At 47.3% G+C, this 70,699-nt stretch overlaps 1 protein-coding gene across 1 annotated transcript; it reads left to right on the top strand.

The window, feature by feature from the left end:
- Window positions 1–16,132: 16,132 nt before the first annotated feature.
- Window positions 16,133–56,646, top strand: LOC125946722 (uncharacterized). Its single transcript, XM_049670596.1, has 9 exons — window positions 16,133–16,216; window positions 17,480–17,586; window positions 20,253–20,421; window positions 25,235–25,332; window positions 29,632–29,848; window positions 34,949–35,125; window positions 44,578–44,675; window positions 51,090–51,318; window positions 56,513–56,646. Exons 3-9 carry the CDS (start codon window positions 20,323–20,325, stop codon window positions 56,537–56,539), a joined length of 945 nt encoding a protein of 314 aa, XP_049526553.1. The 5' UTR covers window positions 16,133–16,216; window positions 17,480–17,586; window positions 20,253–20,322; the 3' UTR covers window positions 56,540–56,646.
- The last annotated feature ends 14,053 nt before the right edge of the window (window positions 56,647–70,699 follow it).

Here is a 70,699-nt window from a genome sequence, read left to right as displayed (position 1 = left end):
AACTGATCAACAAGAAGAAAGTAAGGGACATTCGAAATTATAACGTCGGAAAAGACTGAGGAAGCTGTCAGATATGGATGCAGCATCAAATAAGTGAGAAGAAAACTTGGCATAGGAGCAGGTAAGATGTATGCAGTGAAAGATAAGCAAGGTAATATCATCGGCAATTTCGATGACTCAGTAAAAGCAACGGAGAATTCTATACTGACCTGTACAGTGCCCAGAGCAGCCAAGCTACTTTCATCCGAAGTAGTGATGAACAAGATACTGAGGCTCCTACTATAACTAGCGATGAAGTTAGAAGGGGCGTGCAAGACATGACCAGGGGGAAAGCTGCTGGAAAAGATGGAATAACAGGTGATTTATTCAAAGATGGAGGAGATATCATGCATGAAAAGCTTTATACGCAATGCCTCATGGCTTCAAGTATATATATATATATATATATATATATATATACAGGGTGTTTCAGCGAACACTTTCAAAAATCTTTAAAGGTTGCCTATGGCAGATAGCACAATTCTAGTTCATGATCTGGTCTACTCGAAGAGGTGGACATTACTTGCACAAGAAATTGAAATCTATTATCATATAATTAACAAAAATTCACTAATTAAATTTTAGACTAATTACCTGATGGCCCATATTGCAATTTACAAATTGTAGCCGTGGAGTTCACAAGGCAGATCGACTTGGAACCAATTCTCGGAATGACAGAAGTTTCGAGATATTAATTCCCGAACTTTGCGGAGAAATGCATCAGCGTTCCAGTTAGCTTCTTAACAAAACGTCGCTTTATGCAATGAAGCACAAAATTAACTAGAACGCCAATGCATTTCTCCGCAAAGTTTGGGAATTAATATCTAGAAACTGGCGCCATCTTGAGAAATAATTCCAAGTGGATCCACTTTGCGAACTCCACGGCTACAATTTGTTAATTGCAATAAGGGCCATCAGGTAATTAGTTAAAAACTTAATTCATGAAGTTTTGTTGATTAGTCAATTATACATTTCAATTTCTTGTGCAAGTAATGTCCGCCTCTTTGGGTAGACCAGCTCATTCACTAGAATTGGGCTATCTGCCCAATTCTAGTGTATTCTGAAAGTGTTCGCTGAAACACCCTGTATATTCGCATCTCTCAGCTCTCCCATCCACTCTCTAACTTGACAGCGTGGCCGGATTCCCAAACTATAGGCCCATACACTTTTTTACACTCCTAATGCTCACGCATTACTAACCTTCTGAAACGAATGTGAAGTGTATCTTCAGCCGCGGAGACTCCGTGGACACCGCCGCTGCGGTTGCGGACAAGCGTCAATTTTGTATTGCCAGCATAAACAGAAAGTACTTCAGTCCATCGGCTTCGTGGCAGGAATGTTCAGAAGACCTTGTTTCTGGTGAGTGCACGGCGACGACGATATGAGCGAAAGGTGCCCATTCGAGTCGATCAGCTATATTGCAAATGGACCATTTCTTTGTGCGCGTAGTACATACTGTCACGAGCCTCGAGAAGCAGTGCTGAAGGTTTAATAAACGTACAGCAGCTGGCTCTTGGAAGACGCGACCGTCGGGGCTGGCTCGAGCAGAGAAGGAGCGCGCGGTCTTCCTTCTTCTCTTGGGCTCGACCCACTCTTGCCCTCGACCCACTACCTACAGGTGGCAATATCCCCCCTTCCGAACAAAAGCATCGCCTCGATGCTAAAAAAAATAGGCGTAGAAGACAAAGAAGAAGAAGGCAGGCAAAGCGAAAGTACACAAAAAAAATGTAGCCGTCACGCCGGCACAGTCAATGAACGAAGAAGCAAGCTCCCAAAGATAAATGAAAAGTAGAAACAAAGAAGGGAATGAGAGAAAAAAAAACGAAAACACAAGAAAAAGTTACGGACGCGCAATGTACGGCTTCATGCGCACAACATGAACTATGTTTGAGGTCGGTTGTCTTTGTGTCCTACTCCGGGTCTGCGATGTTGTGTCCGGAACAACTTCGTAGTTTACGTCACTGACGCGGCGGATCACATTATATGGACCGAAATACCGGCTCAGCAGCTTTTCACAGAGGCCACGACGGCGAACGGGGGTCCACACCCAAACTTGGTCCCCGGGGTTGTAGACACGTCCCTGTGGCGGATGTTGTAGCGTCGTGCGTCTGCCTGCTGCTGCTGGCCGATATGCAGCCGCGCGAGCTGCCGAGCTTCCTCAGCACGCTCTGCAAATTCCTCGGCGTCAGTTGTCAATAGGTCAGCGTCTTGACACGGCAGCATAGCGTCCAGCATCGTCTGGACTTCGCGACCGTAGAGAAGGCGAAAGGGCGTGAAGCGCGTCGTCTCTTGTACGGCGGTGTTATACGCGAAGGTCACGTAAGGCAAGATCCGATCCCGTGTTTTGTGTTGAACGTCGATGTACATTGCGAGCATGTCTGTGACCGTCTTATTCAGTTGCTCGGTAAGTCCGTTGGTCTGCGGATGGTACGCGGTCGTCTTGCGATGCCTGGTGTTGCTCAATTAAAAAAATTCGTCCATAAGCTGCGCTGTGAATGCTGTCCCTCTGTCTGTTATTACAGTGGAGGGAGCACCGTGACGCAAGACGATGTGGCGCATGAAGAACTGTGCTACCTCTGAGGCCGTGGCTCGTGGGATCGCCTGCGTCTCAGCATAGCGTGTTAAATAATCAGTCGCGACGATCACCCATTTGTTGCCGTCGGCCGAGAGAGGAAACGGTCCGAGAATGTCCATGCCGACTTGGTCGAAAGGCGTGTGAGGTGCTTCAAATGGCCGCGAAAATGTCAGCAGTAGACATGCTGCTCGCTTGCCGCTCATATAGGTTCGAGCGATGCAGAAGCATCTTTCCATGGTCACGGCCTCGGACAAGAACTCCGCGACCGTCTTCGGAGGGCTCCGTACGAGGCCAGCAAAGAGTTGCTCCTTGACCCCGCGCATCAGATGACGTAACTTCTTCTCCTCCGTCATCCTTGGATCCGCTCGTCGGAAGAGGCGCGTCATGTCTTCGACGTACGTGGTCACAGTTTCGTTTGGCAACTGGACGCGGGCCTGAATCGCTCGTTCCACTCGTTCGTGGCGATCAGCGCTGGTGCAGGTCTCCAAGAGCTGCCGACAAAACTCGCACCACGACGTCAGTTGCTCCTCGCGGTTCTGAAAACCACGTACGCGCGCCATCCTCCAGGTAGAAGTAGACGTGCCTGATTTTTTCCGTTTCGTTCCATTCGTTCACGGAGGCCACGCGCTCGAAGTCGACCATCCAGTCTTCGACGTCTTTGAACACTTTGCCATGAAACGTCTTCGGGATTCGTGGGCTCTCAAGTGTGTAGCAGTTCGACATCGTGCTTCCCGTACCGTTTGGGGCGGTTTGAAGGGAAGCGCTGGTCATACCGGTTGATGTGGTGGGAACTATAGCGTTGACGACTTCTGGATACAGTCCCCTGATCCTGCGGCTGGCCCAATGCACGGGAGTGTCGACAGGCACTGGATTCGTAGCGCGGATCCTTGGAGGGGTCTGCACCTCCACCAGTTTGTCACGAGCCTCGAGAAGTAGTCCTCAAGGTTTAATAAACGTAGAGCAGCTGGCTCTTGGAAGACGCGACCGTCGGAGCTGGCTAGAGCAGAGAAGGAGCGCGCGGTCTACCTTCTTCTCTTGGGCTCGACCCACTCTTGCCCTCGACCCACTCACTACCTACAGGTGGCAATACAACGAACCCCGAACCACTGTTTTTTGGAAGTCTCAGAAATGCTTTGGAACGAGTATGGTACCTCCCAAGGGTATACCACCGGTGGTAGAGGGTGTACCTCCACCAATACCGTCCAAAGGGCGGTAGTTGAGGTGCCTCGCCTACAGCATTACGGCAAGACTTCAGTCGCGGCACCTCGCGGCGGCCGCGGTATTTACGCTACACAGAAGACGTATATCTGCGGGCTAATAAATAGAAGATACCCACTCAGCTAATGGGGTGTTACCCACTGCATTAGCCCGATAGCGCAGAACGAACATAGTCTATACGGAAAGGACTGGCCACTTGAAGATTTAGCAGAGTGAGAAAAGCAGCCAAGTCCCGCATGACACATTTACCAGCACTCCTTTGTTTATGTGAGTGTTCTCTTGGAAAACCACCAGAAATGGGGTTGTATGGAAAAAGAAATCAACTCCCTCGTAAAGAAGTGGCTAAGCCCTTTTTGTTTAGAGTCAACATTTCCCGAGAAACTCTCGCGAAAGGAGTTAAATGTAAAAAGAAGGAAACTCTTCTGTATTAGAGTTTGGATGACTCCTATGTAAAAGAGAAGGTACACCGAGACAACCCTCAGGAGTACAGTCAAATGAGACATGCAGTCAAGCCCGATGGCAACGAGAAAGTGTTCTCAAAGGCGTGAAATCTAAGAGTGATCAAGTAGAAGACTATGATAGGTGGATTATGGACAACGCATTAAATTTATAAGTCGTGGTAGCAGTGTCTCTATGAAACGGGTCTGCATGCTTATATTTAATCCCATTATGATGTTATGCCCCGTGGCAAACCAAGCGAAAAAAACAAAAAAGGAGTTGCCAGCCCTCGTTTATATTATTAAATGTATTCCGAGAAATCCTTAAACGTAGAATTAAACGCGAAAAAATGTCAACGATTCCTTAGCGCAGTTACCAGCGGCCCTTTGAAAGAGCGAACGTACTCCGAAAAACCACCAAAAATTGAGTTATTCAGAAAAAGCAATTGATTCCGTGGCAAAGTAGTGACTAAGCACTTTTTGCTAGTCAATATGTTCCGAGAAACTCACGCAGAAGAAGTTAAATTAAAAAAGCAGGCAACTGTCCTGTAATGTAGTTGAGAGGACTCCTTTGTCAAATTGAATGTATAGTCAAATGTGAAATGAAGCCAAGCCCGATGTAAAGGTGTTGACAGCCCTCGTTTGTTTTATAAACGTGTGCCGAGAAATCCTCAAAGATGGAGTTAAATGGTAAAAACCGTCAACGCTTCCTTAACCCAGTAACCAGGTGCCGTTTTCTAGAGTGAATGTACTCCCATAAACCCTCAGAAATGAGGTTAAATAGAGAAAATCAGTTTTTTTCTGACATAAAGGAATTCAGAACACTTCTTTGTTAGAGTGAACGTGTTCTTGAAGACAATTAGAAATGGTGCTAAATAGAAGAAAAAGTCAGCTCCCACATAAAAGAGTTGCCAGCGATGTTTATTTCGATGGATTGGACTTGAGAAAATTTCAAGAATGTGGTTAAATAAGCAATGCGGTGAACTTTCAGTTGCCAGCAGTTCTTGCTTTCAGAAAATTTACTCCAAGAATCTCTCAGAGCTAGGATTAAGTTGAATAAGGAGTCGATTCCCGGGTAATGCAGTGGCCATCGCTCAATGTCAAGGGCAAGCGTATTCCGAGAACCATAAGGATTTATTCTAATCTAACAAAAGCGGTACCTCCCCCCACCCCCTTTAGCACTGCTGCAAACACTCTACTGGCTTTGGAATTCAGCACATCAAACGCGCAACGTAAAGCAGCCGTGAGTTGCAGCTCGCTGGCGCCGCTTTAGATCTCCGCTGACAAGCACTTTCAGCTTTGAAAGGTGGCTGAATAGCAAAGCAAAGTGTGCGCGTACGTGTCCTGAAAGGTTTATTGCCTTAGACGTACGTTAAGTTTGCCTTCCGTCATCATTTATCGTATGGTTTTTTCTGTGTAATTTAACTGGCTTGCCCTGTGATGGGGAATGAGTTGTTGCCTTTCGTAAGGCGTCGTATATTAGGAGAAAAAGCAGCGAGGGCACATTCCGTTGGCCAGAAACTTACGAGGCCAGTGTGGTAATGGTGCTCGCATATTTCTATCGAAGAATACGTACATTTATTGCAATTCACAATTACAATTTAGACGTATGTTCACGATGAAGTGAGTGGATGCACAAGTTGTAGCCACCGGTCGTGGCCACATCGATCTTGAAGGACCTTTCGGCTTAAACGTGCGATAAACACAAAGAAAGAAAGAAAGAAAGAAAGAAAGAAAGAAAGAAGGAAAGAAAGAAAGAAAGAAAGAAAGAAAGAAAGAAAGAAAGAAAGAAAGAAAAAAAGAAAGAGAGAAAGACGAAGTAAGACCACTTTTAGAGAAAAAAAAAACTGCTTGTGGTTTTCGTTAACATAAAAGGCTTAATTGGGCTTCCTTTTGAACTAGCTGTGACGAAATCGCAAGGCTATTTTCTGAGGATCTCGAAACCTCACTATTGCAGGCGCAAGACGATACTCTGACCAAAAGAAAAAAGAAAGAAAAACGGAGCACATAATGAATTAGCAAAAGCGTGCAGCCTCAAACCATGCTCAAATTGTAGACACTACAGCGTAATTAAATATCAATAGCGCGAAAACGTCATCGTGCATTTATTTTGTTTACGCAAATAACTACAGCCTCTAATAGGAGTCGTTTTGGCAGGAGCTATACTATACAACTGCCAATGGGCAACAAGAAACCACACACGTATGCATACAACGGCAAAGCACAGTTGGAGAAACGCACACTCAACAAGTCAGAAAAGTAATAAACAAATTACGATAACACAGCCCATATCAATAACGGCGCTTGAGTGACATAAGTCGCCGTGACTTCCATTCAATGTCATTACTGCCAGTAATGTCCCTCAATGCCTGTCGTTATGCAACCCACAGATCGTAACTTTGATTGCATGCAACGTGAATGTCTGTGCACAGCGTCGTCAGCAAACTAAGCCGAAATGCAAACAAAAACGACGGATGCATACTGTGAGTCGCCGCCGAAGCGTTGTCACGAGGAAGAGATTGATGCATGATGATTATCAAAGGAATAATGGCAGTAAAAGGGGTGTGGTACAGAGAAGCGCGACGTACCTGTATAAACGATTAATCAATTTATACCCACGCGCGGCAGTAGCCTACATTACATCCATTTCGCGGGATTGCGCCTATACCTAGAGGCAAAGGAATTGGCTATAGCCCAAATTTAAGAGCTATTAGAAATGTAAGAGAATAAGTGAAACCCTTCAGTATCACTGCGCCATTCCTGTAAGAGGTATGTGCGCTTTGGAGGCATCTTCGGGCCGGCAATATATAAACAGTATTTTTAGTGTGATTTATTGTATGGATACCGAGTACAATGGCATGTGCACTGGCAATGCTTTGTGGAAATGCCGTGATTTTTAAGCAGAAGCAGCGGGGAAGACATGCCCATTTGCACCAAAAATGGGGTAGCCCAAAAAATAAGAAAACAAACCAATTGTTCGATATCATGCGCTATTTTATTAGGAGGTCGGTATGCTTTAAAGATATCAGCCGATAATTACGATGCTGCTTATTACGTGATGTATTCGTTGATTACACAGGTCGCAGGTGCGCTATATAGGGATATATAAGTCGTATATTTGGCGAGAAACCTTTCTACACCAAATTCCGCGTGTTAGTCGAAGAAAACCTTGCTTTGAATACCACGACGTCGACCGTATTTCAAGTTCCCACCCCACCGATTTGGTCGCCGTTCTGTCTTTTCCTTCTTTTATATCTAGGTTATTTCTCCTACAATACCAACAATTCTCGCCGTTTGATTCCTTTTCAGGATCTCGTGACTCGAAAGTTTCAATTACTCATCCCTATTCAAATTGAAGGAATGAGAACGCTTACATTAGTTTTGATGGAGACAAAAAATTATTCAGATCCATATGCACATGTTGGAACCTACCGGAAGCGAGACCTCTTGCGAAACTGCAAGTATTATCTATAATACTACATACGATGCGTACAACTACCTTCATTGTCATCCTATACAGCATGTAATTTCGTGCAGTGTTTAAGTTTGTGTACAGAAGTGGTCCCAACTGCAAAAACATACAATGCTTATGTTTCGCGAACCCGTTCACACGCTATGCCGGAACGCTGACAGCCGTTCAAGCGAACGCACACTGCGAACGTCGACGGAGTGAAGTTACAAGGACGATGGCGATCTTCGTCGAAGGACGAACAATGAGGACTAGTGTAGGCGTAAATAAGCAGTGACGCGAAACACAGGGGTAAAGTTGACTGCTATTGGCCCGTTTCATTGCAGCGTCTGTGGCCAAATGGGAAGTGACGCATGCTCAATTCGTTTCCGCGTGAACTAACAACCTAACTAATCCGACGCGGTTGATAGTAAACAAGATGTAAGGAGTGCGCATCAAAGTGAAACGCACGGAACACCAAGCCTGCTCTCGGCCGCCATTGCTCATCTGCATCCACACTGAACCTTAAGTGTGAGCAAAATCGGTAACACTACCACGCGAGAATTTTGTCTGCATGCAACAGAAGTACAGTCAAACGCCCTTAATAACGAAGTGCTCGGGACCTCCAAAATTCTCTGTCGAATGAACTGTGGGGTTTTACGTGCCAAAACCACGATTATCAAATCGTGGTACGCCGTAGTGTGGTATCATGGTACTCGGTTCAATTTTGACCAACAGGGAATCTTTAACGTGTACCCCCAATGCATGGGACACGGGCGTTCCTGCATTTTGCCCCCATCGCAATGCGGCCGCCACGACCTCGTGCATAGCAGGGCTACATCATAGCCGCTAGGCCATTGCGGCGGGTCAAAATTCTTTGTCATGCAGGTCACTTCGTTGTACAGGTCGTGCATAGTACCGCTCCTACTAAAGCAGGCTAAGCACATTCAACGAAAGAAAACCTTTATTTAACATGAATTCAAGAGAGGCTCAGTGAAATAAGTCGCTCTCTCTTTGTGCGTGCGTGCGTGCGTGCGTGCGTGCGTGCGTACGCGCTCCGCGACGTACTCGTAACGCAGGATTTAAAATCATTCATATTCATCACTGTTACGATTAAGTCATGAAGCTGTCATCCACTGCGACGTATATTCGTCAGCCATCGCACACGCCGATGCGGGGAAACAATCACCTGGTTCGATTCCGCGCTACGGACACAACTTCGGAATTTCTTTCTCATTTTTCTCAGACTGGTTACACACTACTACTACTACTACGACGGGGACGGAACGGGTGCCGCCATAAGGAGCTTCGCCCCTAAAAAAATACAAAGCAATATAAGAGTCACACTGCAGCGCATAGGTGCGCGAAACCATATCGCGCGCGCGCCAATTGCCTTTACGCCAAGTAGCCAAGAATGAAATTGGAAAATTTATAGCATTTCACTAACCACTTCACGAAAGCTCCGTTCCACATACATTCCAAAATTGGCGTTGGATCCACACAGTGTTTAAAGGGAAGCTTTATATGGCTAGGCGAAATCGCCTGTGTAAAGAAAAGTATCATCATCAGCATTTGGCTCGAGCGTCGTCGTCTTCATCCGCAGCTGGCTGCGTTACCGCTCATCATTCCAGCGTAGAATTTCTCTTCTGTTGAGGCCGCGTTTACGGGGGTATGAGCCATTGCTTAAGGGGGTATGAGCCATTCATTGTCTTGCGTGATGGAGGGATTTAATTTTGAAGCAATTTAATTTCGAAGAATCGCAAGCGGCAATGGCGGACTCGGCAATGGCGAATCTCGAGCAAACTCGACACATCGAACGCAAGCGACAACGGCGGACTGCGGGCATACCGTCAGTGACGTCGTTCTCTCCGTCGCAGCCAAACGTGCGTGCAACCTCATAATCGAGAAATAATTTAATCAATCCTCGGAATTAGCCCAGTGATAAACGCCGGGGCCGCACGTTTCAGCCTCGCTGGTTAGTCATCTTCATGAAGTGGAAGGGCCGACGAATTTTTTTTTTTTGCCGATCTCATCCTTGTCGTATCTGAATAAATCTGCGTGAAGTGGTTTAGTATTGCACTTATTATTGCGATAGCAATTATATGGACACTCCAAAGCGGATTTCTGCCGTCGCCGTCGTCGTCGCCGTGAAGGTTCAGTATGACCTCAACGGCGAGGAAATCGTAGTAGTAGTAGTAGTAGTAGTAGTAGAGGTTGAGGAAAAGAGAAAAGATGCATGTTTCTGCAGCCCTTGCCGCGCTCCGGACTGTAAAGCCGCAACCAGACGTACGCGTTGGAACGCGTCCGGAGGCGCCGTGCGCCTGAGAGAGATTGTGGTTGTGAGGAGGAAGAGGCGCTATTTTCTGCCTCTTCCTCTTCACAACCACAATCTCTCTCAGGCGCACGGCGCCTGCGGACGCGTTCCAACGCGTACGTCTGGTTGGGGCTTAAGTGCGAGTGAAAGGGCGCAAGGGACGCGCGCTTTCACAGGGAGCGAACGCACGTCGGAGAGCAAACGCGCGTTCTGCGCCGGGCTCCCTGAAGGGCTGCGTCTCTTTCCTCCGTTACAATCACCATATATAGAGAGCAAACGCGACTTCTTCCGTGGCGCGAAATGCCGTGGGGGGACGGGAGGGAGGGAGGGGAGGCGACGTTTAGCTGCGGCACCAAATGCGTATTTATATAAAAACGCCACGCGCGTTCGGTGCGAACGCGAGCAAAACGCCGACGGCGTCGACAACAGTTCTCCGCGTTGCTGGTGCTGCTGCATGTCCAAGTTTATACAGCTGATAAAACTACTATCCTTACTCCCTATAGCTCTCTACTCATTTGCTATCGCAAATGATGCTTCGCAAATGATGCTTCGCCTTTCGGGTGAAACGGCGACAATTTTTTTTTATTATGGGGTTTTACGTGCCAAAACCACGACCTGGTTATGAGGCACGCCGTAGTGGGGGACTCCGGAAATTTTGACCACCTGAGGTTCTTTAACGTGCACTACAACGCAAGCACACGGGTGTTTTTGCACTTCGCCTCCATCGAAATGCGACCGCCATGGCCGGGATTCGATCCCGCGATCTCGTGCTCACCAGCGCAAAATCCTGAGCCACTGAGCCACCGCGGTGGGTCTGCCAACGTCTCTCTGCGAACCATACCTATGCGCGCTACTGGCGGCAGGACATGCGCCGGCCTAGCGGACGCCACAACGAACGCGCAAGAAGCATGGCCAGGAACAGCCGTGCGCCGTTTCAAAGGCGTTGGCCGTTGCTACAGCAGCAACAAAAAGAGACGCGCGTTTGGCGCAGCCTCCCGCCAATAGAGTTTCTCACTCAGAAATGAGCGCGCTTATAGTGAGAAACGCCAGCGTCTCCATCGATTCATTGGAGACGCTGGCGAGACGCTGGCGTGGAACGCGTCCCAGCGCCTCCTATATATATAGGAGGCGTCTTTATAGAAGGCGTTGCGCGTCCCTCCAACGACACATGCGAAGGCGCTCGAGCTCTTCACCAGTAGACGGGAGCCGACGCTTCGAGAGAGAGGTGAAACTTCTTGACGCGCCGCTCTTCGTGCAGTTTATTCGCGACGTCGTGACCAGCCCCGTCGCCCTGCCTCCGGATGATTTCTTTCCTATTGAAAGACCTGCAGCTACAGAGGTGCCTCGGGATCTTCCACTGCTCTGACGCAAAGTGAGAACGCGGCCACTAGCTGTACTACAGCATGAATCCCACGTCTCGGACACAACGAGAGCTCGGCTCATCGGCATTTGTTCGCCCTCCCATTCGTCCATCGGGATCGTCCAGTCGTCGCAGCAGCACGAAAGAAAAACCTGGAAGCGTCGCAGCGCCGTCGTCGAAGCGGCCGCACTCCGCTACCGAAATGCGAGGTGACGCCCCGGCTACCGCAGTGGCATCGAACGGTAACGCATGCTTCAGAGATCAGGAACGCGCTCGGCCAAGTGCCAAAGTTTCTCGTGAGTCCCCCTCGGTCTCCGACTCTGTGTCAGTAAGGCGTAGGGTTCTCCAAGGCAAAGTTACGAGCCAAGCCCGCGCAACCCGCAAGGCCGCGTCGATCACCGCGGACGCTTCCCCGGAGCCACTTGTACCAGAAGTTAAGAAACTGCGCAAGCGCAAGGAACGATCACCGACATATGTAAACGAGGCCAAAACGCAGAAGCTTGACCAGTGCACGCGAGACAAGATGTCAGCGGCTGCGACTCTGGTTTCGACAAGAGCTGGTTTTTCTTGTGAAGTAGCGAAGGATAGCACACGTGACGAGAACACAGGCACCCAAACCAGCACGAGCCTTGACAACATCGGACCATCACAGTACCTTTCCGCCACAGCGAGTGTCGACAGGCGTGGAGCCGTTTTCTGCATCTGTTTGCCGCGCACTACCGTCGGCTGTGATGGAAGGAGGTCGTCCACAGGCTCCTCGATGCTCGGCTCAGCAGGTGAGCGCTCCGAGCGGTTCGCGTTACCCGGACGGAGGTGGTTGGGAGGTCGTACGTTTGGCGAGCAGGAGAGATTTGTTATTAGGCTGCTTTTCGATGATGGTCGCTTCAGCGGCGTCGGCGGCCGTTCATCACCGCAATGCGAGACCGTGCACTTCAAGCCGGCAAGTAAGGGCCATCGGTCATGGAACAAACGCTACAAGTGTGCAAACTGAGACAAGTACCCACCGCGGGCCGCAAACGACGCTTCCTAGGACTAGCCAAGACCGATTAGACTTCCTCCGTGGCTGTGTTGTGTCCGCGTTACTACGATTCTGCACTAAGCCATTGAATTTGGCCACATCGCTTTGAAGATGAGGCCCACGTAGGCACGCACTTGGTCCACGTGGCAGATCTCTGTCAAGATACAGCGGCCGCGCGGCCGCGCCGTAAGCAGCAGCCGATTAAGTAAACTTCCTGTTGTTTTGCTGATTAAAGGTGTTCTCGTAAATCTTATACCACGTACCCTCCAACGCAAACGCGTGTCATTTCTTTCAGGGGTGATCAAAGGCTGCCTTTCGTGAGGGCGAGGGAAACCAGCTTTCAGTATACACTTGCCTCCAACATCAATATTTTATGGTAAGCTGTCATAAGCTTACTTAAGGTTAGGATGTTCACGTAACATTTGGAAGTTCACGCCCACGCGAGGTTGGGAAAGTGCCGAAGACGAAAAATGTTTTGAAAATTTGGCGTCAGTTTTGCTTCTTTAGTGTTTCTTTGACCAGCTATGTAGCCAGGATATTTTAGGGGTACCAAGCCTCCACTGGTTAAAACACACTTTTTTACTCGATATTTGTATATCGATGTAAATACAACCTATGTGCTAGGGCTGGCATAATGTTCTGTATGCCTTGTAACGGAACGCTACATTCAATATAGTCATTAACAAACGCTTCATGCTTCCCTGCTGTATGTTGGATGTGCTTTTATATTTTACGACGTAAATGGCGTCTATCCGATCATATAATATTTTCAAGCAAATTTAAGAAATGGCATAAAACATGAAGAACACAATTATGTTCAGATGTTGTCCGCCTTTCTGCTAACAGCTTCGTTTTTAGCCTACCAGAGTAACGTCAAATGTCCAACGGGTTGGCTAAACATGTCGCCACAGGGCACAACGACAGTCATAGATGATGGTTCAAGCTCAACTGTAGTACTTTATTACTTTGTTAGTTAAAAAATGTCGCAGTTTCTCCCGAAAGGCGAAGCATCAATTGCGATAGCAAAGTAGTAGAGAGCTATTCGGAGTAAGGATAGTAGTTTTACCGGCTGCATAAACTTGGAAACATTCGCTTACTAAGTGAATTAACAAGCGTGGTGTCAGCGCGCACAAGCAAACATGAATAGATCACACTGAATGACCGCAGACAACGACTGTCAAAACGCTGGCAGCAAGCGCAGCCGCCGCAGCGAGCGAAGGTTCGTGTGGTCTATCGCTTCAACGGAAACTGAGCGGCGAATGCACAGCGCATACAATGGTCAGAGCCGTGTGGAGATAAGAGACGGTGCGGGCGACCGCCACCACAGACAGTACAAGCATAGTTGTTGGCACAGTAGAAGCTACCCCCCCCCTTCCCTCCCACGCTGCCTTCCCGCTTTCTTTCTTTCGCGAGGGAGATTGCGTTACCAGTTCCCCTTGCGCCCGGTTGCAAGATACGCATTTGGTGTCGTAGCAAAGCGCGGCCCACCTCCCTCCCTCCCATACCCCCACGGCCTTTCGCGCGACGGTCGCGTTTGCTTTCCGCCATGCGTTCGCTCTCCGTGATAGCGCGCGTCCCCCGCCCGCTTTTACTCGCGCATACGGCGCGCGGCGACGATTTTATCGCCCTTGAAGTCTATACGGAACCTCACGGCGACGGCGACGACGATGGCGACGGCGACGGCAGAAATCCAGTTGAAGTATCCACATAATTGCTATCGCAATACTATAGTACTTTATTCAGTGAAGCGACAACGTATAACCTTGAAAATTTAGGAGATAAAAGACTATCCAATGCGAGGTCGGCATGATGATTCTACCACGCCAGGCGGTCTCGCACCCACGTGCGTTTAACATTATGACAGTAATAACGGAACTGTATTTATTGCAGCTCCTTTTTCTTTTGAAAGGTATTTAAAATGTGTCGTTTCATCTCTCGTTCAAATACTTGCTTCACACCGCTGGGCTGCGGCACCAAATGCGTAGCTTGCAACCGGGCGCAAGGAGAACTGGCGAAATAATCTGCCACACGAAAGGAGGAAAGCGGGAAGGCAGCGCGGGAGGGAGGGGGGGGCGACTTCTACGCTTCTAACAACTGCGTACTTTGCGCCGGTGCGGGCTGTCTCCAGACCGCTCTGACCTTTGTGTGCGCTGTGCTTTCGCCGCTTGGTGTCCGTTGAAGCGATAGACCGCGCCAACGTTTTGACAGTGGTTTATCAGCGGTCATCAAGTGTGATCTATTCATGTTTGCTTGTGCACACTGACACCAGGCTTGTTAATTCAGTTAGTAAGCGAATGTGTCCAAGTTTGTGCAGCCGATAAAGCTACTATCCCTACTCCGTATACCAATCTACTAATTTGCTATCGCAATTGATGCTTCGCCTTTTGGGCGAAACTGCGACATTTTTTCTCCAAACGAACCCAACACTTCGCATGCATGTAGTGAAGTGATGTTTTTATTTTATTTTTTTATTTTGCTTCTTTACTGTCATTGTCATGGTGGACCAGATAACTGAAATATTATTTTATTGCGAGAGCAATTATACGGTTACTCTAGGCGAAATTCCGCCGTTGTCGTCATCGTCGCCGTGAGGTTCCCTATAAAGACCAAGGGCGATAAAATCGTTGCCGCGCGCCGTATGCTGTGCGTGCGAGTGAAAGCGTGGGACGGTGAGCCGGCAATCGCGCCGCGAGCGCCCGCCCGCGCGCTGCATCTTCAAAGCCATCTGCGGCGGGGGCACAGTCCGACCTCCCTGTGTTTTCGCGGCTAAGATAGCGTTAATGCGAGCGCCGGCACGAAGCTCAATTCGCTCGCTGCTGCTGCTGGGCTGACTCACTCCAGCGTTTTGACAGTCAGTTTCCGCGGTCATCGAGTGAGATGAGTTCATGTTTGCTTGTGCGCGCGTGTCACCATGCTTGTTAATTTATTTACTATGCATATGTTTACAAGTTTATGCGGCCGATAAAGTTACTATCCTTACAGCGTATAGCTGTCCACTAATTTGCTATCGCAATCGATGCTTCGCCTTTCGGGCAAAACTGCGACTTTTTTTTTCATAATTTACGAGCACCTAAGTTGATCTGAACAACAGGTTATGCAGAGCGTTACATGCCAGCATCAAATAATGTAAATAAGCTTTAATTTAGCAAGTGGATACACGCAAACTTTATGTTTCGCTTTCTTTAGAAATGAGGAAATATTGGCTATCATGACTTGTTTCTGGGCTAGTTGGCTCTCACGCATTATGGTGTAATAGGACGGGAAACAATATCAAGTGAGACCAGGACACTCTTTGCTGTCCTGGTCTACATTCTCATTGTTTCGCGTCCTCTTATTACAACGTAACAAATACTGGGTACTCAGTTCGTATAGCTTGAAGAGCGTGTTTTTCCGAATATTCCCGTTCAATTCGATTTGAAAACTTCGCTATCGATACAACCCATACTTGATTTGAGTCTCTTGCGTGTTCCAGAGGAGGTCCTATCCAGTTATAGATTTGAATCCGGGATATTACGCCATGCTTCGTGCCATTGTTCGACACGAAGCATGGAGGAGCGAGCCAGCAGTGCAGTCTGAAAGGCGCCCCATTAGATCAACACTGACGTGCGAGGCGCCAGCGAATGCATTTTTATGACCTCCACGTAGGAGCGATTTATTCTCAATTGTTTTTTCGCTTAATGTATATAAGAAGTGGCAGTTCGTGAAGCTCCATCACAGTCGACCCTTGCAGCTTGCCTTGCGCTTCGCTCCACCAAGCCCCTGCGACCCACTCGACGAGGGTGACCGTTTACTCCGGGAACTTGAAGAGTAAGTAATAGGTAGCTTTAGCAGGGTTCTCTATACTTTCCTTGAAGGACACTGGTTTTAGCTTGCCTTATTCTTAAATACCGGGCTTTAGAACTTTTAATATCGACAACAGCGCCACATCGCATGGCCTAGCGAGCGGTGGTAACACATCTTGCAGGAAACGTTGCGTGTTCATCGATGTCCTCGACTGTCTCGAAGCAAGCGTTTACTCGTTGCCCGAATACAGGTCGTCCCGGTGATAATGCATGAATGTCTGAAAAAGAAAAGAAAAAGAATTGCGTAGCTTGGACTGGCGGCGCAATGCTAAAGAGACAGCGGAGCTGATGGGCACCTAGCTAGTCCTGGCTTTTGGGCTAGGCAAAGTACTATCAAGTCATCCTGAGCATTTCCCGAAATTTATTGATTATTGATCAATTATCGATTAGCTCGATTATCGATCGATTATCGATCGGCTATCGCAAGGTATTGGCTACGTATTTGGGCTAGGCTAAGCACTACCAAGTCATCCCCAGCATTTTCCGGAATTTATTGATTATTGATCGATTAGCGATTAGCTATTTATTGGATATCGATGACTGACTAATCTTAAGTAGTCCCAGCTATGCTTAGCTAGACTTAGCCAGGCTCAGCTTCGCTAGTTCACAGGGGTATGTGCCATTGCGCTTGAACCCTTTCTGCACAACCGCCAGGAACGGCCCACATTTTTTGTGGACGACTAACGGAATAACGGCCGGCGTAAACAGCTCCGCTGTTAAAATGGACGCGTCGTTCTACCTGAATAAGTAAAATGCCTGTCGTTCGGAGTGCATTTGGAAAACCGGGACCTTAGTCTCTAACATCCATTTAGTTGTTTCGAGAAACTAGCTATACATTTTAATAGTATGATCCAATTGCTAAGCTGTCAATTAGGGAGTTGTAGGGAATCGTAGGAGACGTCAAAGCGATATTTCTTTTTGACCCAGGTAGACATCGTGTGTTAATTTTTTTTCCGGTGAAGAGAGAAAAGCTCCAAAGCACGACAAGTTCCATGTGATAATACACGCCCTCGCGCATGGAACGGCAGCGTCATCTGAGAAATAGGAAGCGCAGCACTTGACGTGCAACGTTTCTGCAACCCCTTGCGGACGACACGATAAATTGCACCCACCAATCGAGACTTTGGTAAATGTCCCTTAGGAATTCACTGAATCTATGAGAACTCCATTTGAAACGTGTAAGCCAGCACCACTATAAGCAAGTGCTTCCTCTCGGCACTCTTTCCAGGCTGACGTCACAGCTACTCTTCCTTGTTGTTCTCTCCGTGCCTCGGCTGTGTGAGAGACCTGCAGCTACGTTTACTCGGCGAGTAAGCGACTCCACATCCGAGTAAGGTAAGTAAATAAACTATAGGTCCACATGATACGCCTGAGCTGACTGCAGTGCGATCGCTCAGGTGTGTACCGTGTGGTGATGAGACTTGGGTTGATTCATGGATTGATTGATGGTTACAAGCTAAAACTCAGCGCTCAGAGAAGAGACGAAGTGGGTGACACGAGCGGCTGTCTCGCAACTGAAATTTTAACGCGATCGCAGACAATCCGGCGTCGGTGTCGGCGTATACGAGGGCGTCGGCGTCCGCGGCTGAGTGAATCATGCCGAACCACCCCGACCACGATGGCCTTCCGCGTGGTACTGAGGCGTTAGTGAATTAATTGAATTTCTCAAAGTAAAATCCGTCAGAAAAAATCGTAAATTACGATTTAACCACAACCTACAGACATGATATAGCGTCTGATTGTAATTTGAATGTACGAGAAAACATAAATCTGTTACGAAGGAACTTAAACAGAAACCCCTTTTTCCAGCATTTCTACCATAACAAACAGCGGCACGCCCGGGTAGGTTACTTGCAAAAACACCATCCAGATGGCGCTCGCCTCCTCAGCAGCGTAAAAAGGCAGCGGCGCTCAGAGGCGAAGGTGGAGAAAAAAAATGCTGCAGTTGCCGGGAAGCCTGACAAGCATTCAGGGATTTTTGAATGCTATCGCGTTCCACTCTTAAAGGCGAAGCTTCAGTGTCCTCAAAATTTTTTATTTGGATCTGCCCAGTCTATTGCGTGTAGAGAAGTAAAAAAAAAGTAAAAGTGAAGTGAAAAAAAAAGAACACACAGAAAACAACAAAATCAAGCATGTGGACATCATTACAACCACGCTTTTACAAATATATATAACACAAGTTTATCGATTTGACACGAATTCTAGGAGCATTCTTCTGTATAGAGTTGACCTCCATCTACAGTTTCCTATCTCTGGCGATGCTGGCCGCGGCATAGACATTATCATTCGTCGTATCAGGTTAGAAATGGCGTATACAAGTACCCCTTTTTTTTTTTTGTATCGAATATGTCGTTCAGCTATGCCTCGTTTCTCGTGCGGCACCTTCATGGGAGAATGTAAAACACACTCTATTAGCCTGTCCTAAGTTTGAACAGAATGATGCGATTTGAAAAGGCAGAGGCGGTCACCCTTGATAATCGTCGTTTCAGCTTAGAAAAGTTGCTTGGGTCATGAAATAAGGCATCACCAAAGCGTTCAGCTCTAAAAGGTTTAATAAGCTGCTTTACTGAAAGCGACTTTGTATTTAAAAGTGACGTTGTAGCACGTTGTATGTCTTTTTAGTGTTCTTGTGTCGCAGCATTCTGCTTGGGTTATACAGGGTGTTCATAATTAAGCTTTACGGAATTTTTAAAAAATCGTCTGTGGCAAGTAGCATAATTCTTATCGTTGAGCTGGATTATTCGAAGAGGCGGACATTAGTAGCACGAGAAATCGAAACACATATTCCATATTTTAAAAAAAATTGACTAATGAACTTCTTAGTTAATTACTTTACGAAACATATTGCAATTTACGAATTGTGCCGGTGAGTTCGCAAGAGTCATCCACTTGAAATGAATTACCAGGATGACACCAGTTTCGAGATATTATTACCCAAAGTGGGAGATGAAATACATGGGCGTTCCAGTTACTCTTGTGCTTCAATGTATAAAACAGCAGTTTGGTAAAAAGTGGAACAACAGTGCATTTTTACGTCGAGTTTGATGGCGCATATCTCTAAACTGATGTTCTTCCGGAAGTTCATTCCAAGCGGATACGCCTGACAAGCTCACCGGCAACAATTCGTAAATTGCAATGTGTGTCGTAAAGTAATTAAGAAGGTAATTAGTTCATTTTTATTACTTAGTTGAATATGTGTTTCGATTTCTCGTGCTACTAATGTGCGCCTCATCGAACAACCAAGCTCAACGATAAGAATTATGCTGCCTGCCACAGGTGACCTTTTTTTTTTAATTCCGTAAAACTTAAAAATGAACACCCTATAGATTGATTTGTTCGCTACCTTTTTCTATTGTTACGGTTGTTGATTAATCATGTTTACGCAATGTGCTTCCTTCATTGCCGGATCGCTCGTTTGTAGTAGTTTTTTTCAAAGCACCTCATGTTATCCTTTGTTCATTGAACGATCTATAGTTTGTGGAGTATCCAGCGGCACAACAGCTGCCAACATTTCCGATGTCATCGCAATAAATCACTCACTCGAGCCCTTACAGCCACGCCCGCATTACGACCTCGCTCACACAATCACGTCTTCGTTTGTACGGCCTCCAGTGTTGGCCAGCGCTATACAAATCACATTAAGATCGCTGAGAAGGTAGATATCGGACATGTAAGAAGGCCGGAACGCTTTCCCATAGTTGGCTGCTTAGCAACGCCGTGAAGGAAGCATCGGGTCATGACGTCATGTTTTTGTGTTTGTTGTACGCGCAGGCGTAGATGCCCCGATTAAGTTTGCCGCCGCGAGGGAAGCGATGGAGTGCCGGGGGAGGGAGGCGCCTAAAGGTAGATAAGAGAATCGCCGCGTTCGCGCCCTTTTTGTTTGTGCTTCGACGCCGCCGTGCTCCCTGTGCATTTTCGCGGTGTCCATACGCTTGCGCATAACCCGCGTTCACGCAGTGAGACGCCTCTAACTTTTTTTTTTTTTTCCTAACCAATCGCAGGCAGCCGCCAGAGCCGTCGACGGCCTTCGAGTTCCAGGTTGTAGAGCACCGCCAACCCCTTCCGAGAGAGATGTCCCAGGTTCCGGGTTTTGGCAAGAGGATCGGCAACGCGCAACGGCTCGCCATAGCAGGAGCGCGCAAAGAATTCGGCATGCACGTTACCTACAACGTAAGTGTGTCCTTGCTTCATGCCGAGTACAGAAAGATAGCGATCTATCAGCCAACCAGCCAGTCAGGCCAATAGCGAATCGATTATTTAATCACGGAGGCTTAGAAGAGTGCCCAAGAAGAGCATCGAGGGTCTTCCTACGGGCATTCTCGAGACGAAGCCGTGAACAAGAGATTTGTGCAAATTTATCCGAAACGACGATATTAGCGTAATACATACAAATGCTCACATATACACGCGCGAGCACACACAGATAAAAATCTAAAACGCTTTTTAAGGGCAGATAGCGACAGGGTGAATAGCTCAAAACAAGGCAAAAAGGCAGCCATTGGGCCAAGATGTTTCCCGAAACTTCTGACTCCTGAGCAAAAGTTGCGACGAAAAAAAAATGGTGCATTGATCGGAAAACTTCAAACGACAACGATGAATGTGAGTGTCTCAACCGGTGAAGAAACTTGACGTGAACCTAGATCGAGCGGAAGTTGGTAGAGCAAGGGGTGTAAAGAGAAAGAAGAGCGAAGGCAAAAAAAAAAAAAGAACACCAGCTCTTCCCCTGTCGAGAAAATGAGGGTGAGCGAAGCTTGTCGTGTGTGTATGTGACCTTCGTCACGGTAGCGTAAAGTTCACGACATGTCACGGTAATAAAACCAACGTTTATTAAATGTATACATCGAAGGGAGGAAACGTACAACGCAACGGAAGGAGATGTTGCACGAAAGGGAAAGAAATGTAGAAGGAAAGGGAACGAAAGTAGTAGGAAAGGGAAGGGAAAGTAGTATGTCAGGTACGCACACGACAAGCTTCGCTTACCACCATTTTCTCGACAGGGGAAGGGCTAGCGATTTTCGTTCTTTCTTTCTCTTTCTTTATCTCTTACTTTCTCTTTTTTTTTTTGTCCTCGGTATGTGCCTTTGAGCTTGGATCCTTTCTGCACTATCACCAGAATCGGCACCACCGCCGCCGACACTTGTGACCCTATACAGCTTCGCTTGAAAAGGAAGAAAAGAAAAAGCGCGGTAGAACAAAGCAAAAATCAAAGCATGTTGATCGTACTTATTGTCTGCCACAGAATTGTGCATGACGAATTTATGCCCGATGTAATATGGCAGCGGACTTCGATAAAAGGACGTAATTTATACCTAGAGGAACAATATCACACACGAGACAGACAGATTATATATATATATATATATATATATATATATATATATATATATATATATATATATAGATATATAGATATATATATATAGATATATAGATATATAGATAGATAGATATATAGATAGATATATAGATAGATAGATAGATAGATAGATAGATAGATAGATAGATAGATAGATAGATAGATAGATAGATAGATAGATAGATAGATAGATAGATAGATAGATAGAAACCCGGTGTTTAACGTATTTTCTGCCAAGGAATAAAAAAGAAGCGGTAAACCGCAGGTGGTTTAAATCAGTGACGCATTGTTTGCGGTCATGTGGCGCTCCTCGGAGCGTTTTTTACATTCCGTTTAATTGGTTAAATTAACTACCATGCATTATGAAAAAGAGAGCAGAACGCGATAGCGTTATCGGGACCCGTTCGCATCGCATCGTTCGCATACGCCAAGTAGGCTTCATTCACTGCAACAATGAACGTGGGAAAGCCAGCTTACAAAAACCAAGCTTACACCAATCCCCTTAAAGTCGGCGTCACTTTTAAAGTAATATGCATTGCTGGAAATACATTTTTTCAGGGGCAATGTAAGTGGTCTTATATTAAAATGTGAAGGCCCTAGCACCTTTTTTTATTATTTTAATAATTGTTTGCTATTGCCCCGACGCGCGCAGGTCTGGTAAAAATATTTGAGTTTCCTGGTAGCAGCATTAAGTTTTCTCGTACATTCAAATTACAATACGACGCCGAATGGTAAAGTCGTACTTTACCATTTTTCTGACTGACTTCATTGTGAGAAATTCAATTTTTGTTCACCAAAACCTTGCAGCACGTGGAGGGCCTGCGCGGTCGATGTGGTTGGATGATTTTCTCCGCCACCCGCGATCACACGCCGGTTGCCGACGCCGGATTTTCTGCGACACGGCGCCCTAAACGCTATCGCGTTAAAATTTTCGCTTAAGGGCTGGTGCCTTACAGGTGGTTCAGAAACAGCCGATGCAGGGGCCAGATTCAAAAATATTTTCTTTCATAAGTGCTCTTTGTCATTGGCCGGTCGCCTTAGATAATGAGATGACTTCCATCCCGATTGCATCCCGGACCCAGTTTTCTTGCGGCAACGTACGTACTGCGCGGGGCCTTTTTTTTTTCTTTTTTTTCGCAAGTCACTGTGAATAGCTTGCATTGTCCGCTGGTAGCCCTATGGTTAGCTCTGGTAAAAGGAGCGTCCTACGTCTTCCTTCGCCTTTTTTTTTCTCACGCGTCCTAGACGGATCCGTCAGTGTTTTTATGGAAGTGCGTTCGTCTTATTTTGTTCCTTTTTGCATGTTTCACGTTAAGATTACTCGTGCATAAGCGCGATGACCAGCGAAATGCATGCTTCCCTCGTATCAGCTCATTTTGTTTGTTTGTTGCTGTTCACTGGTGCCTGAGGCGGCACAGCCTGCGCAGATCGGCGTGCTCATCTTTGCTACAACAACTGGCACGTCTGCTTCCAGAGTGACGATGCGCGCTTTCACAGCCAGAAAATTGCGATCCGTTCGGTGCACTTCGACGCGATCATATACGAAAACGCGTGCTTCTCACAAATGGACCAACCATGCAATTAGGGCCGGCAACCAATCCTTCAAACTGATTGGTGCAAAGGCCGTCTGCGTTTCAGCATTTCTCAGTTACGAAAAGGTCGAAGCCGAAACTGCCATCCAAACATTAACAGAAGCGGTAACTAACCGAAGCCCGATGACAACTTTTCTCTCAACGGTTATAGCTCCGCTGATCGACAGCCCTTCAAGTCGCACTGCGATCCAAAACTAAACTTAACAGAAGCATTAAATAACAGAAGCCGATAGCCACAACTTTTCTCCGAACAGTTAGCTCAGCTGACCGCTCTTCAAGTCGCCTTCAGTTCTCGTTCGCGAACAGGTGTGAGTGACCGTTGTCGTACCATTTGCAATGCCGCTAAAAACAATTCTTTCTTGATGCTTCTTTGGGCAGCTGTGTTAATCTTACCGCTATGCAGACTAATAATATAAACTTATAAATCGGTAGCGCGAGTTATGATGTTGTATGAGACGTTGTAGTTATGCGCATGCGTTTAAAAGCATTTTCGACCACGTCGGTTTGTACGACGACTTGTACTTTGATGCTGTTTTGTTCGCTTAAAAAGTAGTGAATGCTGTATAAATGGAGCTCTGCGAAAACGTGATGGAGATTGTACGTGAAGTAGCTCGCTTTGATTGTAGTCAGTGCCAACGCGGCTGAGGGCTTCGCTTCTCTTACGAAACATGCAGTGGCATTTTGTGTTCAATACGTTGTAGATAAATGTTAACAGCATAGCGTAGGTAAAGCGTACATGAATTGGTTTTAGAAACGCAGAAATGAACAAAGATAATGCGGCGCAAATCTGAACAGTTGGCAGGGTCAGTGGTTAACATTAAATATACAGAAACCATCGCAAGGCAGCTGTTTCTGTTTCTTTGTTATACATATTTAACAAACAGAAACAGCTGCCTATATATATATATATATATATATATATATATATATATATATATATATATATATATATATATATATATATATAGCGGTGCGGTATGGTAAGATATCCGAGATACCAATTGAATATTTTTTGTATAATCGGAAACGGTGGGCGTCGCCGTAGCCTCTGATGATTAATTACGACCCATTCATAAGTTTGTCCTGATTGCAGAATTGATCATTCGTAGGCAGTACGTCCGAGAGTGCTTTCATTTTGTTTGCTTTTATTCTTTTTTTTTCATATCTCGCGTTCGTTACTTGCAGCTCGAATAAAATTACAACCACGCAGCTATGTTCGCGGAAAGAAATTATTTGGACATTTCAAAACACTGTCTACAAGTTCTCTATTGAATGAACTTTGTTTAGAGCAACGCTTTGTAAGTTGCTTGTAGATAATAACTGGTAATTATTGGGTTAGGCTTAACAGTAAAATTAGGCTTAATTGTAAAAAAAATAACAGAGGACAGCCAACAACATTAAAAGTTCGTTGCATTCTCGCAGCCCAGGCGTGAATGTTTTAAGCCTCGGCACAAGTTACCTTAAAGACGTACCCTGTATATTCGGGCTGTTTATTTCTTTTCCATCGTTAAAAGAATTTTTTTTTCAAAATCCCCCGCGGCATATGGCGCAAAAGCTTACTTCGTATGCTAGCATACGAAGTAAATTCACCTTGAATACACTCAGACGCAGAAATTATTTCCACGAGAAATCGAACTGTTCATTTGAAGAATTAACGAGGTATAACAGGTGCAACTTCGTTAATTCGTCAAATGAACATTAACCAATTAAACTTCACGGCACATGTTGCAATTTACGAGTTGTAGCTGGAGACTTCGAAATATATATCCACTTAGAACTAATTCTCAGGAGGGCACTGGTTTCGATTTATGCGTTCCCAAAAATTGCGACGAAATGCATTGGTGTTCCAGTAATTCTTGAGCTTCACTGCACAAAAATGCGCCTTGTTAAACAAAAAGTTAATGCAGCAACTGCGCATTTTTTACCGCAAGTTTGACAACGCTTAACTCAAAACTGGCGATTAAAAAATTCCTTTCAACTGGATCTGCACACTGCAACGAATTTGTGCTTTTCTGCTGCTTTCTTTATATTGCAGGAACCATTCAATGCGGAAGCGAAGGATTTCAGAGTCGAGTTCAAGAATAAATTTGTGAAGGATTCAAAGATCACTATTGTCCTTGAGGTTTTAACCAAGTAAGCCCTGCTCAATCTCCTGCATGTCCTATTGTATCGGCTTCTGCCGTCCTCCACCAGTATAGGGTCATTCGGCTAAAAAAAATTTATATCGAATAAAATAGAGATCAGATCTGAATTCGATACCAATTTCTTCTGATTCATAAAAATTCATACAATTCGAAATGAACCCAAATTCTGACTCTGTACATCGCATTGAATACACAGTATTTGCACACAAAAATAAGCGAACATTCCACATCAATGCGAACAGCCATGTTTGCCAAATCATGTATTTCACTTAATATGATGTGAGAAATCATCAGGCAGTCAAGGAATAAACATTTTTGATCAGGTGATTGAAATGGAAGGTATAGCCAAAAAAAAATAGTACTCGATAGACGCCTTACTTCTGAAGTAAGTGCATCTTTGCATTGACTCGGTAATTCCAGGAGAGATATGCGTTACCAAACCTCATTGACGCGCCCGTGCAGGGTTTATATTATATTCACGCTACAGGCACTAGAACTAATAGGTAACAACCAGAGATAGGCAAATATACTTTGAAGTTGTAGAGCTAGGCTCAAAAGGCTGGGGAAAAAGTATTTGAGATGGAGAAAGAAGACAGTAGATGATTATTTACAACCATGTGAAGCCCACGGACAATGAAACCAAGGAAAGCACAGGGGTTTCATTGTCTTGAGGCTTCGTATGATTGTGAGTAACAGAAATCGGGTCCCTCGGGGTCCTTTTATTGTTTTTCATTACAGGATTGTTTTTATGTGATATGATTATTTATTTATTTAGTTAGTTATTTAGTTATTTACAGAATACAGTAGTCCTTGATAGGCCCAACTGGAGGGGCAATTCGACACAATGGAAAAAAATAAGTCCTAAGCACTTCTTATGAGTTGTGAATGCGAAAGCGTCAACGTCCGATTGAACGCTGTTGAGCGGTCCTTTGAGTTTTTCGCTGCGAGCAATGTACCATAGCGGCACGTGCTGCCCGAACCAGCAAGCAGCAGCAGCCTATAAGATGCCAATGCCTTATGGCACCGACGTCCTGAACGATAAGAGACCGAGGAAGCGCGTCAAGCGATCGCCTCGCCGGTGACAACCCGTCTCGCACCGCGGCGACGCGTCACCGCACCTGCTCCGTCAAGGCACGCTGGTGACGTGGCGTCGCAGCCAATGGGAATTTAGGGGCCGTTCCGCTGCAACAGACGCCGCCGGTTTTTTCGCTCAATGGGCCAGTTGATGCTTTCGCATTAAAAAAAACAGAAAAAGAAAAGAAGAAAAACATGTGAATTATGAACGAAGACAATACGGTTGTATGGGAAGTGGGTGGTTCAATAGTAAACATTAAAAAAGGCAGAAAGCAAACATAGATGTACGATCAAAGTAAATAAACACTGGCCAATACAAATACTGTTATCACCATTAATGGGTGCCAACTTCATAATGAAACAACCGACAAGAAAACACGCAGCTGTATTATAGCTAAATAAGAGCAACCATTGAAACGCTCTATGTTGGGGCTGCTGGTATAGTTTGTTCCCGTTTCAGTTCAGTTTCAGTTTATTATTTATTCATGCAGTTAGCAACAAGAAAGGATATATAGACAAGGGTCCCAAAGTTGGAGACCGCGCCGGGACCCTTGATTAATTGTTATATACAAATTAAACGAAATAGAGAGCAGGGAAACAATAAATGGAATAAGCAAAAAATAAACAAGAAACTGGGTGAGGACAGACATATTTAAGCAAATGAAGAGGAAACATACACAATCGTAGCTGATTACACAGCTACAAATTAGTAAGATAACGTTATACAAAGCTAATCAGACAGCAAATAATTCTTAAGTTGGTCTTTAAATAAGTACAAGGTAGATGACAATTTAATGGCATATGGTAGACTGTTCCAAAGTTCAAGTGCGCAAAAAGAGGAAGCCATTTTCCATAATTAGTATGACCTAAAGGTAACAGGAGTAGATCAGAACTAACGAAGTTGTAGGAAACTTGTTTGGTTATTAATTTGAAAAATAGTATCCCTAAATGACAGTAGAACAATGCGGTTTGTGCGTAGTTTAGAGGAGGCTTTAGAGAAAACGATGGCTATGATGCGAATAGCCTGATTTTGAATGTGCTGAATAGAGGAAAGATGACAATGATAAGTATTACCACATGAAGCAACACCATAAATGGTATGACTATGATTGAAAGCGAAGTATAATAATAATAATGCTTCTATGGAAAAAAATTGACATGATGTGAGTAGTGATCTAATGCCAAATGCTGTTTCTTGTTTGATGTGCGCAATGTTATTAGTAAACTTAAGTTGGGGATATAATTTAATGCCGAGGAAGGACACAAACGTGGAGGCAGGAATGTTGTGTCCATGGAGGGTTATGGTTGGAGACGAAGGTAAATGTATCTGTGTGATGACTTAAATATCATGAATTGCGTTTTTGTAGGGTTTATAATTAGAAAATTGGCGTTACACCAATCAGTAATTTTAGACAGGTCACTGTTTCAAGATTAGCGAAAGTACAGTTTTATCTTAGAGGGCAACAGTCGTATCGTCTGCGTATATCATCATCCACTGTCCAATGTCCACATGCAATGTCCATTGCAGGACGAAGGCCTCTCCCTGCGATCTCCAATTACTCCTGTCTTGCGCTAGCTGATTCGAACTTGCGCCTGCAAATTTCCTAACGTCATCTCCCCCCCCCCCCCCTCCCTAGTTTTTGGCCATCCTCGACTGCGCTTCCCTTCTCTTGGTATCCATTCTGTAACTCTAATGGTCCACCAGTTATCCATCCTACGCATTACATGACCTGCCCAGCTTCATTTTTTCCTCTTAATGTCAACTAGAATACCGGCTATCCTGATCTCTCTGATCCACACCGCTATCTTCCTGCCTCTTAACGTTAGGCCTAAAATTCGTTAAGAGACATTCGTATAATATAGGTAGAGTATAATTAAGGCCTTCAGGTAAATTATTCATATAAATGCAAAATCATAATGGACCTAAAATGGAGCCCTGGGGCACTCCTTGCATGGTTAATAATTTGCTTTCAAAGCCCCGCCTGCGTACACAATTCATCATTAAATAGATAAATTTATAACATATTAAGCGCTGGACCAAATATTCCTATAGGCTGCAGTTTAGTAAACAAAACATTGTGGTTTATTATATCAAATGTTTTAGTAAAGTCTTTTAAAAAGACCGAGCCAACAAAGTATCCGAGATAAAGTGAATATCTAATTTATTCAGTTAATGTTTGCAAAGCCAAGTTAGTCGAGCTTCCTGAACGAAAACCGAACTGACAAGGTTTCAGCAAGCTAAATTTGTTAGGGTTAATACGATTAAATAATAACTTTTCAACAACTTTACAAATTGAAGTTAAAATACACATAGGACGATAGTTAACGACTTGAACTTTGTCACCATTTTTGTCAACAGGATTTACCTTAGCTTTTTTTAGACATCCAGGGAATATACAGGTTTTTAACATAAGGTTAATTCAATTACAGAGAGCATCAGAAATAGTGAGAGCAACAAGTTTTAAATGAAATACGGAAATTCCATCTAGATCAGGACTTGTGTTCTTTAAGTTGCAAATCTCAGTAAGGACTTCTTCGGAGGTTACAGGAAACAGAAAAAAAAAAAAGATTGGTTGCATCGGCTCGCATGATGGTCAGAAGAAATATGGGTAGTATTATATACTTTATAAAGGTGGTTACTGAACGCACAGGCGATGCTAGGCGGGTCTATGATAGTTACATTATTGTAAATTATTTTTTTCAATAAAACTGCCAAAATGCAGTGCATTAAAAAACTCGTTGATAAGTTGCCATTGTTCTTTTTTTGTTGAAACTTATTTTTCACGAATTAGTTTTCGTAATAGTATCGCAATGTTTACGAAAGTGTTGCAGACGACCTCCTTCCAAATTAGTGGTGTGTTTCAAAGTGATGTATAAAACATGAGCTTTGTCCGCTTAGATGTATTATTACGCACAGTTTGCAAACTTGCGATATAACTCTTTTCATTTCTGCGTGGCAGAATTGTAGACTTGATAGTTTTCCTTTTCTCGTCTCATATTTTTTGTTTTGTTTTGCGATTTGCAACAATTTTCAACGGGAAAAAAAGTCAATGGCCTAAATAAAATATCTGCGTACTACAGTCCCTATATATTCTAAAGATTTCCATGAAATTTCGCATACGTAAATAAAAAAAAATAGGGGCGCTGCCCTTGATTTCGCAGGCTGGGGAAAATTACTCAGAGTACAGCGATACATAATTTTCGCTTTTTGCAGCAAATATATGGAGATTTGTTACGAAGCGCTCGAGGACAGCAACAAGTACTTCTACGTGCGTCAAGAGCCGTTAGATGGAAAGCTATACGTGGGCAGCAAGCACCTGCAGTACAGCAACCATCACCGTTACGACCTGCCTCTGAAGAGGGCGGTGACCGTTATCAGGGGCAGAATTTACGTCATCCAGCTGGAGTGGAAGTCCGACGACAAAATCGAGGTACGCACCATTGTTCACCTTGATCGGCAAGATTGAGGGAAAGGAAGAGAAAAAAAAATTATCGTGGAAAAACTTCTTTCTTGCTGCTGTTTCTCCTCGCTTGCGCAGAATTTTCCTTTTCATTTTTTTGCGCAGCTCTTAGGCGCCCGGCCAATCCTGCAGTGAGCGACGGCGGCCGTGTAACCGATCGAACACGGAGCGGCGAACGCGGAGCGCAGCGAGGGATGAAAGACGCGAGAAGGGAAGCGGAGAGGATTGTGCAGCGGAACATTGAGGTGGAAATTGGAGGAGGGCATGGCGAAAGCGTGAGAAGAAACGCGTAGTGCGGCGACGATGACTGCGAGATGGCGCCAGAGTAGCGCGCGTCGTCTGTATTGAAACAAAGCGCTGCATGAGCGGAGGTCTGTCTGCGGCGGCTGCTGTGAATCGCGCCCACGCGTCATCCACGCGCTGGCTCCCCGAGAACAAGTTAAGGACAGCACAAAGAACGAGGAACGAAAACTGTTAGGCCTAACGTTATGAGACAGGAAGAGAGCGGTGTGGATCAGAGAACAAACGGGGATAGCCGGTGTTCTAGTTGACATTAAGAGGGAAAAAATGGAGCTGGGCAGGCCATGTAATGCGTAGGATGGATAACTGGTGCACCATCCGAGTTACAGAATGGATACCAAGAGAAGGGAAGCGCAGTCGAGGACGGCAGAAAACTAGATGGGGTGATGAAGTTAGGAAATTTGCAGGCGCAAGTGGGAATCAGCTAGCGCAAAACAGGGGTAATGGGAGATCACAGGGAGAGGTCTTCGTCCTGCATTGGACGAAGGCTCATATAGGCTGATGATGAAGCACTACCATGTCAACCCCCGCATTTTCCGAAATTTATTGATTATTGATCGATTATTGTTTAGCTATTGATTGGCTATTGATTGGCTATCGACTTGCTATCGATTGGCTATCGCAAGGTATTGGCCACATATTTGGGCTAGGCTAAGCACTACCAAGTCATCCCCAGCATTTTCCGGAATTTTCCGGCTTAGCTATTGATTGGCTATCGATATGTTATTGATGCCTGACTAAGCTTATGTAGTCCCAACCATGCTTAGATAGACTTAGCCAGGCTCAGCTTCGCTACTTCACAGGGGTATGTGCCATTGCGCTTGGACCCTTTCTGCACTACCGCCAGGATCGGCCCACATTTTAGGATTCAGCAGACACATTACGCCCGGCTTTTAAAGAAAACCGGTGGGTATCCGGCGACTCTTGAATTCGAACCCACTACCTCCCGCATGCGAGGCGCGGACGCTCTGCCATTTCACCACCGCTGCGATATGAAGGTATGAAAATGAAAAGTTTAGGCATTTGCGCTGTGTTGATGGGCATGGCCAAATGAAAGCTTGAGTTCCGAGTTCCCAAAGCTGCGCGTGGGCTCTGAAAGACGCCGTAGAGTCGTGTTCCGAATTCATTTTCACCAGCTTGGGTACATAAAGGGCACCCAAGGTCCGTTAGTGACCTTGAGGTACCCAAGGAGATGAAGGTCCGTTAGAAACAACGCAAATGGCCTAACGTCTGTCTTTTAAGTTGCGTTCCAGAGCGGCACCACCAGTTTGGAGGCATCGCAAACTTTGTAAATATTGAATACCAATGTTGATCGCTTCTCCACCGAAGTGGCTCACAAAACTTGCGAGATAACTTGCTTCGCTCCTTCAGAGTCAGTGTACGTCCATCCTTTCTTATCGACAAGCAATGAACTAGTGCCAAAAAGGCGAATTAAAAATTAATGGCGTCCCGGATAGCTGGTGCGAGTATTCCAATGTGGCGTCGCCTGGTCCTCTTTCCTTGCTGTGCCTTTTCTGCTTCATCTAAACTCCTCTTCTTCTTTCTGGGGTTTTACGTGCCAAAACCAGTCCTGATTATGAGGCACGCCGTAGTGGAGGGCTCCGGATTAATTTTGACCACCTGGGGCTCTTTAACGTGCACTACAACGCAAGCACACGGGCGTTTTTGCATTTCGCCTCCATCGAAATGCGGCTGCCGGGGCCGGGATTCGATCCCGCGCCCTCGTGCTCAGCAGCGCAACGCCTTAGCTGACTGAGCCACCCCGACGGGTGCTTCATCTAACCTAAGCTGACGGCAAGATCAACTGGTGTTCAAAAGTGTTTTTTACAAGGCCACGTTCAAACTCAATGTTCGCCTTCACTGTCGCCTCAACACACTCCTAAATAGAAGTGCCTATTCTTACTGCATTCCGCCTCCATTTGATAGTGGCTAATAGCAATTAACCCCACCGCTTTGTTTTCTGCAGCACTTAGCTAACTTTCCGTCTTTAAAGGCGTACCTGCGTGACAATTATGGGCCTATTTGCCAACTTGTCAAGCTCTCTGCAAGCTATTTGTATTTGAACTTTACCCCATTATAAAATAACCATTCATTACGTATAGTATAGACTTCGTCACGGGGACGTGTTGTGCTCTTCTCAATGCGACTCATCAATGACGCGTGCAAATTAGTTGTACAATGTTTCATGTACGCTCAAGATGTCCTTCGGCTAAGTTCAATTTTCGTGTGTTGGTTTGTATAGCCGCCATTGCCAAAAAGGGGGGCCACGGTATCCTCAAGCCGTTGAGTACCACATTTTCTTCTTGGTCTACGTTCAAAAATGTTTTGCATTGCGATGAACCAATGAATGAATGACACTTTGAACTTTTCATTTGTATTTTTTGTTCATTGACAGAGAGAACATATAAAGCGGGACTCTCATTTGCATGAACAAATGTCTTGAATTCAGCTACTTCTGCAAAAACATTGCCAGCAAATAACTCTCACAGCTGGAGTCGTTATTAGGGAAGTGTGCGCCCGCCGCAAGCACCGTCATAGAGCGTCGAACAAAGGGTCAGACAGACACCTTCGAAGACAATTTGACAATATGTCAGATGAACGCGTTAGACCCAGCTTGAAAAAGGACATTTCAACAAATATTTTTAACGTAGGAACACAACTTCTCAAATATTATAATTAGATTAAAAGTGTCAATGAGAAAATTGTAGAGCAACGTGAAAAACTCCCGATACAGCTTTCTGTTGCTCAATACCTGCTACCTAAAAGTTTTTTCCTATAGCTTGGAAAAAGCCCGCGGATAGGCGTGTAATTGCCGCGCGACTGGCCGCTCGAGGCACTTTGCGTGTATTCGCGGGCTTCTTTCACGCTAGGAAAAAACACCTTTAGGTAGCACGTATTGAGCAGCAGAAAGCTGTATCGGGAGTTTTTCGCGTTGCTCCACAATTTTCTCATTGACACTTTGATAATTAGGACAGTACTTCTCGAGTTGGATAATTATAATTACCTAATTAAATCCCAGTAACGACAAAATTACTGGCGGCTATTCCACGGTACTGGAAACAATAGTGACACGTGCACTTGCTTTATCTTTCTTCGGTGACCGCTTTCACCAGCTAACAAAAGTTAAACGTTATCGCGCAGCGCAGGACGCGCCTACGTGACATAAAACTTACGCGAATGTTACCGTTGATTCTATGTGTTGTGTATGTCCACGCCAAGCCTTGTATAATCAGGCTACATGCGCGACATGAATTGTGTCGTAGTTTCTGGAAACCATGCGGGCGCCAGCGATCACACTGGAACCTTTGACGAGTGATCTATAAAAACCGACGAGCTTGACCGGCTGATCAGATTTAAACGATCGCCGACCGAGTGCGCCGCTAGCACTGTGCTTCGAGTGTAACTTGCTCTTGTGAGCACACGCTGGCCCAATAATAAGTTAGTTTTGTCACTCAGTTTTGCTGCCGTATTACTACGTGACGTATTACTACGTGACACCGTCACTACTACGTGACAATATGCGCTATAGGTTTTCTTCGAGTAACGCAATTGCTCTTCTTTTTTTTCACTCTTGGTGCATGATAGTTGGGACACTCTATATATATCGGCCGCAAGAGATGAGAAGAGTATAAGACATTATCAACGACGACGACCCAGGCTTCATCTCGTTCGCCTGTGTGTTTGTGTGTTACGCACCACCGCGCTCTGCCGAGCTGCAGCTCAGGAATGTTTGCGCTTTTGACCGCGGTCGTAAGCATACCCAGTCTTGCGGAGCATGCGCACTTGAACATTTTTATGTCTAGGACTCTTTTGCATCGTGATAGTCGATCGGAGATGTCACTGTGAATGTTCATAGCGCACACCTTCCCTTCTGCTGCACGGTATAGGCTCTGCGCAAGGTGCTTGTACGAATCAGGGGGCCATATTCACACACACACACACACACACACACACACACACACACACACACACACACACACACACACACACACACACACACACACACACACACACACACACACACACACACACACACACACACACACAAAGAGCTCTTAGGCGCTAGAATCGTTGGTAAAAGAAATTTCAGCCAATCCTGATGCGGCGTTTATTAGCAAAGGCATAGGGAATGGCATAGGGAACTTACGAACGAAAAGCTTAGTGAGTTCGGCCCCAGGTTCCGGGGCGTATTGTATGCCCTGGCAGTGTCGTATAAAATGCGAGCCAGTAATTAACGAAGAGAGTTGGGCTAGTTAGTGTTGATGCAATTGCTGTTACACAGTTACTAGCTGTTAACTACGCTAGTACCTGGCTATAGAAACTATGTCACAGCAATTGCATCAAAACCAGCTAGCCCAACTCTCCCCGTTGATTACTCCGCTTTCTAGTACAATGTGCCATTCATTAACGTCTGTTCAACTTCAGAATTTCACCGTTACACTTGTCCACGCCCTTATTGCTACTACGATTAGCGCTCTGTCCTATCCCAACCTTTTCCCGTTTGCCTTGCTCGCGCTGATAACTATGTCACAGCCATTTTAACTCGTCCGTTAAGGAAAAATAAATTATGAAGTTTTACGCTGCCAAAACCACCATCTGATTACGAGGCACGCCGTAGTGGGGGACTCCGGAAATTTGGACCACCTGGGGTTCTGTAACGTGCACCTAAATCTAAGTAGACGGGTGTTTTCGCAATTCGCCCCCATCTAAATGCGGCCGCCGCAGTTGATTCGTCCCTGCGTGCGTCTCTTGGGCGCTCTGTCATTGCAGTTTTACTTGGACGGGGAGGCCTTTCTCAGTTCAAGACCCGCTGGGAGTATTCTCAAGGACTGCGCGCGCCTGGTGCCCGGTGAGGAGTTTGTAGGTGACACCACCAAGAAGATGCGCGGCTTCAAAGTCTACGAAGTGCACCACACTTCGTACAAAAAGATGACCCTGACAGAACCGGTAAGTATTAGACTGCATGTGCAATATCTGTTTATTTAGTATATATATATATATATATATATATATATATATATATATATATACGCTCTCCTGAACGATTGCTGTAGCGTTGTGCGCCTTACCTTGTAAATATATCCATTGTATATATATTCTCCCCGTAACATCTTCGGTGGAGGCGCTGGGTGCGCTCGCTACAATACCGAGAACTGGATCTTCGCAGCGGACGGCGCGTTGCTGCCACCACAATGACCGACCAAGCGACCCATTGTGAGCAAGGCCCGTCACCGGTCATTCTCTTGCACCCTCGTGACCCCGGGACATTCAACGGCACAAGCGGCGTGGACGTCGATGAATGGCTGGCAATGTATGAGCGCGTCAGCCGCACTAACAAGTGAGACCCGATTATAATGCCTGCGAATCTCATCTTCTATTTGCGGGGCACTGCGCTACTCTGATTCGAGAGGCATGAGGCAGATCTGACAAGTTGGGACGTCTGTAAGCAGAAATTACGCGATCTATTTGGGAGACCTATTGGACGACAACTAGCGGCCAAGCAGGAGCTCACAATTCGTGCTCAGACGTCCACAGAGCCATACATCTCGTATATTCAGGACGTGGTGTCTCTGTGCCACAAGGTCGACAAGGACATGCCTGAAGCGGACAAAGTTGGCCACGTACTGAAAGGCATAGCTGATGACGCATTCAATCTGCTACTGTGTAAGAACTGCTCTACAGTGGAGTCGGTCATCGCTGAATGTCGTCATTTTGAGCTGGCCAAAAGTGAACGTATCACTCACCGCTTCGAACCGACTTCCCAATACGGCTGCCACGTCCTCATGCGAAGGTTTAGCCACGCTTCGGCAAGCGCAAGCTCCAGAAAACGTCACCAGGATCGTCCGTCGAGAACTCGAGGCCATGGCGCCCGTTACCCCTCATGACGGTATGCAAAGCAACAACCTGGCTCCCATTTCGCTAATTCAGGCCGTGGTTCGCCAAGAGGTCGCGAATATGGGCATTTTACCCACCTTTGATAACGGTCATGCTGCTTAGCAACCCTGTCACCCCTGTCGTCGCTGCTGCAAGACCGAACACGACCTTCAGGCCACGTTATCGAAATCCAGCCGATTGGCGCACACCTGATGACCGGCCCATCTGCTTCACGTGCTCTAGGATTGGACACATCGCCCGCCATTGCCGCAGCCACTGGCCCACGTCCTATCGACCAAACACTTACAATCGCCCGGGCCGTGCACCATATACCCTGTCGTTCCGTCCTGGGGCCTCAAGTGCTGAACGTCCTCCTAGGGAAAACCGGATCAGCCGCTCACCATCGCCCCAGCGCCGTCAGTCCCGCTCGCCCCAACCTCGCTGCTCTCGGTCTCCCTTTGACCGCCTCTCGGAAAACTAGCCAGTGGAGCCCCCGGAGGTGACGCTGCATTTACGACCCGGCCTGAAAATCCTCCGATTGTTCCTCATACCTGATGCAACCTTCTTGAAGTTCTGGTTGATGATGTGGCAGTTACCGCTCTTGTTGATACCGGCGCACAAATTTCTGTAATGACCTCGAGCCTCCGGCGCCGCCTCCAGAAAGTCCTGACGCCCGCGACTTCACCTACCGTCCGGGTAGTCGACGGGAGTACACCCGTCGTACTTGGAATGTGCACTGCACGCATCACCATTTCTGGTCGCCACACACCTGTTCTTTTTGCGGTTCTAGAAATGTGCCCCCATGACCTCATCTTGGGAATCGACTTTCTGTCCACACACGCTGCCCTTATCGACTGCTCTACGGGCCTTCTCCGGCTAGAACTTCCTTCGTGCGCCGACAACGTCGATGCCGGCCCACCCCGCCTACGCTCCGTCGAGTTTCTTCGACTGCCTCCGCAAGCCGCAATATACGTCCAGCTTTCAGCCTTTCCGCTCCTACCCGACGGCGATTACGTTGCCTGCCCTATTCCTGAGGTCGCCATGACACGCAACGTCGCGCTCCCCTATACGGTGGTAACAGTTACAAACAACGGCACCTCCTTTCCCATCCTCAATTTTGGCTACTCGACGCAAGTTCTTCCTCGCGGCATATCACTCGCTCATCTGACCCCATTGGCTGGCCACACGGTTTCTGCCCTGACCACAGAACCTCCGCCGGATTTTTCACCGCCGTCATCGCAGTCAGGTTCCTCCTGCGACCACTTCGCCTGCATATCAGGAGACCTCACTCCGGCAAAGTCCGCTGCCCTTCGCCGCGTGCTGGTTTCTACCAGGATACCAGCACCGCCCTTTGGACTGACTTCCGTCGTCACCCATTACATTCATACCGGCGATGCGAGTCCTATTCACCGACGGCCTTACCGTGTGTCAGCTCTGGAGCGTGCTGTCATCCAACAGGAAGTGGAGAAAATGCTGGGCAAAGGCATAATTGAACCCTCATGCAGTCCTTGGGCCTCTCCCGTCGTACTTGTGAAAAAGAAGGACAATAGCTGGAGATTCTGTGTAGACTACCGCCACCTCAACCAGATTACCAAGAAGGATGTGTATCCTCTCCCGGGTATTGATGACGCACTGGACTGCTTGCACGGCGCCAGATATTTCTCTTCCATCGACCTGCGCTCAGGATACTGGCCAATCGCTGTGGACGACCAAGACCGCGAGAAGACCGCCTTCGTGACTCACGATGGCCTCTATCAATTTAAAGTGATGCCTTTTGGCCTATCTAACGCCCCTGCTACTTTCGAGCGCATGATGGACTCTCTTCTTCGAGGCATCAAGTGGTCCATATGCCTTTGCTACCTGGACGATGTTATCGTTTTTATTGCGATAGCAATTATATGGACACTCCAAAGCAGATTTCTGCCGTCGCCGTCGCCGTCGCCGTCGCCGTGAGGTTCCGTATGACGTCAATGAAGATGAAATCGTCGCCGCGCGCCGCCGAACGCTGTATGTGCGAGTGAAAGGGCGCGAGGGACGCGCGCTTTCACGGGGAGTGAACGCACGGCGGAGAACAAACGCGCGTTCTGTGCCGTGCTCCCTTTAAGGGCTGCAGAAGTAGGCGTCTCTTTCCTCCTTTACAATCACCATATATGTAGAGCAAACGCGCCTTCTTCTGACGCACGAAAGGCCGTGGGGGAAGGGGGGGGGGGGGCAGGGAAGGGAGGCGACGTTTAGCTGCGGCACCAAGTGCCTATTTATATCAGAGGCTCCGGCAACAGTCACCAACGCCGCACGCATTTTGTGCGAACGCGGGCAAAACGCCGACGGCGTCGACAACAGTGCTGTGTGTTGCCGGTGCTGCTGCATGTCCAAGTTTGTACAGCGGATAAAACTACTATCCTTACTCCGTATAGCTCTCTACTAAGTTGCTATCGCAATTGATGCTTCGCCTTTCGGGTGAAACTGCGACAACTTTTTTTCGACTACATTTGAAAACCATCTCACTCACCTGTCCACCGTCCTTGATGTTTTTCGCCGTGCTCGTCTTCAGCTTAAATCGTCGAAATATCGCTTTGGGCACCGTCAAATCTGCGAACTCGGCCACCTTGTTGGCGCTGCAGGCGTGCAGCCAGACCCCGACAAAGTCCGCGCGGTTAGTTAATTCCCTACTCCACGGTCGGCCAAGGACGTCCGCAGTTTTCTTGGCCTGTGCTCGTACTTCCGTCGTTTTGTCCAGAACTTCGCGGAAGTGGCCCGCCCTCTAACTGGGCTACTCAAGAAGGACGTCGTTTTCACTTGGGGTCGTGACCAAGCGGACACCTTTTCATCGCTCGTTGCCATCCTAACGAACCCACCTGTTCTAGCACATTTCGACCCGTCAGCCAGCACGGACGTTCGTACCGACGCCAGTGGCCACGGTATAGGCGCCGTCCTTGCACAACAGCAGCACGGCCTCCACCGCGCGGTCGCCTATGCAAGCCGCCTTCTGTCGCCGTCGGAGCAAAATTACTCGATCACAGAACGCGAGTGCTTAGCTGTCGTCTGGGCCATCGCAAAATTCCGCCCGTACCTGTATGGCAGGCACTTTTCAGGTATTACAGAGCACCATGCGCTTTGCTGGCTTTCCTCGCTCAACGACCCCACTGGTCGCCTTGGCCGTTGGGCACTCCACTTGCAAGAGTACTCATTTTCTGTTTTATACAAATCTGGACGGCTTCACCAAGACGCTGACTGCTTGTCACGATACCCGGTCGATCCCCCTGATACACTGGAAGATGAACCTGACACCTTTGTTCTGGCTATTACAGACTTCGTCCACATAGCTGACGAACAGCGCCGCGACTCATCTTTGCGGCCGATTATAGACGGTCTCAACTCACCACACCCTGACCCTTCCCTACGGATGTTTGTGCTCCACAAGGACACCTTACACCGCTACAACGCCCGGCCTGATGGCGCTGAGCTCTTGCTTGTAGTTCCCGCGCATCTTCGCTCGACTGTTTTGCGCCAGCTTCACGATGCACCGACGGCCGGACACCTAGGCGTGTCACGCACGTATGATCGCATCCGTCGGCGCTTCTTCTGGCCTGGTCTCTACCGTTCTGAGCGACAGTACGTTGCGGCTTGTGACCTCTGCCAGCGACGCAAGACTCCTGCCCTACTGCCTGCTGGCAGCCTTCAGCCCCTTGATATCCCTGATGAACCATTATTCAGGGTGGGACTCGATCTTCTGGGCCTTTTCCCATGTCAACCACTGGCAATAGATGGGTTGCAGTCGCTACTGACTGCGCAACGCGGTACGCTGTTACACGGGCACTTCCCACCAGCTGTGCTACTGATGTAGCCGAGTTCCTTCTTCACGACGTCATCCTGCGCCACGGTGCTCCTCGTCAGTTAATCACGGACCGCGGCCGCTGCTTCCTGTCTAAAGTAGTCGACGACATTCTTCATTCTTGCTCGACCAATGACAAGTTCACCACTGCGTACCATCCACAGACAAACGGCCTTACTGAACGCCTCAACCGTACTCACAGATATGCTTGCTATGTAGGTGTCTGAGGACCACCGAGATTGGGACATTAACTTGCCTTTTGTGACCTTCGCCTACAACTCTATGCGAAAAACTCCTCTCCCGTTATGCTGGCCCTTACCGCCTCCCGTTATGCTGGCCCTTACTGCGTCGTACGCAAAGTCACTAATGTGACCTATGAAATATCTCCGCTAAATCCTAAGTCGGCCTCTGCAACAATCGCGAGTGACATAGTCCATGTCTCGCGCCTTAAACCGTACCCCTCTCGGCCCGGGCCCTAATTGCACCGGGACTGGTGCTTCTGCCGCCGGCGGGTAATGTCACGAGCGGCGATCCTGTGGTCGGTGCTTGGACGATGACGACGACGACGGCGTGGCTTCCTAGTGTGCACGCACTCTCCTGAACGATTGCTATAGCGTTGTGCGCCTTACCTTGTAAATATATCCATTGTATATATATTCTCTCCATAACAATATATACACGGCACCATCGAAGCATTGCAGCAGGTGGAGCAATAGAGCCTAAAAATTTACCATGAAGAATAAGGGAATAAAGAAAAGCTGACAAGTACAGGGTCATTGCGACAAATGCAAAGGTGTGCGTTACAAATGCGGTAAGCAACTGCGAAACGGCACCTCTGAGGGACACGACACACCGGTTGTGGTGTAGTTTGTTCTACATGTTAATTGTGCTAGGGAGAAACAAACTTTTAACGATATGAACATTTTCTAAGCATGAACGAGCCTCCTTGAAAGAAACTGGGGAGCAGACAACTAAGTTTGAGCACAGATACCGGCTTTGCCAAAGTATATTCGATAGGGGAATTCAAGCGTCATGTTTCGCTGGCGGCATTTGGACAGTGGATCCCTCTGCAGTTGTTCTTTCAGGGTCCTTGAGGGATAAGTGCCATGTGCGAGGTGCTACCCGAATGTTCCGGGAACTTGAAAAGCACGGGCAAACTGAGTGTGGTACATATTTGCGCCGCTAGATGCCACTAGCAGTATGCCTTGCGGAACAGTGTGCTGAACGACATTGCATCTAAGAAGTACTGTTTTGAGAAGTGTTTTTCAACGCCATGTCTCACTGATTTGGCGCATTTCTTGGCAACCAGTACGACAGACATCAATAAGCGAAGAATTTGCATCAAGTTCTGCTTTACACTTGACAAAACTGCGGCAGAAACTCATCGTATGCTAGAGGACGCTTTTAGAGTCGACGCCATGAGCCAAAGTAGGACGTTCTTATGGCATAAATGCTTCAAAGAGGGTCGAATGCGTGTTGACGACGATGAACGTTCTGGACGCCCGTCAACGAGCACAACCCCGGAAACGATAACGGAAGTTCGTAAGACTATCCTTGGAAATCACAGGCAAACTATAAAGTATGTCTGCGACATTGTAGGACACTTGTACGGCACAGCTCAGCATCATGTTTTGAACATGAGGCGCATTTCTGCAAAATTTGTGCCAAGGCTGCTCAGTGACGAACGGAAGCTGCACCGTGTTTCTGTCTGTACGGAACTGAAGCAACAAGTCTGAGACAATCCCACATTCCTCTCCAGTGTAATAACCGGGGATGAGACATGGGTGTATGGCGACGATCCTCAAACCAAACAGCAGTTGTTGCAATGGAAGTCGCCAAATTCTCAGCGGACGCAAAAGGTACGTCAAGCTTGTGGGAATGTGAAGTCCATGCTCACTGTTTTTTTTTTTCTCTCTTTACCTACATGGAATTGCCCACAAGGAATTCTTACATCCTTGACAAACCGTGAATAGTGAGCTTGACTGTGACGTTTTGAGGTGCTTAAGAGAAAGCATTCATCGTAAGCCGCCGGAAAAGTGGAAGAACAACTGGCTTCTTCATCACGAAAACATGTCGTGATGAGCCCGCTCACACATCACTCCGTTGTTCGACAGCTCCTGACTTCCAAACAAATCACGGTCACTTCCGCACCCACGCTATTCACCGGACCTCGCTCCTTGTGACTTTTTCTTGTTCCCAAAGTTGAAGTTGAGGCTGAAAGGACGTCGGTTTCAGGTAGTTGAAGAGATCCAGTCGGAATCGCAGGCGGTCCTCAACAAACTGTCGCCTGGAGAGCTCCAGGAACGCATGAAATCGCGGCAGAAACGCGGGGATCGGTGTATACATGCTCAAGGGGACTACTTTGAGGGGGCACAGTGCTGATTAGGCGTTATGGTCAACAATTTCCTTTTGCGACTGAATTCCTGGAACTTTTGGGTAGCATCTTGTATGTACAGTGCGGTCCCCTGTTAAAGGGAGCACTCGAATGTGAGGCCCTTATACGTGGCTGGCGTGCTAGCTGCAAGTGGCTGCGAAGGCAATGTCAGTGCACTGCACAGGCGTGTCGAAAGGAGTGGGATCTACGAACTACAAGTTATCCGCTCCAAATCTAGGCGATTGTACTCTTGCGAGAGAGGAAAATCCGGACATGCTCTGCACTCAAGTGTTCCCTTTAACAGTACGTGGAACCCTGTGTACCTATATACAAGCAGCCGTCAACACTCCCTGCTAGAGCGCTTGGCATTAAAGGCGCGCTTAGGTAGAGTTTCTGTAGATGCTACCAAATGTAGCAGAGTTGCGCGTACGTCCGCAATATTGCGCGCTTAAGCATCCATACTATGCGGAAAAGCCACTCCTCCTGACTGCAGCTGACTGCAACAGGGCCCGCTGCGACGGTGCGCTCTCGTTCGTTTCACGACGTTGCCCATAGCAACACTTTCGTTTCAAATTAAAAAAAAAGGTAATCTTTGGCAACCATCAATTCCCCATTCCGCTGCGATTTGTATTTCATCAATAACCAAACGACAAGAATTTTGATTAGATCGAGGCAGATTGTGCGCAATACATGCGGGAAAGGCTGCCAACGTTTACACTGCGCAGTTTGACTGAATATATGTTATGCTTCCACGCTAGATCTGTTGGGTACATCTTTGCATGTCGACGTGCGCAAGTTATTTGATTTCGCTGGCCATGTTGCACCGGGTAACGACTGCTGCAAAGATATCGCTTGGCGCAAGAGGTGCGCGTACATGAATCGAACTTGTCCAAGATGATGTTGCCGATTCTACATCGAATCAATTCAAATCAGATTGTGTGCTCGACGCGAATGGTGGTGCACATTCTGAAACGTACTCGAATGTACGAATCAGTATAAATAGCCAACGCAATCTATCCGTAGTCTATCACAATCCGAAGTCGATCCGCAATCCATCGGGATCGGGCACGATCGCGATCGAAAGTGGCCGCCTGACACCGGTAATAAATTTGTGACCGAGTTTTGGCACTGCCTTGTTCTCTACTGTCATCTCTGTGTGATACAAGACATGTAAGCACCCGATTAGTAAATTCTGCAGCACGGCTTCAAGCCGGGTCGTTATAGATGGATTGTTTTGCATCCAAAAAGTGCTCACTGCACCACTACATTGATATTTCTTTATGGTCTGCCTGCCGCGCGCTTAACATTGCGGCCTACTTTGTTCGCTCTGCTTAACTATAGCGTGTTAAATAAGAAGTAACTGAACGGGGATGTTTGAAAAATAAACAGTCATATTTTGTCTATCTTTGCGGAATCATAAAGAGGGGTGTACATATGGGCAGCTGGGTACCGTTCGCGAGTAATCACAATCAGCGTGATTATGGAGAGTGACCCAATTCCCTATAGCACCCAGTCATGTCCGCGACTCAGGGGGCTGCAAAACAGAACACCCACCGATCTTTAAGACATCGCAACAGTGAAGCAACACCAACGGACACAGCATGGTCAAAAAAAGAAAAACTCGGTGCTCGAATGACCCATTGAGCGAAATGGAGCTCCACTGACGTGAAACCTGGGGAGGTGCGAAGCATGCAGTGATGCACCGCTAATGGTCTCATACTGCTTTAAGCAATGGCTCATAACCCCGTAAACGCGGCCTCACCATTACGACGACAGAAGTGAAATTGTACGCTGGAATGATGAGCGGCAGCGCAGCCAGCTGTGGAACACGACGACGACGAACGCGGGAGCAGTGGCACGAGCGCGTGCCGAGCGCGAGCACGAGCCGCTTGCTGACCGTGACTACGACGAATACGACAGGAGACGCCGACAGCCTGGGAGCATAAGGTGCTTCGCACCTAAAACACGCATGATCCCGCGTCACTGCCAGCTGAGCAGATTGTAAAATGGCGATGCGGCCAGTCTCGGCGTCTCGAGGGAACACGTGACACATGACACCTCCCAAGTGCGAAAATGGCCGTTCGGCCAGCTTCAGCGTCAGCAGCGCAGCCGTGAAGTTGTCATTCCTGCAAAGGCGATACTTTCTGACATATCGAGTTCTACGACGCTGGCACCGTACCCTTTCAATGTTGCCTCCAGATGTCGTGGGCGGAAAAGGGTTGCCTACATGCCGCGCAAATGCCTGTTCCTACAGTGCTCTTTAGTGTGCTGAGCCGTCACGGTCACTGTTCTAATCGACGGTGCCTCTTCTCCTCGCAGAACCACAGCTACACACTTCCTGCACAGTACATCGTGGGATTCGGTGGCCTCATACGGTTCACAGGGACGTGCCGTATGCGTGAGAAGAGCACGGGAGAGTAAGCACTTCTTCAATCAATCAATCAATCAATCAATCAATCAACCAATCAACCAATCAATCAACCAATCCGTATGTGTTATTTCCAAAGAACACGATAAACTGCCCAACGACAGCGACTCTAGTTGCCTTAAAGGACAACTGACACGTACAATTTCAACTTAATTTTTCATAATTTCTAGGTCTTACAGAATTTTTAATTTGCAAGGCGTGTCCACCTGGAATGAATTTTCATAATGGCACCAATCTGGAAATATGCGCCATCAAACTCGCCGTAAAATTGCGCTGTTTGTGGAGTGGCCGCCAGAGCATGACCGGTGTCAGGCGGCCACTTAGTTTTATACCAAAATGCTGTTCTATACATTGAAGCACAAAAAGTAACTGGAACGCCCATGTATTTCATCCCACACTTTGGGAAGGGACATCCCGAAACTGGTGTCCTCCTGGAAATTTATTTCATGTGGTTACGTCTTGCAAACTCACCGGCTACAATTCGTAAATTCTAATGTGTGCCCTATAGTAACTAATAGGGAAGGTAACTCGTGAATTTTTGTTAATTATAGTCGTCTATGTGTTTCGATTTATTGTGCTAGCAATGTCCGCCTGTCCGAATATACCAGCACAATGACAATAATTATGCTATGTGCCGCAAGCGATTTTTAAAAAATACCGTAAAACTTAAAAATTGCCACCCCATATATGAAGGTCAAAGAATTCTAAACCGTAGAAAAAAAAGTACTGGACAAATTTCGGAGTGGTCTAAATTATTCACTTTATTAGCTTTGTTTACGAGCAGGCTTTCGTTTCAGTCAACAGGAAATGGCTGTGTCGCGACGTCATCAGGCAGAAAGTGGTCATCTGGGCCAAAATCTGATACCGCCTATTCAAATTTCATGTAAAACACAGAAGTTCGCTTCTGACAGCGTTTCCAACGATTTTATAGCACTTTATTGAATTTTATAAAGAAACTCAAATTCTAATGACTGCTGGAAGCGAAATATCGATTTAGGGATTGTTGGTTTTTTTTTTTCTACAAAAATTGCCGAAAATTAATCTCTGAGAAAATAGACTCACGAAGTTTAGAAATCCGTAAATCTGCTCCAAGAATACATGACGAAGTTCTGTAAACTGCACCCGTTAGAACATACAAAGCGGACAATCTCGATGTATTAGTTTTTATATTACGTGAATCAGTTACAATGTTTACGAGAGTTTTGCAAAACGTCCTACTCACATGTTAGTGGTCTATTTGAGAGCCATTTATTCCACATCAACTTTGACTGCTTTAGATGCACTATCATGTTCACCTTGCAGATTTGTAACATTGTTTTTGATTGCTCAGCTACAGAGTTGTAAGCCTAATAGTTTCGTTTTCTGAAAATCTCCGATTTTGAAGAAGTTTTATTAAAAAATTTGAAAAATAGAAATTCTGTTTGCAACAGCCACTAGCTTTTAACTTTTTTCTTTTAAATGCAACAAACTTCATCAAATTTGATACCGTGGCTTCCAAGCATGATGATTTCTCGTTTCCGATGCGTTTAGATAGATGCCTCCGAGCCGAAGCTTTCTTTTTTGGCACTCTCCCCGGCCAGTGCTGGTGCGGCTGCTCAGGAGTTTATTAGACTAACAGCCACAAAAATAAGCATTTTGTCGAGCACGCGACCGCAATAAATTCTGACGTCACCAGTTTCTCGCCGTATAGTTTCCTCAGAATAGCGCTGTGATCAATATCCAAGCACTACAACGGTACTTGCTCTTTACTTCACCGCATATGGTTACCGCTTCTCGTTCTCATTATGGTGGAAACCGTGCCACATTTGCATTAAAGAATGGCGTGAAAATTACCAAACCACTCTCGTTTGCGTATATTTATATTGTTGACTCATTGTAAGCATCGGTACAAGTGAATGGGTCCCTTCGACAGTGGAGACAAGGAGGAGGGGGGGGGGGGGGGGGCACTTCGTACAGCCTGTTGCTGCCATTTCTGTAGCTTTAGTCTGCCATTAGTCTCGTGCGCGACCGATTGTGGCGCTGAGAGTGGCACTCCCGTCAGAAGGTCCGTGTACGGACCTGTGTGGACGACATAGGGCTACCAGCGGACAGTGCAAGCTATTCACAGTGACTTGCGAATTCATTCATTCATTCAGGAAATGCTGCGGTCATTGAAGACCAGGCAGGTGGGGAAGGAAACAAATAATCAGTTATGCACACATCAAAAGCAATAATTAGATTTTGCAAGAATATTGCCACCTGTTGATAGTGGGTCGAGGGCAAGAGTGGGTCGAGCCCAAGAGAACAGAGAAGACCGCGCGCCTCTTCCCTGCTCGAGCGCCAGCATCGACGGACGCGTTTTCCAGGAGCCAGCTGCTCTACGGTTTATTAAACCCACAAGACTACTTCTGCAGGCTCGTGACAATATGCAGTGAGCGACCAATACAAATTACAAAAGATGAAATGGAATGGACAGCAAAATAACGAAAGTCAATGTCTAGCACACGCACAAACACACACACATACACATGTGTTGCAACGCAGCAACAAATCTAGGCCTTAAGTTTAGCACAGAGAAATCGGGAATTATCACCTCTAATGAAGAGACACGTAATTCATCATCAGCAGCAGCAGCCTATATTTTATGTCCGCTGCAGGACGAAGGCCTCTCCCTGCGATCTCCAATTACCCCTGTCTTGCGCTAGCGTAATGAAGAGACACGTAATTACGGGGTATCAATTCAACAGCGAGTCATACGCATAGTCAGGCAATACAAATACATCGGCGTATACACAAACGCCGGAAAGACTTACTCAAGCACCCGCCAACGTAAAAATAAAGGGCGGGGGGAAGGCAGCAGTAATTAAACATGGGGCACTTTTGGGCTACAATAAACATAAGGTGGTGCGTGGAATCTAGAAAGGAGTAATATGGTGCCATCGCTAACGTTAGCAAACGCCATTCTGTACCTACAATCGGAAACTCTTGTCGGGGTTGGAAGTTCATCAGAGATCGGCAGGCCGGTTGGCTTTGGGAGATCTCTCCGGAGAAACCAAATCAGTGCAAATCTCGGCGCCCAGACGATTTTGGCGACACGGATGCAGCGTTAACTGGCACTCTAGAAAGCGCATGCCCAACATGGTTAGCAATCACGCCTTTTAGGCGAGGACTAACGTTGGTCCAGACGAAGCCTTCCTCGCCGCGAACCGATCGTTTTGCCAAGAGCTTGCCGCCACGTTAGGGGCCAAGGTGTAGGGATAAGGGGGTTCCAACGTTGCTCCGCCTCGGCACACCAGCGGTTCGCGAACGCCTGCCGATCCACTGCGGCCCGGTACAAGTTCGAGAAAACAATAGACGACAACCACGCGTGTACACTCGGAAAGCATTTCCTTGCGGTTGCAACTAACACTTCGACCAGGCCAGCGAGGTATAGTTTACGTCACTGAGGGTTCCCTCTAAGACAATAAAAGATTTGGAGAACGCTTATAAGCTTTGCCTTTAAGAGTGGAACGCGATAGCATTCAAAGATCCCTGGCTGCTCATCAGGCTTTTTTCTCGTATATTCAAATTACAATCCGACGCTGTCACGTCTGTAGGTTGCTGTTATATAGTATTTTACGATTTTTCTGACGGCTTTTGCTTTGAGAAATTCAATTTCTGTTCAATAACGCCTTGCGCCACGCGAAGGGCCTGCCCGGTCGGGGTGGTTCGGGATGATGTGGTTTGGCACGAATATTTCCGCCAACGACGCCGGCGCTTACGCCGACGCCGGATTTTCTGCGACACGGGGCCCTTAACGCTGTCGCGTTAATACGCTAGGTAAAGAGGGGGCTTCGGACTTATATACCAGCTGGGGTACACAAGCGGCCGCGGCGACTGCCACGTCAAAGCGTGGCCGACTATAACCACGTACGGGAAAACTGGAGAAGCGGCAGAGCCTTCCGCAGTCGCCACTTGCGGGCGACCAGTGAGACTCGGGCAATGTCGCAGGGATCTCACGTGGCGCGCCCGGTGGCGCTGATAGCGCTTTCGATTCCCGTGCGCCGCCGGCGAAAGGAAGGTTCTTGCCTATTCTCAAACTTGCCTGGCGCTTGTGCGACCGTGATTCCCACACCATTTACAGAACAAACTATATATAGAAAAGGGTGATCTAAGAAAAGGTTGTCACCTGCTTTCGTTACGCGATAGCACTAACTCTAATATCTGGACGAACCTGTTGCCCGCGAAATGTGCTCGCTACCGAGGTCCGGAGCAAAAGAAAGTGTTACGCTGGGCCGACTAACATACAAGGGCGAGCCGTGCTACGGCGGAATTGTAAAGAGTTTAATTAAAATTATCTTGCGAAGTTCAGCAGTGCAGCACATGACTAAGCAACTTTGTTTTGCCCACTAATTTTGTCCGCCCTTTTATCAGACGTTCCAGACCACACTTCGCTGCATTTCCGCTGAAGCAGTGCATGCATATAACGCACCGCAGTGACCACGTAGTTTTCTGTGAATGGCATCGAACGTCCTTCGCCATATGCTTAACGCGCTGGGCGGCAACAAAACGGACTGGGCGACTCAAGACGCAGCATGCGCTTGGACGGACAAGCACAGTGTTACAGCGCAGACGCAGTATCTATAAGCCAAATTCATTATTCGTCGACGAGATGCCCCTTTCTTGTTACCTTTGCTTTACCTCTTTAGGTGCATACATTGATGTCGTAGTTATCACCCATCAAGGCACATTATCAAGTATTGATTTGGTACCAGTGAACTCCTCTCCAGGGCCTGATAACATGTCCAAAGCTTCTGAAGTTAAATCAACCTGACGTATTCAACATATTAGCCGCATTGTTTCCCGACTTGTTACCGACTCCGTATATACTTTGTTACCGACTCCGTATATACCGTACTATACCATAACATTGGAAAATCGCCCTAGTTATTTCCGTACTTAAATCTGGCGATGCTTCAATAGCTTCAATTTACAGACCGATTTCGATAACTGGCATCGCGTGCACATATGCACATAACACATCACGAATTATGAAACACCAAACAGAGCTAATAGAGCACGGTGGTATACACACTGCCCCTGTGTCTATTGCGCGCTAACGGCTAATTTGACATACTTGTTAGCAATTTAAAGGGCATATTCACGTGAATATTGTTGTTTTGTATTTATATCATCTGTGCTTCTATTGGTTTCTCATTCAGTTCAGTTGCGACATGTTATTGATTTTTCATTCTGGGAGTTTTAAAAGCAGACCCCCTGTTCGGTTCAATGTGTTTATGTCCTCTTATCTGCGAATTGTATATGGTGCCTTTTAATACGTTATCTGGGTATTTGTGATTCTCACTCTGGTGTTTCACTTCATCTGTACCTTGCGTGAGAGCCTATATTGCTGTGTTACGATCCTTGTGTAATCGCTGCAAATGTTATAAAGAACTACAGTGTGACGTCACTACTTTTATTTCACCTATATCGCCTTTTTTTTTCTTGCTTTAACGTTTTGATGTTCGTTAGTTATTATTAACAAGTGGCCCATCACCTTTATCACTATTTCTCCCTATGTAATGCACCCCCCCCCCTTTTCCGGAGGGCGTAGTCATTAGGGTAACTCAATAAATAAACTAGACTACTTTATCAATTAGGCATGGGACGTTTGTTTTTTTTTTTTTCTAGCCCTCCAGAACACAAAGGTGAACTTTCTAGGTAACGTCTACCTGATAGTGGGAAGTGGTGGTGTTAATGTGCATGTGTGCACAGGGCTCTGTTGCTGTAAAACTATGCAGTTGGAAGTACAGCCCCACCGTCCTGCGTGCGGTCGCGTTACTTCTGTACCTCGTGGTTCTAGCGCTAAGTCCCTGCCTCGTAGGTTCGTAAACTCGTATTGTTGTCAAATTCGCCATTTTTAACGAATGTGATTGGCTCGGATGACGGCTCGCGCCCTTCTCGGATTGGCCCGCGAAACGAAAACACGTGGCGGAGTTTTCTCAATCTCACACTTGAGAACCAAGTTGAATCACGTGCTCGATGTTGGGATCCAACGTGGTCACCCGGCGCAGCAGCCGGATGGTCTATAGCCGTTAGGCCGCAATCGCATGCATACTTCTATAGTCCCTTTGGGAAGATATCGCCGCGTGTGTCACATTGCCTAGTATGGATGTTCGATGAGCCTTGACGCGTTCTTGAATGAAAGAATGAAATATGCGCCACTTTCCTGAATGAAAGAATGAAATACGAAAGAATGAAATGGGCAAACTTATAGCACTTGATTAACCGCTTAAAACGAAAACTTCGCTGTACATGTATTCCAACATGTGCGCCTGATCTGTACATTTTTTCTCACTTGTCTTTTTTTTTTTTTGTTCGCTTGTTGTTGTTCTTTTGTGTTCATGTGTAAACATTCTTTTTTTTGCGACATCGTCGATGGCAGGATCAAAGTATATTACGGCGGCCAGGTTGCTGCCACACTGGGGGGCTTGCAGAAGGACCAGGAGATGATGGTCGTGATCCACTTCCACGCCGACAGAATGGCCATCTCGTTACTGGGCGCGCCAGTTCCGAAGTCGGCGATTGTGATATCCTTGACCAGATCCTCAGCCGACCCAATGATCAAGGATATCAAAGTTACCCGAAACCTGCAGACGCACACCGTGGAAGTCGTGAGTGCCATATAAAGCGTCTTCCTCTGTCTTCAACGTTTCATTTCATTTTGCATTTTACTGCGATAGCAATTATATGGACACTTCATGCTCATTTTTGCCGTCGTCGTCGCCGTGACGTTCCGTATAAACCCCAAGGGCGATAACACCGTCCCCGCGCGCCGTATGCTGTATATATACGAGTGAAACCTTGCGAGGGGAGCCGATAATCACGGCGCAATCTCGCGCGCACAAGGGAAAAACCGGGAAAAGCGCGCTGTCTTCAGTCGCGCGCGAGGCACCCAGGGGGTGTTCAGCGTTCTACTCCGGCTGCAACTGCATATTGCGCGGCCAGCGCGGGTATTATTTTGAAAGCGATCTGCGTTGGGGGCAGAGTCAAGGTGCGCCGACGGCTCATACCTTTGTGCGTGCTGCGTTCTCGTCGCTCAGTTCGCGTCGAAACGATAGACAGCACGAAGGTCACTTCGCTCGCTGCTGCTTGCGCGCTTCCTCACGCCAGCGTTTTGATAGCGAGTGCCCGCGCTCATCGAGTGTGATGTGTTCATGTTTGGGCCTGTGTGCGCTGACACCATGCTTGTTATTTTGTTAATAAGCGCAAGTTTACAAGTTTATGCGGACGATAAAACTACTATCCTTACTTTCTATAGCTGTCCACTAATTTGCTATCGCAATCGATGCTTCGCGTTTCGGGCGAAACAGCGATTTCTTTCTGGGATAAATTATTATTAGATAATATTTGATTAGGGTGCTTAAGCGTTTGGAGACGCAAACTCCGTTATAGGCCCTGTGCGGTCTTTTGTAAATCCGGCGATTTGCGTCCTCCAACGCTTTGTCTCCTTAATCTGGAGGCCAAACTACACGTATACGCTTGCCGGCGCGCGAAAGCTCGCTCGCTCGCGCGCGCCTTGCGTTTGCCGGGCTTCGCGAGGAATGGCGGTTTGAATCGACAAGACGCGCGCGTCATCCCACGCCCGCTTGGCACACTATTTTCGCCTTGCTATAGACGTCATTCGTATTTTTGTGAGGCAGACAGTGTGCACCGATATTTGTCTGGAGTAGCATCGATCTTTGTCTCATTTGCCTCGTTTCGCGTAGCGTACGATTTCGCGCGCTCTGCACGAGAGAGAGAGAAAGGGAAAGAAAGACAAGGAGGTTAGCCAGTGTAAATACCGGCTTGCTACCCTGTACTGGGGCAAGGTGTAAAGGGAATAAAAGGTGATAGAAGAAAAAATTAAAATTGAAGTAAGAACGTTCGCGCAATAACGCGACCCTACGCGCTACAACGTTCAAAGCCGGTCGCACAATTCACAAGCCCTTAAGAACTTCAGCAGAGCCCTTAAGGCCTTGAGTGCCGAAGCCCGTCTAGAACACCTGATTAGCGGTATAAGTCAGTGCCACAGTCACCAGCACTGAGGCAGACGCGAGAGGATGAAAGAGCATCATCGCGCATTGGAACCCGGTAGAAAATGGCAGATTGGTTTGTTTTCTGCACGCGCTACTGCACGACGTGGGCACAAGCAGACGAAACGGAAATACGTTCCTCTTGCTACGGCGCCGAGTAAAACAAAGACTCGCCGACAATCGGTTTGTAGGTTTTATTATTTCTCTAAACAATAAATCATCTAATGAAGCAACAGATCAAACAAATAACTGATGTTGTCTCGAATGATTCTCGAAGTCACGTGTCACTGTCAGTGACGTCACAGTACTGCAATCTACGTAGGCGCGCTTGTGCGATTGACGTCGACTCTGCGGCTGGGAGCGCGTCGCCCGCGAGAAGATGGGCACACGGTGTTTGTCTTGAAATTTCGCCTGCTTTCGCGGCGCGTAGCGGCGTAATACTTTGCAGACACGACTGTTTAGTGCGCATCGTATGCACTGCGCTTGTCAGCTCAACATGGCCAGACCTGGGTGAGGAGCCCTGTAACGAATGTCGACGAGGTTGGAATATTGGCTACACTCTTGAAAAAGTTCGCACCCTTTGGGACTTATCTTGTCACACAACGATAATCGTCAGCTGTCTTGCGCGACTTCACTTTCTTTAGCGCTGCGCGCCCAGTACTTCCCGTTCATTAATGACATGCGTGTCATCAGCGTGACGTAGCACTCTCGACAGGAAAGTAGAGAGCGCAGAGTATTCAAGAAAGGAAACACAAGCAAGGCAGATGACGATTATCGTTGTAGGACGAGATATGCCCCAAATAGTGCAAACTTTTTTTCTTATAAAGTGTAGTTGAAAGGTTAAAGGCACTTATCGGAGTAGAAACCAATTAGTTGGAACTTGTAATGTAGTCATTGAGAACAACTATTTTCTATTATTTGACGGGTAAGAAAAGGAGTCTGCATTAAATGAAGGCCGAGCTCTCACTTTAAAAACAAAAAAGAAGAACCGTGACGTCACGGATTTGAAATTGTCTGCGCGTGTTAGGGTCGTTAAACGACGTAGAAAAAGTCGAAATCTTCTAGGTAGAATCCTTGCTTCACCTGGAATGGAACGCCAGGGGTTGTTTCTTTCTAACGCTCCATTAATGTTTCCAGAAAGTTTTTTCGACTTTCGCCATTGGCTCCGTCACGACTCGCGTGAGCCGCCGTTATCGCTGAGATTAGTTAATCTCCGCGGCGCTGATAAAAACAGAAGAATGGAAGATACATTGTAACGTCACGAAATTCGGACCCAGTGTTTCTTCGGCGAGTCTGAGTGGACGCGGTCAGAATACAGAAGCGACGGCGAGCTGTTGCAATTTGTGCCCTCGATCACTGTCGCTTCGCGTACGTGAATTAGGCGCGAGCAGGTCCAGCCAGAAGTCGACCTGAATCAAACCGACCCGACCGCGTTAACATGTATCTTGCCAATCGGGCTGGGGAAAAGTCAACCCGCCACCCCCCCCACACACACCTTTGCAAGCCAGTTGACAGAACTCGTCTCCAGCCAAACCTGTTTACATGAAACCGACGACCGGATCTCGAAACGACAAGTCGACGACTCGACCCGATTTTGTTGACTTCATGTAACTGTAGCTCGTGTCTCAACTCGTGTGTCCCATATTCCCCCCTTTCTGACTTCTTCAAGCTCAGTTTATTCTGCGCCTTAAAAGTTTAGTTTCACCCACTTACCTACCTATTCAAAATAAAGAAAAGGCTTACAATCACACAATGCATTAGGAATCAAGACTCATTCAGTCAGTTCGTCAACTTTTTCGAATGTTGGCTCCATCCGTATAGTTATCTACAGGCACGTCAGATATGAGAACATCAACTATATACTTCACGCTTAGGATACTTGGAAAGCGGCTATCTCACCAATATAAAAATATACCCGATGAAAAAGATACAATGTAAAAAAACAATTAAAGAAGTGAACCCATTATACGACGACATTAAATTCTGAGGCTTTACGTGTCGAAGTGGCGATACGATTATGAGGCGGGCTGTAGTGGGGGAGGGCTCCGGATTAATTGCGACATGTCGGGTTATTCAATGTACACCTATATGTACAGGCGTCTTTTTTTTTTTTGCATTTCGCCCCTATCGAAGTGCGGCGCAAGCCATAGCCAATGCCATAGCCGCTATGCCACCAAGGCGGGTAAATGGCGACATGCTGACCATTGAAAGCCAAACACCTAACTTTCAATCTTCCAACTTGTCTTACGACAACTATTTACACGTATTATTCGAACTTGCAGCACAAGTGAAATCATAAGTGCTTCAATCCCCATATGATACGTTTTAAATAGTATTATTTTCAGCGCTGCTTTCGTTTTTCGCGCACTATCTGAGCGTGCATAATTGTGTACACAGCCTGACGGGACATGCGATCGCCTATTAGCCTTTTTTTTTACCATTCAGTTAATATTGCTGATAAATCGCAAGAAACAGTGCACAAACTATCTCAACCTATATCCTAAATTGGCTGGATGCAGTCCAGTGAAGAATGCATGAAAGAGCTCGGCAGTGAAAAATAAATAAACGAATATATTGAAAATGAACGAGGAAACGTCCAAATAGTCCAACCACTACAAAAGTAGCAAAAAGCAAAAGTGCACTAGAGACTGCAAGCGAAAAAAAAAGATGCTTATTATTCCTGATTTAGCAACTAACGTATTTTCAAATTATGCTTAAAATTTCTTGCTACCTTAGATTCCAGGGGTCGCTTATAGTCCAAATTTTTGTCCAGTGGTATTGAGCTAATCGCTCTCCGCATACGTTATGTCATATAGGCAACCGAAGATTACTATTTGACGCATATCTAGTCTAACGAGATGGTGTAGTGAAAAGAGTAGTAGAGAGAGGAAATATACCGTATTTACTCGCATAATTCTCGCACCCGCCATATTGGACATCAAAATTGTGTATAGATATATTTATTTATTTCGTCTAGCAATCATCGCATCCTCGAGGATCGCTACAACGACAGTCGTCTGCTTGTTCCAACGTCAGTGTATACATCGAGTCCAAAGAGGTCGGGCCGGAGTTACGTTACTTATCAATTTAGTGACCATAGGCTTAGCTAGTGTCTGCAAACAATGATCTCTTACAGTTCTCGCTTATGTAGAACACGTGCTCTTATTGCAAATGTAAGCGCGGTTTAGAAGCAATGACCCGTCGTGGTTTGCGTAGTGGTTATGGTGTTGGGCTACTAAGCACGAGTTCGCGGCATCAAATCCCGGCCACGGCGGCCGCATTTCGATGGGGGCGAAGTGCAGAAAACAGCCGTGTACTTGGATTTAGGTGCACATTAAATAATCCCAGGTGGTCGAAGTTAGTCCGGAGTCCCCCACTACGGCGTGCCTCATAACCAGATGGTGGTTTTGGAATGTAAAACCCCATAATTAATTCTTTAGAAGTAATATTTTGTTTGAGCTTACCATTGCTGCCGTGATAAACCTCCAATTTACCGCCCCAATAATGCTATTCCTTTTTTTTCTATTTAGCACGTACAGAACGTTGTATAGGAATATTTAAATTTACCCCGCGTAATCATAGCCCCGCCGCAACTTCGGTTCAATATTTCGCCCCAAATAAGAAAATAACTGTGCGAGCATTGTGCGAGTGAATACGAGAGTGCCTATTATATTGTTGGCAGATGGGTCAACCTGATAGTTACGAAATGCTGAAACTGAGAGCGTATCTCTCAGTTTTTTCAGCCCATATTATCACCTCGCTTTGTCTGATGCGATCCCCTTCTCTTTCGCAGTACACCGGCCTTTCATCAGCCCCGTGAGACAAGTGTTGGGGCCGGGACTCGCACGACACCGTTCGGACGCTGCGGAGACGTTCGCCTCGACCGTATACACGCGCCTCCGAAGCAGAGAACGAACGGTGTTCAATAAACGATTGCTCCACAAAAGGTGCTCTCTTCCCTGATCCCTTTCCCTCTTTAATTTTTCTTTCTTTTATTAAAGGACTACCGACATGACTTTGCGAGACATTGGTTCGGGCTAGCACCTGCGTAATCCATGACTATTACATATTTAGCGCGGAATTTTGGGACGACACTTGAAACACGAAACGGCAGGCACCAGCGCTAACTTACAACTAACGGTGAGTTCCAGATCGATTGAATAAATATGCAGAGCAATACAGGCAAAAAAAAAAAGAAAGAAAAGGAAAGAAACCAGTTGATAACATGGCAGTACCAGAACGTGTTCATTGTCAACAATCATTGATGACCAGCTGCCATCAAGGAAACCAATTTCGTTTTACAGCAGAGCTGTATGTGGCTAGGGTTCCATGTATTTGTGTGTATGTGCGTCAAGATTAAAATACACCAAGGTGAGTGTGGGCCGATCTTGGAGATAGTGCAATACCGGGTTGACTCGCGGTGGAGGTGAAGCAGCTGGGCTTCAAGCACTCCGCTCCTAATAATAATAATAATAATAATAATAATAATAATAATAATAATAATAATAATAATAATAATAATAATAATAATAATAAATAAAATGATTCAATCAAGACGCATTGTTTCAAATCGATGGTTACATTGGAAACACATGGAGCAGGAGGCGTTGCCATATACGCGAAATAAACAAAATGTACAGGCGCTCCCAGAATAATTCGGAACAACGAGCACGCAGCCGCTCGCCGGCGGAGCGCACCGGCGGATAAATGCACGCAAGGTGTGCGCATGCGCGGCCTCCCTAGCGAGCTAGTTTCGCTCCCTAGTGCATCTCGATTGGCGTTGTCTTGCACCAAATGGGTAACGCTAGGTGCCCTTTAGCGTTATGGCAAGATGGGCTGGACGGACCAGGCCCTGTATCGTACTGCGCACCTCAATTAGATTCCTTGCGGCGTGTTCTCGTCATTATCTGCATTCATTCTGGGATACTACTTGAGGTTGAAGCGGCAAGGGCACAAGGTCATCCCTGCCTTCTTTTCAACCATGTCTGTCTGTTCTACGAAGTATTAGTTCCTACCCTAGTTATCTTTCAATCCATGGTACTACTAGCTCGGTAATGAGAGTTCAATTTGGACTATTACACGACCGCTCCCTTACAGGTGTGTCGGTGATCGCGGTAATAAAACAGTTCACGAAATTAAATAACGCGCCATGTTCGTCAAGTCCAATTTCATGCAGACGAAGTGACTGCATGAGTACTATAATCGTAATTGTTCGGGATTAACGCCCCAAAACCACGAAATTGAGAGATGCCGTAGTGAAGGGCTACGGAAATTTCGACCACCTGGGCTCATTGACGTGCACCTAAATCTAAGCACACGGCCCTCGGGCATTTTCGCCTCCATCGAAAAGATGCTATCTTAAGCTCTACACGACACCACAATCTTTGATTTGCGCATCACATTAGGACGTCTGCGCATATTTGTGCACCAGTCAATTACGGAATCTGGCTGTTTGGTACCGAGTATTCTTACATTTTGATCCCATGTCTTTATTTGTTGGCGCAGACAGCTATTTTCTTTTGCTCGGCGGTAGACTACAATTTGCTCGGCGGTAGACTACAACGCTAAGAAAGAGAGGCTGTGCGAGTGGAATGTAAAATAAACAGAATTAAATATCAGGAAGAACATTGGGTTTATTTTCCCATAAAAAACAAAAGAATCGAAAGAATCGATTGTTATTCTCAGCTTTAATATCGCGTGAATGCGCCGTCCACGCGAACTGCAGCTTGTAGCCGGCGTGGAATAGACTCGTAGAGCAGCTTCTACGAAGTCCTTCTCACTAAGGCGCTTCCACTCTCGGGTTATGGCGAGCCAGAGCTCGTCAGCACTGGCACTTCCCAGATTCATGTGGGACAAACTTTCCTTCATTGCGCCCCACACATTCTCTATCGGATTCGAGTCTGCACCTTTCGGAGGCCAGTCAAGGACACAAACGGCACGCTCTTGAAGCAGATTTTGCACAGCTCTGGCGGTGTGCACCGGGCTCCGGTCATGCTGGATGAAGTAGCAGCCATCTTTAAATGGCCCGTCCAGAGCGTATGGCACCAGGTGGTAGTCCAGAATTTCACAGTAAGCGTCAGCTGTGAACGATGGGGACAGCCGGACTAGCGGACCAAGGCCCTCTTTGCTGATTGCTCCCCACACGTTGACAGCACAGCGGCCGCTACTGTAGGTCTCAGAAACATACCCGGGTTCGTACCTGCACGATGAGAAAAAATAAATATTGGTCTTTCTAGATGAAACCCTTTTGCGCGCCGGAAGATTTGGTGTGGCAAAGATCAAAAAGAAAATAAAATACCTGCAGTTGTATGGTATCCATACGCGGCGCTCTTGATCCTACCGCGACGTAAATGTCGATTCATCCGAGAATATCACTTGCGTCCATTCTTCTCTAGTCCAGTGCTCATATGCCCTGGCAAATTGGAGGCGTTGGGCTTTTTGTCGATCTGTCAGGTGTGGCTTTTGCGCCGCGACAAATCCACGAAGACCAGCTTCTCGCATGCGCCTTCTGATTGTCTCCTCACTGGCTTGCAGGTTCAGTGCTGCCTTAATCTGGCCGGCGCTCTGAAAAGGACCGGCGACTGCTGCAGCAACAATGAGAAGGTCGCATTCTTCCGACGTGCATCTGTGTCTTCCGGATCGTGGTGTATCTGATAGTCGGCCGTCTTCATCCCTGTATGCCTGGATAATGTGGTTGACCGCGCTTAAAGACTTCCCTGTGAGGTGGCATATCTCGCGCTGAGATTTCTCTTGTAACCAGAGCTCAGTTATTCTTCTCCGCACATCGATCGGTACTTTTCGGCATGCTGCCTCGATAGGAAAAAGGTGAACTTCGTGTCACTGGCATGGTTCAAATATATTCGTATCTCTTTATCAATCTGGCCACCGATATGCTCACGGTTTCGTCAGATGAAACCACCGTCCTTTGCGAGCGTTAGTCACAGTCGCCTACCGGAAAAAAAGTAGCAAAAGAAAAAAGTCATCCAAGCACACGAACACGCACGCACGACGGCTTCTGCTCCAACGCGCGTGCATCCGCACACGCGGCTTGTCACAGACACCACCCACCCAGCGCCCCTTATCAAAACGCTAAGGGACACATAGGGCACCGTTTTGTAGCAACACAACGCGAATCTAGGTGCAATACGAAGCAACGTTTGCTTGCTAGGGAGACCGCGCACGCGCAGACCATGGTACTACTTTTCTGCGCGCATACTCCGCCGGCGCGCTGCTGCGTGTCCGGCGTTCCGAATTATTCTGAGAGCGCCTGTACGTATGTACAAACGATCACCCTTGACTCGTAAGAGGACAATGCCGCCGACTGTGGGGATGTCTGTGCCGTACAAAAGAAAGACGAAATTGTGATATCCACTGTTCAAGTTTTTCAATTCTAAATATCCTTTCTCTAGGAGCCTCCTTCTCTTCGAAAGTGCCACTGGGAAATTTGCTCAGCCGTGGAGGAAGTTATAGTTGCTTCAAATAGATTTTCTTGAATTATTAAATTTTAATTGTTCATTTCTTCCAGACAGCTTTACCAATTTTAGTATTAACAGAGGCTTCCTAATACTATCCAAATCTTGGCCAATCCCCCACAGTGGGTGTGCGCCATAACATAAGGCATAGCCATACCACCGTATATATTATATATCATGGCGCATCATAGCCTTAGTTGCTCTTGCGCCATAAAACCTTACATAACTGACTTTGGTTGACTGCCCTGAGCACTAATTCGATGTCCCAGGAAATCTACCTCGGCCTGACGGAACTTGCACTTGTCCGCATTTAGGCGCACGCCATATTCCCGAAACCGCTGCAATACTTCGCGCAGTGTGGTGCAGTCATTGTGTGTCTCTGCGACGATGACGTCGTCTAAGTAGACCTGAACCCCAGCAAGTCCTTTCAATATGGTCTCCATGCGACGTTGAAACACTGCCGGCGCGGAAGCCACTCCAAACGGCAGGCGAGTGAAGCTAAACAGTCCCTCATGCGTGTTTATGGTCGTGATTAGCATGGCTTCCTCGTCCAACGGTAGCCGATTGTAAGCATCACGTAAGTCTGTCGTAGTGAAAACCTCACCGCCGTTCGTTACGCTTCACTACGGACACCACCGGTGTTGCCCACTCGGAATGGTGTACAGCAACAACAATGCCCAGCGGCAAAAGGCAGTCAAGTTCAGCGTCTACCCTTGGACGAAAGGCGTACGGAACTTCGCGTGCTTTCCAGAATTTGGGATACCACGTTGTCCCGCATCTCAAAGTGGGCTCGCGGACCCTCGATAAGACCTAGCTAGCCCTGGCGCAAACACATCAGCGAATTCTGTTACCAAACGCTCGACGTTAACATCAGTCCCGACAAAAGGCAATCGCTCACCTGTCGCGCTCACGTTCATGACTGGCACCTCGAGCACGTGGAACGCCTGGATCAGTTCTCGTCCGCACAGGTTGGAGCCAGAGCAACCGAGGACTGTCGGGGATCTGTCTGTCGACCGGTTTCCGCACGAAACCTTCAGCTTGAAGTTGTCCACGCACGGAAGCCTTCCCAGGAAGCAAGTCTGTTTCAATGGCGAACCACGCAGCTTGGGCCACACTGTTTTGTTTTGCTCATAGGTGGGCCACTAGATGACCGACACCGGTGACCCTGTATCGACCTGCATGTCCACTGGAACCCCCGCACAATTCAAGGTGCGCACAATAGGTTGCGTTATGCCGGCGTTGCTGACATGACTGCCCGCTGCCTCCAGCGCAAATATATCATCCGTGCCCACAGCGGTGCCCTCCTCCCGAGACGACAGAGCGTGTACCTGACGCGACAGCCCTGGTGGCCCCTCAACGAACTCGCTCTGCCGACGGAAACAAGCTTGGGCGATATGACCCCGCTGTTGGCACTAGAAGCATGTGGCCGAACTATAGTCTTCTAGTTCACTATAGGCCGAACGGAACCGGCAATCCTCTGGTCCGTGCCCTTTCGCTCGGGTGCACGAAATAATCCGCGGTCGGTTTCTTGGGCGATAAGCCTGGCCCCCACATCGCATGTACGCTTCCCTCAGTGACGTGGCTCATTATCTGTTGCGCGCTCGCTTCTGCCATTTCGGCTGATAACACGATTTCTTCTGCTTCACTCCTCGTCAGCTGCGGCTTCGCGAGTAACTGCCGATGCACTCCTGCGCTTTGCAAGACCACAGACAATGCGATCTCGTAGCATACTATGCAACGTTGCGCCAAACTATGAAATCTTTGACAGGTTCGCCTGTCAGCTGGTCGCGTGTAAAAAAACTTGTAAGACTGTGCTATCTTGTTTAGTTGCGGTGAGAAGTGCTGCTGCAACAAAGCTACCACTTGGGCGTACGAAAGTTCGTTCACCTTGTCTGGCGCGCGTCATCCGCTAAGTACGTACACGGTGGGGGTGGTCAGCGCTGCAACCAAAAGGGTCCGCTTCATCTTGTCGTCCGTGACAACATTGCCTTCAAAGAAGGCCTCCAGTCGAACTTGGTAAGTTGGCCACTTGTCGCTCGTCTCGTCAAACTGCGCGGGCTGTTGTATCCTCCCATGGGGTCGAAGGCAGTGGCGTACTAAGTGGGCGGCCCGTTGACATCCCATCCAAGGTAAATATACCTTGGTACCGATAAATATACCTGGTAGCGAGAGAGAGAGAGAGAGGTTTATTTGAAGGAAGGCAGAGAGGTCGGCTTGAGCGTTAGTTTGCTCTGGCCTGCTACTCTACACTGGGGAAGGGGGGAGGGGATAAAAAGAGCGATGAATGATGATGACAAGATTATGTATGTACATGTCCATCCCGTTGAGCTTCCACAGAAGCCCATACGTTCAAAACATGGCGGTTCATCTGCGGTTCATGGGGCTTAGCGCCATCTGTGCGAGGAGGGAACACTTCGGGCGGAAGAAAAAATAGTGTGACGTCATATTCGTTAAAACAGAAGTGACGTCATTTTGTTTTCAAAGGCGCAAAATTGGTTTTCGGAGGCCTGTCATTAGAGCTGTATATTCACATGCAGGAAAAGGTCAGCCGTACGGGCGTCGAAATCGCATCCCTGCACAGAACATACTTTCTTTGGAGGCCGGCGAACGCTTTGGGCGTAGAGTGCTCGTCCTCTCGTCTCACTTGGCCAAGCCCGTCAGCCAGCGCTGTCCCACGAAAATGACTTAAAAAAAAACAGTTATCTGGCGGTCGCAACTGACTACTGTTGACTGAACAGTTTAAGAAACAATGAAACTACCCACGTCACCCAATTCAGACAGACGTCGACGAACAAAACAACACAACATGTGAGGAGGCGTATTGTAACACGTGACCTTTACGAGCACGCCTTCCTGCAGCTTCAAGAGCTGAGCCGCTATTCTGGACATTCCGCCATTTTCTTCGAAGCGTGACGTACGCGCGACGCTTACAAAATGGTGCCGATAGCCCCGATTTGCTTTCGTAACGTGACGCAAATTTGACGTTTCGCCTAAGAAACTGTAATGTAGGCATTGAACATAGAATGGTTGATAAAGCAAAACAGTTTTCCTCCCCAGCAAAAATAAAGCAGCTAGCTCAAAGCGTACAATTATTCCATCAAAATCCTTTCTCGCTTCCGTTGTCTGCATGCGCGCAGACTGTCGTCTGATTCATTAGCTAGTATGCGTGTCCTCGGGAAACTGAATGAGTCATCGTATATTGGCGCCCACGCGCTTGCTTTCTACCTTTAGACAACATACGCGACCTACCAGTGATGATCGGCGCACGCTCTAGGCCGCGTTATCGCTATCTCGTGAACCACAAGTGACTCAGCCTGACTCGGCTGGCTGAGAAGCGGCCGAATATCATCGATAGCGTTGCGCGCGCCACAGGTATCCGCTTGAGCGACGCAAGCGCCGGCACTGCCATCTCTTGTGCATTTCGCTGCTTACTCGCACCGCGAGAGGAAACTTCAAGGCGCCGTCTTGCGTACGTTTATTTTTGTAAATTAAAAGGTCACCGTTGTCATAGCCTTTGATGACGCAAAAAGTCATTAATATTGATTACAATACAAACGCAATAGTGAAAAATGCAAAAAGTCGCAGACATTTTGCTAGTTTCAACCAATATTATTTCAAATAAACGTGTTTTTAATAAAAATGATGGTGCAAAACACAAATGCCAACACCACCCGAGAGCGATGCAAATGCTATGAGCACGCGTTGTGAACAAAAGATTTTTATGGCCCGAAATGACAGGGAAAATGCGGCGACACGCATACCTCTCCACTGCCATTGCACATGGCCGCTCATTACCATAATTCTCGCGGCTCGTCGCACCACAAATTATGGCGGAAAATCTCTGCAATGGCGGCCCAGCGCAACGTCACGCAACGTCAAATTGACGTTTACGAAACGGCCCTTACCGTGACGCTCTTCACGGCATATTCCTTCAGCCAATCAACGAGCTGACATGCCGGCTATCTTGGAACGCCACCACATATTCGCGAAATTGCAGATGCATTGCACGGGCTTCTGCACGCTACCGTCCACTTTCTTTTTAAAGCGCTAAAGTCGCAATATAGGTGCCAAAAACCACAAAAAAGTATTAGTCGATAAAACTTGCAGCTTCACGTCACGTTTCGTCATTCTGACGAAAACGCAAAATTGCATTTTGCAAAACTTCCTTTTCCCGGCACAAATTTCAAAGCACGTGACCTTTGGACAGCCAATGAGACAGCCAAGATGGCGGATAATGGCTGCCGTGCAGCCGCCATGCGTGTCCAGAATAGAGCCCCTGCATTGCATTGCAAGTAATAGCGGCGCCCGCCGCTATCGGTGGGCGCTCTTACGGTGGGCGCTGAAAAAAGGTATTTATTGATAATGATCAAGTAAAATAGAGTTGTCTCTTCTTTTCTCGCCACACGTATGTAAAATGATTAGCAATTTTATTTTCGTTGAATGAATCTGTGTCTCACTTTAATTTCTTTCTTTCTTTCCCAATGTTTGTTCCCTCCAAACATAGTCGCGCTTCAATCGCTGCTCCCACAACCACCTTTGCTGATGTCGGTGACAATTCGTTCTGAACCTTTTTTCGCCCGAAGCTTCGCGACCTATTTGGATCGACTTTGGTTTCCGTCTTCTCTGAGCGTGCTTTCAAAAGAAATGTATAGTCACGTACCAAACTTCTTCCTCATCCTGCGTTCCTGCTCTAAACCAACATTTGCCACTCGCTGTCTGTCATTTAGTGTTGGCCGAAGGCACTTCGCCAGACACTTCGTACTCGACACCGAAACCCAGCAAGACAATTTTTTCTGGGTATGTTGCCCGTTGGCAACACTCGACAATAGCAGTGCGTGGACGACGATCGAGCTTTCTGCACGGGCTTCGAAGGTGAGAGCGCTGGCGCCCTCAAGCGAGAAACCGACGACCGAAAAAATTGACGACCCACGCCAAAACCACCGCGTGGCACGCGAAGAAAACTTCGCTTTTAAATATATATTTGATATAGCCAGCCTCACATCGACTAAACTGTTAACATATTGTGGGTCTGTTTTATTCCGATTTCCTTCTTACCTTTCGCATTGCATCTATAGACATAGGAACATATCTGAGCGGCATTAAGAAGAAACCCTCGATGAAATGCGGCCCATTCCGTCCCCTTTTTACACTTTTCTCACCACCACAGCCTATAGCCGGCACTCACTCGATGGGCCATACTGGTGACCATTCTTTAGAGGACTTCTTGTCTCCCTCGCCAACCCCCTCCTCCATGCTTCATCGGACCAACACCTTCGCTCGTCTCCCATTAGAAATGGTGTCTCCCTTTACCTATTTGAACTCGCCAGAAGGCCAAAAAGCGTAGGAAAACACCAGGTGGTATTCTGTAAGAGTCCCCCTAGGGGACTTTCTAGTTAGGCTGTTGCGATTGGCTCCAGGTGCACGAGCGCGAAGGAGCCAGCCAGTCTCCTTTTCGCTCGTGCAGCTGGAGCCAATCGCCGACAGCCGAAATCGACAGTCGACTCTTAAAGTCGACCCCCCCCCCCCTCCCCAAGCCCTTATCTGTGATGTTACCTACCCGGAGTCCAACGAAACCCGATGATCAACAAATCGTATAGATACGGCTTCCTGTAGTGAGCGCTGTTTGAAGCGCCGCGATCGTCTCTCGTCTACGGCAAACGTCTAGTATACGTAAATAACTCGCACTTTATAGATCATACTGCAACTCACCTACCTGTGGAGTTCAATGAAACATCATGATCAACAACTCAGACAAGGGCAAGACCTTCGCCTCGCTCACGTTTAGCTTTCGCGCTGTACACCTTTGCGCTGTACAGTCTTCACCTCCTCCACGCTTGCAGTCCCCAGTTGTATACACTATACTGAGGAGACCGACAGTTGTCGCGTGTACTGCTACGGCCGTTAAGAGAAGCACACAATACTGCGCACTTTTAATCACGATTACAAATGAAAAATAAAATGCGCGAAGACTATGGCGCGTTCCAGTCTGATCCCAGCGCCGGGCGAACTTCGTTGTCGCTACTCGTAGTAGAGCTTGTACGTCGCGTAGGCGCAGTGGAAGGCGTGTAGGCCACCCGTCATCAGGCCCGCCATCTGGAGTTTGAAAAGGTGGGGACATGACAACACGATTGATTGAGCGGCTGATTTATTCGCTAGAATATCCCAAACTAACACTGGGGCATATGAATATGCCTCGACACAGGTAAGACAACAAAAGAGTTGATTGATTGATTGATTCATTCATTCATTCTTTCATTCATTCATTCATTTATTACTGTATTTATTGCTGTATTGATCGATTGGTTTAATGACTAAGTGAGTGAGTGAGTGAGTGAGTGAGTGAGTGAGTGAGTGAGTGAGTGAGTGAGTGAGTGAGTGAGTGAGTGAGTGAGTGAGTGAGTGAGTGAGTGTACGTCTGCGTGTGTTGTGCGCGCGCGCGCGCGCGTGTGTGTGTGTGTGTGTGTGTGTGTGTGTGTGTGTGTGTGTGTGCGTGCGTGCGTGCGTGCGTGTGTGCTTGTTTTGTGCGCGTGTGTGTGTGTGTGTGTTTCATATATTGCCGCAGCGAACTTACCGACGACAGGTCTACCTCGTGCGATTCCCGGACCACCATGATGCACGTGAATATGTACAGGACGCCACCCGTTCCATGGAAGATCACGTACTGCGAGTGAGTAGACGAAACGCCTTACAAAAGGTGTTCTCACAAATTCATCCCAAATTTCATAGGCATCTTATACCTGTGAGATTTACACACTGAGTAACATCCACGGAGTTAGGTGAGTACTGGCACAACTTTTTCGACTTATCATGCTGTTTCATAAAATGAAGGTCCGAGACCCCGGAATTCAAGAACAAATATTGGCAAACGTCAGTGTGCTCTAAATATTTCACCTATAATAGCTTTCAACGAACCACTTTCTTATTACCGAGTTGCGAAATTAAGATGGCTGCCACTTGCAAGCGGCGCAAATTCTGGATTATAGGTTTGGCGTTATATCCAATAAAAAGTCCTGTTGTTATCTGGCGAGTTTCGTGCCCCGCCATGTGCGGAACACGTTTCGTGCATCAGCATGGCTACGAGTAGCAGCATAGCCGACAACCGAACGAACCGGACCTATGCCACGTTGATAATTATTAAGACTAATTATTTAATTAGGCGGAATACAACAAAAAATTTATCTGAGTATCTCCAAGTGACGTCAAACAACATTACCTTGGTTCGGTCCAGCTACGGGGCATTTGCAATTGTTTTTTTAATTTGGCTCAAGTTACGTGAAACATCCTGTATAAGGAAAAGATCAGCGTTCCTGGCAACGGTATCGGTATCTGCGTATATAAGTCCACGTTGCAGAACAACACGTTGATTTACAGGTTGCGGTTAGCCACGTCGTCGAAATAAACTTGTTTGTCAACGTGCGCGCGCACACACACAATCACGACCATAAATGCCAACGTGCAATGAAGCCAAGAAAAACATAGAGGCAATTAGCTGCGGTTGAAATTAAAATGTAGAAAATAATTACAAAAGGGAAGAACGATAAGTATTTATGTGTACTAGATCAAACGCTGGCAGTGACACTCATGTGTCGCTCAAGGCCATAGCAGGCGAATGTGGAACAATAACATAACCAGGCAGCTGGGTAATAAGCTCTCGTATGCTACCTATAATGACATCAAGGCTGCCAGATTCTATATATACTGATACGCGTGAGGAAAATGAAGACCGGTGAACGTGCTTGCGCTCCCGAGTGGGAAAAGAGAAAGAGGACGACGCTGAGTTCATCAACCAGCTGGCCGCTCTTGCGCTCACCTCGCGAGCTAAAATAAATGCCCCCCCCCCCCCCCTTCATCCGTAGGGGTGATAAACGGTCTCCTTCGCGCGTAACAAAGTGGTGGATGTGTGGGGTAAGCACTCACAACAGCGGAACCGTCACTGCTGCAGCTTCGTCGAAGCCGTCGACTTGCCGGCCTCCCGCCATCAGCCGTGACCGTCTTCGACATGCCTGAAGAAGGAGCCGCTCCGAGGGCAGCGCCTAACAGTCCACGGCAATACTACCGAGTTCCACCCACCTTCGGAGGCAAAGCGGGAGAAGATGCAGACGAGTGGCTCGTCCATTACAAATGAGTGAGCAAGTCCAGCGGGTTGTATGCAACCGCTCAGCTCGCCAATGTGGTGTTGCCCCTGACCGATACCGCACTCGTGTGACACGAGAACCACGAGGACGTGCTTACGACGTGGGAACTTTTTGTTGATGAGTTAAAGGCGTGTTTTGGGGACTCAGTCACCAAAACGAAACGTGCTGAGCAGACACTGTCGCAACGGGCGCAGCTACCAGGTGAGATATTGCACCACGTATATTGAAGAAGTTTTAAAGCTGTGCAAGGTGGTCAGTGCTCACACGTCGGAAGAATATAAAGTGGGACATTTGCTGAAAGGAGTGGCTGAGGATGTGTATAATTTTCTAACTGGAAAGGAAAGGCCTCAGTTCTGTGTCCAGCGTCATTCGGCATTGCAGAACTTTTGAAACGCTCAAGATGCGTCGGATTACGCCAAAGTTTGGTCGGTTGGCAAACGTTACGACGGTTGTCAGTGTGGACACGAGCCCTTGCCTCTACCTTCCTTCGACCATCCGACAGATTGTCCGCGAGGAACTTTCCCGCCGCGAAGATATGTTGCGTTCAACTGCTGACCACCATGGCGAGTACACGTCACGTGAGGCTATGACTGCGCCACATTCGGCCCCTTGGCAACCGATGGTTAGCGCAGCGGCCAGCTGGTTGCGGTCCCTCGGGACCGCAAGCACGTTCACCGGTCTTCGTTTTCTTCTCGCGTAACAATATACACAAAATAGAAAGTTATCCGAGTCCGGTATGTACGCGTTTAAGAAGGGGCACAATTATACGCATAAAGCATACAGTTTACATGCTAACGTTTTGACCGTGGCCCAATTAGCTCTGAAGAAGGACGTGGCACAGTCATAACTGCAACAATATACTTTTAATCCAGGCTATAGTTTGCTGAGAAGTGTGTAACATTTTGGGGAATTGATTGTGTTTTTGTGTGTGTTTTTTTCTAAATATAAACATACACGTCGCTATCTACATATGGTGTCCCAGCTAATGTTAACAAAGCTGTTGAACGAGAAAAAAATGGGGGAAAAAAGTCACAGGCCTGAGCGGCACACGCAGCACAGTCACAGCGTAAGCTGGTGGAGCGCCTCAAGAGTAGCTCCAATTTCGGCACCACGCACAACAGGGTCTTCGCGGCAAAATCTCTTCGCCTCGTCTTGACGAGAACGATCTGAACTGTCCGCCCGGCGTCGACGGCGAGCTGCGGCTTGCAATGCTCTGTGCACAGCAGTCTGCTGAGCCCGATGATGTCTGGTTGTAGCCGCGCACGTAGCTCTACGATTCGCTTCTTCAGCCAGCAGCGGATCGTACCTTGCGAGGAGACGTCATAACATGTACCGAAGAGATATCCAGGATACGTGGCGCACATCTCACATCCCTTGACCCATGGCACGGTACGTTGATGATGATGATAATGCTTGTTTATTGGAATCTTCAAAACGGGCTGGTGACTAATAGTCACCTATAGCCTGCTTGAGTTAACCAGGTCCAGTTATATGTAGCATGCAATTGCTATATGCATCTTACATGTCGGGCACGCTGCGTTTGCAGGCGCCTTAACTAGATGGCGCCACCATACTGGCAGTCAACACCATCCCGCGTTGACTGTGCGCCTCGTCTGAATCGCATCTCGTCGTCTGCGCCTGCGCGCCTGCTTGGGGCGCGTTTATATGGCCTTTTTCCGCTGTCTGATAGCAAGCGCTTGCGTCGCTCAGTGGTAAAGTATCTGACTCCCGCGCAGCGAGCCTGAGTTTGATCCCGGCGGGGACCGGGTACTCTTTTCGCCTTTCCGGCGATAGCGGTTACGGTCACCAGGGGCGGTGGCGGCAGCGCGGACCTCATCGCGAACCAAAACGGCTATTGGAATGAGCCCATAACAGCTTAGGCTGTAAAAAACGCCATTCCTCGCTCGGCGCGACAAACGCAAAGCGCGGGAGCGAGCGAGCTCTCGCGCTCCGGGCAGCGCTTACGTGTAGTTTGGCCTTTAGATTAGGGTCACTAAGCGTTGGGGGACGCAAATCGCCGGGCTTAGAAAAAACCGCACAGGTGTTTGTTGCAAGGTGTTTCCTTTTTCAAGCGAAGCTTGTATTGCGCTACAGATTTCGGTGGCGGCGTAGTCACGCAAAGAGTCACGTGTGGTGCATACCCGCATTGGATATGCGGGTATGAGCCAGGGATATGTTGGTATGAGCCGGAGACAAGCAATAAACAAAGAAAAAGGAAGGAAAAAAACAAGGAAGAAAGAGCAGGTGCGGGAAAAGCTGCGCCGGCGCCTGAACACGTGACGCGCACGACCAATCGGGGATTGGTTCGTCGCGGGGAGGGAAAGGGAATGAAAGGTGGCCGGGCTTCCCTCGCCTCACATCAGTTTCGGCGCC

The sequence above is a fragment of the Dermacentor silvarum genome, chromosome 7, assembly GCF_013339745.2.
Source record: "Dermacentor silvarum isolate Dsil-2018 chromosome 7, BIME_Dsil_1.4, whole genome shotgun sequence".
Lineage (NCBI taxonomy): Eukaryota > Metazoa > Arthropoda > Arachnida > Ixodida > Ixodidae > Dermacentor > Dermacentor silvarum.
Note: the sequence above shows the minus strand (reverse complement) of the source record. Positions and strands in the feature narration are given on the sequence as shown.

Bases quoted from the DNA above. Each gene is read 5' to 3' on its own strand.
- LOC125946722 (XM_049670596.1), top strand. From the start codon at position 20,323: ATGTCCCAGGTTCCGGGTTTTGGCAAGAGGATCGGCAACGCGCAACGG. The intron at 20,422-25,234 runs GTAAGTGTGTCC...TTTATATTGCAG, and splicing joins GCATGCACGTTACCTACAAC to GAACCATTCAATGCGGAAGC. The intron at 25,333-29,631 runs GTAAGCCCTGCT...CGCTTTTTGCAG, and splicing joins GTCCTTGAGGTTTTAACCAA to CAAATATATGGAGATTTGTT.